Genomic DNA, 72,089 nt, shown 5'->3' on the forward strand with positions numbered 1-72,089 from the left:
TATATACAGTAAAACCCGCTTAATACGATCACGTTTCCCGCATAATACGCCATTTTACGCCGGTCCTTGCAACTTTAGGCCTGTTTTCATACATTTTTTCACGGTTAATACGACTCGCGTCCCGTTTAATACGCCATCTAAAATTATATATCACTTATCCGTCCCGTTACGCACCATCTGCACGTTTGTGTTTTTGACATAACCGTCGTATTGTTAGGCAATACGCCGTTGGCCAACATTTTTTATGTGTTTATTACCTACGGTTTTTTGTTTTGTCTAATATCTTTAGCTCCCAGATTTATTTGCAGGCAGTTATTAGATAGTGTTCGTAGATTATTTAACCGCGTGTGAACTTATACCTGCCTACACTTAGATTTCATTCGCTCATTATCACCGTTATTATAGTTTTTTTGTTCACGTTTAATACGATTTCTCGTTTAATACGCTCTTTTTGCTAGGTCCCCTCAGAATCGTCTTAAGCGGGTTCTACTGTGTATATATATATATATATATATATATATATATAAACAGTCGACCCTTATATACTGCAAGGCGGTATGTAAAAAAAATAAATAAATAAAATTTGTTTAATACGATGACGGGTAGGTAATGATTAAAGATTTTCATTTCTTGGCTCACTTTTGGTAAATATCGGCCAAGTACTAGTCGGACTCGCGTTCCAAGGGTTGTACTTACATTACAACATTTTAAACAAAAAAAAATTATGCGACACGTGAGTGAAATGTCTTTAAAAAACCCGTCGCGTAAAAACCGGTAGGGGTCGGATCAAAAACTAAGTAATTTCAGTCCGACTCACGCTTGACTGCACATTTCTAATAGGTTTTCCGGACATTATAGATAAATAACTATTTTGTGTATTTTTTTTCATTTTACATAACTGGGCTGTGACAGACGGACAGACACAGACAGACGCACGAATGATCCTATAAGGGTTCCTTTTTTGTTTGAGGTATAAACCCTAAAAAATTATATACTTACTTAAAATTACATTCTACGACATTGAATGAAAAACTATAGTGTCCTGGAATATAGAGTGCATATCTTATTTCTTGATTCTCGTCCAAGATCATGTAATACTCTTCCAACTGTCAACAAAAAAGGGATTTAATATATTTTTCACCTCAGTAGCTCGAACAAGGGTACTTTGCACTCAAAAACAGTAAGCAAAATCGCATTTTGCTCACTGGGTGAGCAAAATCGCATTTTGCTCATTTTGTATCACTCCGTGAGCAAAATGCGATTTTGCTCACTGTTTTTAAGTAACAAAGTACCCTTGTTCGAGCTGCTGAGGTGAAAATAACTATTTTATATTTCTCCGTGAGCTCGTCGTCGGCCAAAGCTCTGGAAGTCTGGATCGAGCAAAGTGGCGTGCTCTTGTGTCAAGACTCATTTTGGGTCATCGCTCCAGCTAAGTAAGTAAGTAATGTATATTTTAGGTAGGTTTTATACATGAAAATATTCACTTTCTGCAAGTGACAAAACTTCGAAGCAATTAACGCTCGTTCCCCCTCGCCCAACGGATCGGCATAGCTATCCAAAGGAGGAACGCAACCAGCCTTATGGGAAACCTTCCACAGGGATCAGACCTGGGTGATCTAGCCTAATATACATATACATATTGGGTTAGGTCACCCATATTATGTTTTATTTATTTTTTCTACTCCCGTACTTTTATTTGTCATTTAAAGGGTCGTGCACACACCTTTAAAACCCCCTACTTTATAGTTGTCAAGACAAGTCTTTAGTCTATTCCCCAAAAAAGAATTTGTGCATACACGCAGTATCTTTTTGGCGATTTTACGATACTTCGTGTAATGACTACTTACAAAATATTGAATGTAATACAGTGTTGCCAACCTTATTTTAAATGTCATCTCTGACAAATAAGTGAACCATAGACATGTTTTTTTTTAAATTTCATTCATTCATTCATTCTTTTCCCGCCCGTAAGTACCCTCCATTTCTGCTACTTCTTGAATTAAAAATATTTGTTAAATTTACAATTTTATTTCAAAGTAAGTGCTTGGTCGTAGAAAAAGTATTGTATGCAACGTTGTTTAACTGAGTCAAAAAATACTCGTGGCGTCTTTATTAACAATTTTCGGCTTCGCCTCAAATTGTTACTCACGCCACTCGCCTTTTTTGACCCCTCTTAAACAACGGTTGCATAAAATACTATTTTAGGTATTAGTTTTAGTTTTGTACGTAGTTTTAAGTTTAGGTTACCTTTTATTGTAACTTTGGTATTTATTTTGTTTATGGTTTTAATAAATTACCTACTAATGTACCTACACATTAATACTTAATGAAAAAAATTACGCCGGTAAAAATTTTGCACGAATAATAATATTTTTTTATTCATTACAAGATAAAGGCGCAGTAGGTTCAGCATAGGTTTAAAATTGTAGCGTTTTTTGTCTTAATATGTTAGCCAAGAAATATAAATTGTCAGTCAGGCCAGTTTTGAGGAATTTCTCTAGTTGCTTCATTGTTTTGTAACCTGTTTAAATAATTTTTGATAGATACAAAAAAATCACGAAAAAAGGTCTAAAATGTATGCACAAAAGCTTAACATCGCTTATAAAAATGCGTAATGTTATTTTTTATCGAACCCATTCGATTACCTCCTTTTTTCGTTAAAAATAGCAACATAATAATTAATATAATATTCTCTCCTCATAAGACATCACCATCTGCCAACAAATCCGGCGGAACAGCCCTCTCAGCCACTTGGATTGACTATAAGAAGGCCTATGATTCGGTGCCTCATTCATGGCTGGGGAGGGTCTTAGAGCTGTATAAAGTTGATGCAGCTTTGAGAGCCTTCCTAAGCGCGTGTATGAGGCAGTGGACCACAGTCCTTCGTCAACCAGGAAACGGGGATGACCGGCCTGGCCCGCAGGATTTTATAAGGATTGAGCGAGGAATATTTCAGGGTGATAGTTTGAGTCCCCTATGGTTCTGCCTAGCTCTGAATCCCCTAAGCACCCTGCTGAAGGATCTGGGACTAGGTTGTCGGCTTCGGAGAGAGGGTGAAGTCATTTCTCACCTTCTGTACATGGATGACCTCAAATTATTTGCACCAAATAACCAAGACTTGAAGGAGCTACTGAAAACCACCGAAGTCTTCAGTAGTGCCATCAACATGGAGTTTGGTGTCGATAAATGTGCGGTTATGCATGTACAGCGGGGGAGGGTTGTAAATTCAACAAATTTACAACCTTCTGAGACAATGTCTTTCAGATCTATCTCTGAATCAGAAACCTATAAATACCTTGGTATGTCACAGTCGTTGGGTATTGAGGACGAGGGTATTAGACGGTCGGTGAAGGAGCGCTTTTTCAGTCGGGTCACAAAAGTCCTTAACAGTCTTTTGTCAGGAGGCAACAAAGTGCGCGCCTTCAACGCCTGGGTAATGCCCCTACTCACATACTCCTTTGGCATACTAAGGTGGACTCAGACCGAGCTGGACGCCCTGGATCGGAGGGTCCGATCACTGCTCACCGCACATCGCATGCTACACCCTCGCTCGTCAGTTATGAGATTGTACATCCCACGGAAATGTGGAGGCCGAGGCTTCCTAAACGCCAAGGATCTCCACAACCGCGAGGTGTACAATCTCAGGAATTATTTCCTTAACAACGAGTGTGGGATGCATCGTGATGTGGTGGCAGTAGACAGGAACCTCACGCCGCTCTCCTTGGCAAACGAGAACTGGCGCAAACCTGTGGTACTAAGTACTGCGGATCGCAAGGCGGCATGGGAGAGTAAGGTGCTACACGGGCGGTTCTACAAGGCTCTCACGGGACCCGATGTGGACCTGCTCGCGTCGGTGAACTGGTTACGATTCGGGGACCTCTTCGGAGAAACCGAGGGTTTTGCCTGTGCAATTGCGGACGAAGTAATGATGACGAACAACTATCGGAAATATATCCTGAAGGACGGTACGGTCGACATTTTTGGGGCATGCCGCCGTCCCGGAGAGTCACTCAGGCATATCATTTCCGGTTGCTCTCATCTTGCTAACGGCGAGTACTTGCACAGACATAATCTCGTAGACAGGATTATTCACCAGCAGCTTGCTCTTCTATACGGCCTTGTGGACCGCGAAGTACCGTACTACAAGTATTCACCTGCGCCAGTTCTCGAGAATGGTCGTGCCACGCTCTATTGGGATCGATCTATCATCACTGACAGGACTATTGTAGCCAATAAGCCTGACATTGTGATAATAGATCGAGCGCAACGCCGGGCCGTGCTCGTTGACATCACCATCCCCCATGATGAGAATCTCGTGAAAGCCGAGAAGGACAAGTCCAGTAAGTAGCGTCATCCACTATAAATATTATTAAATATCACTTTGACATTTGTTTTCCATTTAAATTGTATAATCGTAAGAATCAATCTTGGGTATCAGATGACATTTTCAATTTAAAACTATTTTTATTCGACATTATTAAAATTGGCAATGTGTTTCCAAATAATGAACACCTAAAACAAATACTTAATCGACAATACACATAAGAGGTATAACGAGCTCGTTAGGCAGACAAAATACGACCATTATAAAAATACTATAAAAAAGAGCCAAAGTGCCTCCAAATCCATGTGGCAAATTGTAAATAAGGAACGGGGCAGAACCTCACGCCCTCTGGCAGATTTTTTTGATGTTGTCGTAGACTCAGATGGGACCAGTTTTACATCGAAACAGGACGCTGCGAGTGCCATGAACAAACGGTTTGCGTCCGCGGCGGCGGCATGTGGAGCGCCGAGCGCCGATCTGCTGCAAGTGCGCGCCGCGCTGAGCCTTGCCCGCGCGCCGGCCGATTGTAGCCTGCTCTTCAGTCCGTTCTCTGTAGCTGAGGTATTTCGAATAATCACCAAAAACATCCCACACAAAGCCACTAAAGATCTATACGATATTTCTATGGAGCTTATATATATCGCTGCCGCTCCCCTATCACCTGTGCTGGCGGATTTGTATAATCAATGCATTTTCGAAGGAGTCTATCCCTCATCCCTTAAAACTAGTAAAATTTCGCCTGTGTTTAAGGGAAAAGGAAAAAGAGAAAACATTGATGGATACCGACCCGTCTCCATAATTCCAGCGGTGGCTAAGGTGTTCGAAAATGGCCTCAGCTCGCGACTAACAGATTTTCTTACGGCTACAGACGCTCTATCTGTGCGGCAATATGCCTACCGCGCGGGCCGCTCGACTTGCGCAATGACGCGCGAGCTGGTGCGCTGTGTCGTGGGCGCTCGCGAACAGGGCCGGCAGGTCGCTCTGTTATGCTGTGACCTGTCAAAGGCGTTCGATGTTGCCGACCACAGCGTGCTTGCTATCAAACTGCGGCACTACGGCATAAGAGGTAAAGCGCACGCACTCTTAACAGATATGCTTCATGGTAGGTCCCAGGCAGTGGTAGGTGACGGGGGCCGAGTGAGATCGGAAGCGATATCGACGGCAATGGGAGTTGCGCAAGGGTCGTCGGTGTCGAATATACTTTTCTCGCTGCTTCTAAATGACCTTCCGAAAGCAATAACAGCGGGAGAAGCTTATATGTATGCCGATGACGTCGCTGTTGTAGTATCCGCACCCACTATAGATGAACTCGAGCAGCGCCTAAATGAAGTTGCTAGTCAGGTATCGCGGTATTTCAGTGTGAACGGCTTAGTACTTAACTTAAAAAAGACCCATTTCCTGCATTTCAATCTTGCAGGAAGAGATCCTAGGGATCTAGTGGTACTCGTGGACCGTGTCAGAATAGACCAGGTTCAAAGCACCGCATTTCTGGGCATTGAACTTGATAGGGGCCTCCAGTGGGAAGCACACACTATTAAAGTTTGCAACAAACTGGCGGGTGCCTGCTTCGCACTGCGACGCCTGGCAAGGGTGGTGCCCAGGGATGTGGTGAGGTCTTGCTATTTTGCCACTGTGCACTCGATCCTCCAATACGGTGCGGAGCTGTGGGGCCGCGCTGCCGAATGGGAGCGCGTCTTCCGTATGCAGAAAAGAGCCGTCCGAGCGATTGTGCAGGTAGGACAAAGTACATCTGCAAAACCACACTTTAAGGACCTCCAGATACTCACTCTGCCCTCTGTAGTTATATACCAAGTGGCTGTCTATGTGCGATGCCACCTTAATGAATACGTGAGAGGAGCTGACGTACACGGTCGTAACTTGCGGAATGCCCACAGACTCTTGGGTGTAAAGCATAGGTTAGCCAAGTCAGCGAAACTAACCCACGTGATGGGGCCGACTGTGTACAACCGACTGCCGAGTCATGTCACGAATGCGCCGTCATTAACTAGCTTTAAAATGCCACTGAAACGATGGCTTATCGAGCACACTTTTTATAGCTTTAATGAGTTTATGGAGTACAAAATAAGTACCTAAACTTAGATTTTAATTTAATTTTATATTATGTTATTATGTAAAATGTTACAAATCCTATTTTGTAAATAATTTCTTGTAAATAATATTGTGACATATAATACGAATTATTATGAATAAATATATGAATATGAATATGAATATGAATACCTAGACTTGGCTCACGAGATAACCGCCATGTGGGATGTTGATTCGACGATCATTGTCCCGATAGTTGTATCAGCGAACGGTCTAATAGCGAAGAGTCTCGACCAACATCTCGAGAGACTCTCGCTAGGTGGTTGGATCAAGGGTCAGATGCAGAAGGCGGTGATCTTGGACACGGCGCGGATAGTCCGCCGGTTCCTCTCTCTGCAGCCCTGACCACCGGCAGCTTGGGCCTTGCCCCGCTGCTGGCGGCACCCTAGGTTAGGTTTTTTATAATATGTTTATATGTATTCTGTATTGTTTTTGTAAGTGTTTTTGTATTTTATTTTTATATCCATATTATAAAATAACCTAGCCTAAGAGTTGAAATAAATAAAGAGAATATAATATTTAAAACTTTCGCGTTTTGAACACATAGGTATTAACTCACATTAAATTTATAGACGGGTCTAACGCGAACGGTATGTGAATAAATTTCGCGTTAGACCCGTCTATAAATGTGAGTTAATATAATAATTAATAATAATGATATCCACAACCCAACCCTGCGAACAACTTAATGTAGGTACTATATAGTGTAGAGGTTTGTCATAGGTACTTACGATATAATCAAAAGCGGGGCACTCGCTATCCATGGCAACGCGGCGACTATTGGTTTCAGTCGACTTCGGAACCTTGTCTTTATAAGTCTGAAAAAAAAGTGTTTCAACTAGAAGTCGTGTGTCTACACTACATACAATTAAAAATTAAAAAACACGACTGCAGTTTAAAAGCGAACTGAAATAGTATTTTATGCAACCGTTGTTTAAGAGAGGTCAAAAAAGGCGAGTGGCGTGAGTAACAATTTGAGGCGAAGCCGAAAATTGTTAATAAAGACGCCACGAGTATTTTTTGACTCAGTTAAACAACGTTGCATACAATACTTTTTCTACAACCAAGCACTTACTTTGAAAGAAAATTGTAAATTTAACAAATATTTTTAATTCAAGAAGTAGCAAAAATGGAGGGTACGGGCGGGAAAAGAATTAATGAATGAATTAAATTAAAAAAAAAAACATGTCTATGGTTCACTTATTTGTGAGAGATGACATTTAAAATAAGGTTGGCAATACTGTATTTCATTCAATATTTTTTAAGTTGTCATTACACGAAGTATCGTAAAATCGCCAAAAAGATACTGCGTGTATGCCCAAATTATTTTTTGGGGCATAGATAGGGTTTGCACGACGGATTCGAAATGTATGGGAAGATCCGCGGATCCGGATCCAGATCCGGATAATTTCATACATTTCGGATCCGGATTGCAAACCCTAGGCATAGACTAAAGACTCGTCTTGACAACTATAAGGTAGGGTTTTAAAGGTGTGTGCACGACCCTTTAAATGACAAATAAAAGTACGGAAGTAGAAAAAGCTAATAAAAACATTTATAATGACGTCACATAGACTATGTTACTCGGGATGATGTAAGGATTCTAATGATATATGTATCATACATCTAAATCGGTTAAGGCATTGAGCTGCTAGAGTGGAACAATAGTAGTTTGTGTTACAAGGGATCAAAATGATATATTTCCGTCAAGGGCGTACATTGAATCCTGAGCGTAATGAGGGATTCAAGTGTTAACGCCCAAGACGAAATAATTTTGATACCGTGTGACACATACTGCTTTTCACATCAACTATGAGGAAAATAAATTTTCTTTAGTGTTGACACAATCTGATGCTAAAAAAAAATGTGCAAAAAAATGTAAAAATAGTGTGCTAGAACAGAAAAGTGTTACTTTGATCCCTCCTAGCAGGGAGGAAAAGTGCCACTTTGATCCCTCCTAGCAGGGAAGAAAAAGCTCTTTTCCGAATAGGTGGTCTAAAAAGAAACTTACATACCCACCTACCCATATACAAACATGAACCCTGAAAACAATACACTCCTTTTTTGGGGCAGTCGTGTAAAATGCCAAATACGCCTTCTCTGAACCTCCCTTTCCCTCCTTTTCCTTTTGGCTTTCCTTTGGCAGAATTAATCTTTGTGTTTCTAAGATGTATTTAAGAAGTGGAGCCACCTACATTTTTGATGCAGGTGGGAAGGAGAAGGGTTTTCAGTGTCGGCGAAGTCTGAGGTTAATAATTGTTTAAGTTTAGGTTCTAAGTCCAGTTTGGTATCATTTTCAACTACCTAAATCAAAGATGTAGAAGCAGAATTCATCTAAATCAGTTCAGCGATTATTAATTCCCCATACAAACCTTCACCTCCCTTTTCACTTTTAAGGGATATTTGGGATAAAAACTAAATCTAAATGATGTCATTTTATTACTGTAATTTTCTTCAGGTTCTTAAATTTAACTGCAAGAAAACAATCCCATTAAATAAATCCATCCAGAGTTGATATTAAGTTGACCAAAAAAAACAGTTCAAACCTTTTTGCACATAAGGTTTTTATTACTGTTTGTGCAACTTTTTTGTCTTTTTTAATGGCTAGCTCCAATTAAAAAAGACAGAAAAGTTCGATTATCTCGAAAACCACGAAACTTTAACTAGACCTATAAGTGCATTTTCTGGACCAGCCTAAGGTGCTCTGTCGGTGGTTAGAAGGTTATCCACTAATTACTGGGCGCCCTGTATACGCGTGGGTGAATGATAACAGAAGTAAGTTCATCATTTAGTAATTGTTTTGATGTTTGTCAAAATGTAAGTTTGAATAGGATTCCTGGTCTTATGAATATGACTTACGTTAAACAGCTGTATCAATTTTTGGTCTGGGGGGTAATCGTCGGGCTTCACTTCGCAAAAGGCTCTCCCTGTACAGGATTCAGGCCATATTTTGCTGTCCTTTGTAATTCCCGATTTTCCGATCACGTTTCCTTGGAAGCTCAGTACAGAAACCATCTGAAAATTAAAATAACAGTATTTTTTGTATACGTACAAATGTATAAATAAATATCATAGTACAATATTATACAAATCGACCAAGTCCCACAGTAAGCTCAATAAACTATCACACAGGCAAAAAAGAATACGGAACGTACATCGCAATAATAGTATTTTATACAATAGTGATGTAATCAAGCTTTTTAATCTCGTACCCAATAAGGCCACTCAGCAAGCTTCTACTTAACACGGTACTCGACTGAAAAGGTACTCTCCATTACATCACGATTGTATAAAATACTATTGGTGCGACTATATTATACAGCCGTATTTTTTTTAAGTTAGGTACCTAACTTAGAAGTTTGATTTTTTCACAGCTTCAAGGGAATGTAGGTGTAGACCTGAGGTTATGGCTCTAATTTCAACTCGATATCTCAATTCGTTTCCGAGATATAGGGTCTTGACAGACAGACAGACGGTCGAACGGACGGACGGACAACAAAGTGATCCAATAAGGGTTCCGCTTTTTCCTTTTGAGGTACGGAACCCTAAAAACACCAAACCGATAAAATAAAAACAATTAGGTACTGATATTTATCTTAAATTAATCAAGGAAAGTGTACAATCAATCATTATAGCATCAGGCCAATTCGAACGTACCTACACTGATATCAGAATGACATCTACCTGTACGGCTACCATCAGTTTGTCACTGACATAAACGCCGTCGAGAACGTAATTTATTTTCTATACATCTCGATCGTACTCGCATATTAGTGCAAACGAGATGTATAGAAAGTAAATTACGTTCTCGATAGCGTAAATGTCAGTTTTGCCACTGTCAGTGACTCATGGTACGGGCTCTGAGGTCATTCAGTTATCGTGCATTTCGCTCGTACCTATTTGTATGTACAAATATTTCCTATTATTATTACAATTTCCAACAACGTAAGCAAGCACGCGACATATATACATATGTAACTTGAATGTTCATACTTTAAAATGAGAGCGTAACTTTTATTGTATGACGGCGCGACGGGGTTGGTGTGACTCTTAATATTTTTTACTTACAAAAAATAACGTAAACGGCACGAAGTCCATTTTAAACCGTTATATAATGATACATGTTATATTTGACACAATTTCGCCTATTTATAGCCATAAAAAAGTTATTATTATGATTTTGCTTGCTCCGTAAAAAAATAAATTAAATTTCACGCTTCATAAATAGGTAATCTGCCGTACCTATTCGAAATTCAAGATATTCACAAGAGACTACACGTACTAGATCCATCCATTCTAGATACGTTATAGTTTAGATTTCAACTAGTTCTCTTTTGCAGCGTAATTCGGGCAACCAAATCACTTTTATGATAGATCGTGTTAGATATCTACCTATTATTAGATGTGAATTAGATCTCTAAGTAATATCTTGTGGAAATCGTTCAAGAGGATCTCCAAAATCGTGGAAATGTCAAATTTGACAGGTTAGATCTTAACATATCGTATCTTGGCGATGTCTAAAAGATATCTAATAGATGTCTATTACAAAATCCGAATCGGGCCCAATGTACCTCGACGAGTTATATTTTATTGACATAACAGTATACGTGTTACCGTAAAAACCGTATTTAGTGAAAACGCGTTTATTGTGCTAGTTAAAGCTAGTTTTCCGTATCGCCGCGTATATGATCCCCTAGTGTAAATTTCATTCGACAGCGTGACGTGACGTACGCGTTTGCGTTAAGTCACATTTTGAACAGCGCGCCAAGCGGGAAGTTTTGGAAACTCTAAATCCCATACAAAAGGAGACTAACGCAAACGCTACGTCACGTCACGCTATCGAATGAAATTTACGCCTGGGGTACTGGTGAAAACGCGTTTACACTAGTCAAACTGGTTTTCGCTAAGTATTTACCTTGGTGAAAACATTTTTTTTGTGATACCTATAATATTTACAACTTTCGCGTTTTGAATAGGTACATATAATGACAGCGTTTTACACAAAAATAAAACGCTAATTAAATAACTTACCATATTCGGAACCTAAAGTAATATATTGAGAGTGGCAACACTGTAGTTAGTCGTATTGTCCTTTTCTAGCATATACGTCCATCTCTCTCCCACACCCCCACCACTTCAGGCAGTTGCGTTTGACAATTTTGACAGTTAGAAACAAACGCAAATTACCTCATTGTCTCAAAATTATACATATTTACACCAGGCAGGATTAAAACTTTAGGTTCCGAATATGGTAAGTTATTTAATTAGCGTTTTATTTTTGTGTAAAACGCTGTCATTAAACAACTGTACCGATATTCGGAACCTAAAGTAATATATTGAGACGTGTTTGTTATCGCCTGGTGGTGGGAAGACGCCAAGCCATTGTGATTATACATGTACTTACATATTATGTATATGTAATATTATTATATTAGGAGTGTTTAATTAATTAATTAATTATGTAGTACACCCTTTATTTTAATACATGTGAGGAGAGAGGTATTTAGTAAAGCATACAATTTTATATACCATTATATTATGATACTAACTTTCCATTTTATATACGTATTTAATGTAGGTACTTATAAATTTTCAACGAAAATAAGTGAGTCACCACAAGGGTGCTATAGTACTTAATTATATGTATGTGAGACTATGTAAAAGAAGATAAGTCAGTCTACTCTTCAGGGAGCATACAACATCTGTGATATGGAGTGATGTAATTAAAATATGAAAAGATAAAAATCATAAAGTACTCGAGTAGTTTTTATTTATAACTCCCAATTATTGACAAATTTGATAATAATTATCTAGTAAGGTAAGCAGTTGCAGGATATAACAAGGACAAGACCTTTCTTATTTCCAGAATCCCTCAGGATTAAGTAGACGAATATTTTAAATATTCGTTATATCACTATCACTACCCACAAAGTTAATATTGGGTAGGTACTTAATAAAATGTCATAGGGAATACTTTTAATGATTTTACTGAATTCTTTTAATGACTGTGAGCCAGTGTGAGCTATTTATTTGGTTATAGCTATAAAATGCATTTAATCGTTTGTACGCTTTACTAACGCGAACGCGAGCTAATGGACCTAAACAAACCTTACTTAAAATTGTGAAGGTTACTTTGAGAGCTTAAGCCATATCATAATACTCATGTGGGCACTAGTTACGACGCTTTTTGGTGCTCTTGGCGTTCAAATGGTAAATGTAGAATTGCCACAGAGCTTTATCAATGATATTTGTATAGGTGCAGCTCATTCTGCTTATATTCATGTTTAGCTATCATCAAGTGACCTTAATTGTTCTCATTATTGTCTATATATGCAGTATGAGTAGTTTACCTTATCTGGTGCCTACTAGTAGACATAAACTTGATTGTTTCTGAACGCTAAAGTGGCTTAATTTATGTAAACCATTCATAGACATAGCTTAATTCTGAATATTCAGTCTTCTCTTTCCAGATTAAGAATAAGGTACTTAATTCGAAACCTTAGCTCATCGCATATGTGTTTTTAACCAAAATGAAAATTTGTGTTTATTTTGTGATTTTACATTATTTGCAATAACTGTGCGGAACCATGGGGTCCCCGACCTTTTGCCGGGCACCCGTGGGCCCAAAGCCAACAGCGCAGATGCCGTTTAAGAGGAACCTCTATTTTATCCAATGCTAGGGTCAACACTTTGTCGAATATATTTGATATTTATGTATATTTATCCTCCTTATGACCTAAGGGTAGGTAATTGTAACTTTTTGATATCAAATATACGCAGAATAGTCAATTATTTTGTATTCTGAAGTGCATATAATATTACTGGATTTGGGCCAGTGTGCTTTTGTATACTATATCTCTGGCCTACTATATAGGCTAGTCTATTAACATCCCGCCTCCTGGAAGGCAGTATACAGACTTCTTAGATATATTCACGGTAGTGCTAAGAGTGTGGACCTGGTTTTCCGACACTTGACTGCATGAGATTATTTTTTCAGGTCTCGAGCAAGAAGGGTGCCTAGATAGGTTGAGGTCCTCAACTTGTGGATTTGGTAGGAGCAAGACACAGACGGGGTGTAAATTAGTTAATCCACCATGTTTCAAGAGATTCATGTGCATTCATGCCTTCAGGTTACACTGTAGAGACAGACTAACACTTTGGCAGGGTCAATTTCACCAAACGAGCATTTTTGTCTAATTCCCATGGAATTTTGAAATACCAACATTACACAAAAAAAAATATGCTGATAATTTGATAAAAAATATAATAAACATTAATTTTCTTATGGGGTAAAAATATTCATAAAACTATAAAAGTTATTTCAATTTAAAATTTTGGTCAGGGCACGGGAATTAGTGTGTCCATGGGAATTAGATTTTACTAGCACGGAAATTAGAACATGGCACAGGAATTGTTTTCTTAGCTTATTTTGGTAGTTAAAACTATTATTTATGTATATTTTAATCTACAATAATATACTTCAACCATACTGAAGCGGCATCGAACATATTTATCTACTTTAATTTTAGTTTCGGACGACAAATCTACGAAAGTATGATACACTAAAAACTACGTATTTGACTAATAGTTTCCTTGATTTTAATGGCAACTAATCTCTCTTTCTTAGTAAAATATATATATTTCCAAACAATACTTTGAGTAGTTGCGTAAACATGTCCGCCTTACATACAAAACTATTCATTAAAAAGTGTCATTATGTATCTGCATGTAGATAGGTACAAGGTGTATGATCTGCTTTATGGCCGTATAGGAAATGATACTAAGAAATAAATAGGGGCACAGAGAGAAGAAGTTATTGTGTAAGTTAATCTGAAGAAATCTAATATGCTGCCTTCATATATTCATAACACAAACAATTGTTTAACCACATATGAGGTAAGGTGGGGTAAGACTATCACCGGGGTAAGACTATCACAGACAGACAGACATGACGAATCCATAAGGGTTCCGTTTTTTGCCATTTGGCTACGGAACCCTAATAAGGTATCTAATAGTATTACGGTTTTAATACCCCCCTGGCATTGTCTAAAATAACCGACTTGGTTTCACATTACATCTCAAAACTTTTTTTGTAGTAGAAGAACTGCGTTGCGAGACTTGCATCTTTTTACATGTAATGTTTTTGATAGGATCCCATCTCTTTTTGTAGGCTGTCCTTCTTTTCAGGTAATCATACCCATACCATACTGATACTATGTATACACATATCATAACTATATACATCTTTATTCATACTCACATCGTACATCGTAGTGTACCTTTACTTTCCTTTCCATATTTCTATAGGATTACAAACTTATTTATGCAGTTATTAAATCTTTAGAACGTGACTAATATTGCAGTATTATTAGATTTTTATTGGCTTAAAAAGCTTAAACCTAATTACGTTTCAAATTTGGAACTTGTGGGTATGCTAGAAGTACCTTAGAATAATGATGATCGTGAGTGATTGTGTCAGTGACAAAACTAAGGGATTTTAAAGTGCATTAATTCTTAGATTACATGTTCAAATTAAATGTTATTTTGACCGTGCCACTTTGTTTTGCTCGACTTGGCGGCGGCACTGCCGTGTCCCCAGATCCTTTGTCCTTCCCCGGGCCTCAAACTATCTCCATGCCAAATATCATCAACATGATATTGGTTCAGCGGTTTAAGCGTGACGAGATAACAGACAGACAGACAGAGATACTTTCGCATTTATAATATAGTAAGAATAGGATATATTTAATTTTTCTTGTATTAGAAAAGCTAATTTATAACAACTAATCTATTAAACGAGCAATTCTTGTATATATTTCGGGGATCTCGGAAACGGCTCTAACGATTTCGATGAAATTTTATCATATATGAGGGTTTTCTGGGGTGAAAAATCTATCTAGGTAGGTGTTATCTCTGGAAAAACGCGCATTTTTGAGTTTTTAGGTAGGTAGGTACCTATATGTTTTCCAAGCAAAGCTCGGTCTCCCAGATATTTAAACTTTATACGGCATACGCTGTCAGCTGTCAAATTTACAAAAACAAAACATTGCAAATGTGATTCATTTTGTTTCATGTAACCTTAGGTACAGGTATTATAATATGTAATAATTCCAGAAATAGTTTTATGTTTATATAATATTTTAATGTTATAATATGATCAATGAATAAGGTAAGGTGGGGCAAGAATAACAGTACAAGGATTCCATACAAGTGATAGTCTTACCCCGGTGTCGTCTTACCCCACCTTACCTTACGTATTAAAATTGCCCGGGTTATTCGGGTCGATCCTGTATGTAAGTACTATAGTACTTATACTAAAAAACTATTCACAGATTTTTGTGCATTCTTTAAGATTTCCTTAAATGTAAAATAGAAAGATATACGTCGTATTATTATTACATATAATATATATTCAATGCCAATATATATAAGTAATAATAATATGACGTAAACATTGCCAATTAACTTACAGTGCCCCCAATAAAAGATTTGTTGACAATATATGTAATACTTTCTAATTCCCGTGCCACTTAATCAGCTGTTTTAGGTAAATTTGTTATGGGAATTAGGGCACGGAAATTAGAATTCGTAATAAAAAAATTCGCCAAAAATTTAAATCGTGTTTGACCAAACTGTTATGTTATCGCTTACATAAAGATACATAAAGGGCTCCTAAATATGACAATTGCTATTGAAAAGCTATGTGGAAAATAAAATTTATAAGGGGCATCGAAATTAGAAAAAAATTGTCGCCCACCCGGATTCCGAAATACTTACGCGATTTGCTCGAACACGCCGCGGCTTGACTTACATCCGCTTGCTTTGAGAGACAGCCGAATACTGCCAGTACAGGTGAGGCGGGACACGAGGCGGTTCAAATACAAACGTCGGCTGTCAGAGCCCTTTGAGTTTTGCCGACGAAATTTTACTCGCGCGCTCGGACAAAATTTAAACATCGATCACGAGTTATTTACCACAATGAAGTTAATAGTATATGTGCTCAGTGATAGTAAATATCATCTAGTTTAAGTATTTGACACTAAATTAGTGATACTAATGTAGAATTTTTCGTAGGATTTTTCATTATGCTCAAAAGTAGATTCCGGACAGGGCACGGGAGTAGTAATTTGAGCCTTTAGGTATTTTTATGTGTACTCTAAAAACCAACTAATCAGTGAATTCATATGGAACTCGGTGTGAAAGTGTGACTTCTTTATGTAAAAAAAAATTGGTAAGTATTGTCTGATGCTAACCCGCGATTTTCATCACGGACAGAAAAAAAATCGTGTTCAGAAATTGACCCTGGCAGAGTTTTGCTAACATATAATAAATGATTGCATTTGTTTGGGTGTACAATTACATGTTCCACACCAAAAACATAATTATTTATATATTTCAATCTATTTTTGAAAGGTTTGCGTTTCAAAATAGCTTCGCCTTTTCGCAAGGCGTGCTCCTGTTCCCCTATTTTATTGTGCAAAGCGAACAGTATCACAATGCTATAATTTTGTATAAATTGAGAACTAGAGGGTCATGCCCTAGACGTGACCGCCCAGAAACTGTGCTAGAACCGTTCGTGCAAACCATTCAGTCACTATTTTTAAAAACCTTTTGTAGTGGGTACATTCCACGGTCTTAAATTTATTAAACGTGTAGTATCAAACTATGACAAGTCATGATAAGTGAAATAAGTGATAACAGTATCTGGTCCGTGCATAGAAGCACTTGCCCTTGAGGTTAGGGCATGGGTAGTTTATTATAAACTTAATCCGTGCATAGGAGCACTTACGATACAGGTGGTTTAAAACTTCCAGGGTCACAATACAGACACAAGGGTGTAAAATACATAATTCATAAACGCCCGTTAGGCCAGTTTTGTATATTTTATTTCAAACATGCTTGTGCAGCACCGCCAGCACATGATAATTTTCCTAATATACCATGGCAGTCAGGGATATAATAATTATGTAAAAAGGTAGGTAACCTTGGTCATGTCGTGTACATAGGTAGGTACTCGTAAACATGTTAACTGAAAGACAAGTGCTCTCCAGCCAAATATAATTTATGCAACTGTGAGCTGCTCTTACATTGGGATCATATGTATTTATTTCTAGTCTGTCATATTGTAGCAGGCCTAGACTTCAAAGGTTTGTAGATGTTTATAGGGCCGTTAAACGGACCCTTTGTACACCTTGAGCAGGCTGTTTGTTTCACACCATGGGTAATATATATTGTAAACATAGCTTATTTCAGAATGGAATCGTAAGCTCTGTCGTGTCGTGAGCCTGATTTAATTAGAGTCCACAGATTGTATGGACCTTGGAGGATTGACCACTCCTTATTCTAATTATCAATATTCTGCCTGGGCTTATAGTCGAAATTAGGTGACTAAATCTCTTAGTATTATCTATGCCACCCAAGTTATGAGGCTTAGCGTCTCCAGACCACAATTTTATATTAGGGTGCAAAGATTTTTTCATCTTTAAAATAAAAATGAGTCGAGATAGGCCTGGAATCTTAGGTTTTTATTTTACCTATTATAATTTTAGAAATGTTATGTAAATGGAAAGCAGTTTTCACTTTTACCACAGTTAATTAGCCCAATTTCGGGTTTAGCCAATAGGGTGTTCGGGACCCTTGAAATAGATTGGTAAACAAAAATGAAAACTCTAATAACGAAGCCTATTTCGACTGATTTTTACCCAAAACATTATTTTAAACCATTTTTACTTTCTCTAAAAAGAGATATTTACAACTTAATCTTTGTAATATTTTTGTGATTGTGGTCTACTCGCACGCCTGTGTTATGACCATATCATTTATATTTCTGTGAATATGTCTGACGTGCCTTGCGCAGGCTTACATAGGTTATAATATCATCATCAATAACTTGACGTCAGTTTGTGAACGAATCAAAGATTCTTTTGGCACACCTTACGCAGGTGTAAACATGGCAGCCTTGCGCAGGTTTAGATAGGTACATAATATATTGGTTTCATCACAAATAACTTGACGTTAGTTTGTGAACGAATCAAAGATTCTTTTGGCACACCTTTTCTCTTAGGCGCACCTTAGCAGGTGGAACCATAACAGACGTAAGTTTAAGAATAAGTATCATTCAAATCAAATGTCAAAAAGTTTATGGGTAATATTCCCTAAGTTGCGGGTTCCTTGCTCGACAAGGTGAAAGGCTTTACGCCGGCTTTAACAGGCACTTTTAGAAAGTGTCATTCACGGTGACGCGCAGATTTGCCAAAAACTAAACTTTAACTCTACAATTAACTAATATAATTTGACAATATGAACCAAACCATGCGTCTTCGTCAATGAATCAATCTAAAGATTCCCGTATCGTTAATGCCCTTCCATGTCACAGGCTTCCGATTTTATTTGAAACGTTAAATTTAAGTGTACTATTTATGTAGGTAGGTAAGTAGGCTTAAGAATTGACCCTCTTGTATGTAGTTACGTATAGAATTAATAATCAAGTTATTCAAATTCAAAATAACACAAGCACATATAGCACCTACATGCAAGAGTTCTTTTCCTTAAGGGGACGGTATATGACGTTTTCGATTTAGACCTCACTTTGTGCAATCAATTTGTTCAATGAATGATTAATACCTGCATTAAATTATACGTAAATCTGTTCACGAAGAAGCCGTGTACCGGATCTTCACGCCATATTATTTTTTATTTGCTGTAATTCTCTACAAATCAACACTAAAACTGTCCAAAAATCAAAATATGGAGTTCCGTTTGAGCAAGACGCATTACAGTTTTGTCTTTGACAGTAATTGAGTTGTTGTGGGATTTTGAAGGCTAGATAACTAAACTACCAAATTATTATCTACTTATATTTTTACTCACAAATACAACACAGAAATTCAATCCCAAATGTAAACTTTCGTATAATTTCCATACATTGACGACATCACTCAAAACTCTTCTTCGAGTCAGATGGCCGTTGGCCTTGCATCGAAGCAGACGTGTACGTCGTTGTAGCTCGTTTTTGACATTTTTATAGACATTTCATCATATACGCATACGAAAATGTATACCAGTAGATAAATTGTATTTCATACAATAGGGTAAATAAATATAATCACGTCGAGCTCGAGTCAAATTTTAAATGTGAGTTGTTGTTATTCACGGGTCGTAACGGTCGAAAACAGCAGTAAATTATCCTAAAACAATACGATTACAATCGAATTTAAGTAACTTGTTCCTTCAAAACCCGCTTAAAATGAAAAAAAGTTTAAAGACTCGTTTTACTGATTGGGATTGATTTTCATTATGCTGGTATCAATTTTGCGTCATTATAAAAATGTATATGACTTCTGTACGTCAATGACTTTTGATGTCAATTAATTGTAATCTTGTATTTATGTTAGAGAATATTATATGTTCATTTAAATCGAAGTATCGAAGTATCTATTAATACGAAGCGTAATTCGTTTAATACCTAAAGACTTGCAGTGTCTACACCTACTTTGTTGACGTTCGTTCCGTCTATGTATGCGATTACGTAACGTGCTGTTCTGATAATCTTCAAGAATCAAGATAATTAATAACGGCAAGATCAGCATTTAGTACCAGCGAGTTTTGCGGATTTGGAGACCGAGATAAAGCTTACAGGCCAATATCGCTGCGGCCCGGCCTGCTTATTGTTATGTGTATAAATCGAATGTTATATAAATTTACTATAAAAAACAATGTTTTATTTCAATGACATTCTGTGCGTAGAGGTATGTATGTTTCGGTGATTATAAGAATTATGTCCACACAATAATCGTGCAAAGCAGAGACTGCATTATTTCTTTACGGTATAAGCGGTAAGGAAAAACTCATTGGTATCCTGGCTCGTACCAATGAGTTTTTCGGAACTTATGTACGAAATATCATTTGATATTTACCACTAGCTTTTCGGTGAAGGAGGAAACATCGTGAGGAAACCTGCATACTCGTAGTGGATACATTTGCGAAGAAATTCAAAGCTGTGTGTGAAGTCCCCAATCCGCATTGGGCTAGCGTTGAGATTATTGTCTATACAGGGTGGTCCAAACCTTGACGTCCAAAAATCGTGGGCTATCAGAATGTACCCCATATGTATGTTTTTTCGTAGTTTTCATGTTATGATTTTTTAAGCTTTTAACTTTTCCTATGAAATTCCGGGGTTCCCATACAGAGTGGCTGAAAAATAACTGCATTCCGTTGCCAGGGAGGTGTTGGGATTATACTGAGCAACTTTTATTATTGGACCAACCCCGAAATCGCGAAAAAAAAATTGTTTTTTTATGCATTTTGGCTAGTCCATTTTCTATGGAAGGGTAATTTTTTTTCGCGGTTTCGAGGTTGGCCCCATTGTAAAAGTTGCTCAGTATAATCCCAAAACCTCCCTGGCAACGGAAATGCAGTTATTTTTTAGCCACTCTGTATGGGAACCCCGGAATTTCATAAGAAAAGTTAAAAGTAAAAAAAATCATAACTCGATAACTACGAAAAATCGACTAACATACATGGGGTATATTCTGATAGCCCACGACGTGAGGAATCTAAAAAAAAATTTTTGGACGTCAAGGTTTGGACCACCCTGTATATAGGCTGAATTATTATTATTATTTATAGGCTGTACGGTACCGTTATTATTTATCAATACCGCTTCGTTTTGAAGGTACTATGTGCCTGTACCTGTACCTGTTGAAATATAAAGTACGGTACCGGTATAAAATTGCAGCAGGTACAACTATTTTTTATAGGTGTACAGTCAGCTGCAGAGAAAAGGTACCACCCCTGCATACAATCTTCTATGCAGGGGTGACCTGCAGCTGACTGTACCTAAACCATCACTGACCGAGCGTAGGCGAAGGTCTCCGTTTCAGCTTGGGCAAAAATACTTTCGTTTGTTCGAATGTTCTCCTTTGCATATCACATTTCTCAAATATCTCGAGAAAATTTGTAAGCAGGTTCGGTAGTTGGATATAATTACTCGGTTTCTTTTTTTTTTATAAGTTCTAATAGGCAGAGATTGTCATAAAGGACTTAAGCGACAGTAGGGTCTGTGGTACTTAAGACCATTGTGATTATTAGTAGTGTCCGATCGAAGATTCGGTTTCGGTTTCGGCCAGTTTCGGCCATAAAATCATGTTTCGGCCGTAATTTCGGTTTCGGCCAAAAAACGGCCGAGTCTTTCGGCCTGGCCGAAACATACGAAATAGTACTTCGTATTATGAAACTAAACTATGTGACAAAGACCAAAAGTTGGGGAGCAAGTAGGACAACAATATTTATATATACAGAAATTTGTGTTTCGGTCGGACATTAATTATTAGGTACTTACTGATTATGCTGCGCCGCGTGGAACGTGAGGTGCGTTGGGGTAAGTGCATACAAATCATTCAAGAAAAAAATCCCTTTTAAGATCACTCGTGTGTCTGCCCCTAATAGACTAATTCAATTGAAATTTGGTACACATTTGTCACATATGACAAAGAGTCGGTGATCCAAAGATGGACTAGTAACGTAAATAAATGAACTTTTAACTTTGCGGCCATTTTTTGTATCGTGTGATATATCAGATATTAAATTATAAGATATTTACTAATAATAAGCATTGGTCACGTAAATTATTTTTAGATTTTTTTTGCAAGTATGATATAGAACATTATTTCAATTATTTTTAAAATTAAGCCTATCCAAAGGCGACTTGGAAGAAGTGTCATGGGGATCTACATTCGTTGGGTGAAAAACAAGTTTTTTTGTCTAATTATCGTTTAAAACTCAATCGATCGGCAATAACGCGGGCACATAAAACTTCTTTTTTCACTCATAAAACTCCTTAAACCTAATAAGAGCTAAACAAAAACAAGTGCGAGTCGGACTCGCATTCCAAGGGTTCCGTATATTAAGTCCGTCTCACGCTTGACTGCACATTTCTTATAGATTTTCCTGACATATATAGGTAAAGAACTACTTTGTGTATTTTTTTCAAAATTTTAGATCCAGTAGTTTCGGAGAAGGTGGGCGGAGAATGATCATTTTTTGCCTATTTTCATGAATAACTGCTGAACTATTAATCCTAAAATTATAAAAAAAAAAATTATTTGAGATTCTTACAATGAGCTCTTTTATTTGATATGTAACACTATATAGTTTAAAAAACATTATTTTTTAATTTTTTCATTTACCCCCCCCCCCCCCCAAAATGGCTACCGTATTTCAAATTCTCTAAAATAAATTTTATTTACGTTACACGTCCATCTTTGGGTCACAAATTTACATTAGTGTGCCAAATTTACATATGTGTGCCAAATTTCAACTGAATTGGTCCAGTAGTTTCGGAGAAAATAGACTGTGACAGACGGACGGACAGACAGACAGACGCACGAAGAATTATATGTATATGCACTTACCCCAACGCACCTCTCGTTCTACGCTGCGCGGGGTTCATTGCCGCTCCTACCGCCGTAAGTGTAAGTACAACTACATCATCAAGGCTACGATCGAAGATAATCAGTTCAGCACTGAAATAATAGCGGTGGAATGCCAGTATAATATTTAATTATTTATTTTAATTTTATAAATTTAATAGCAAAATAAATAGCGAATATACGATACTCGTACAAGTAAATCTGTAAAGATCTTAGGGGTACATCAGCCGACATATATTTTTAAATTTTATTTTGTCCGCCTTAAATAAATTTCCACCCTGCCGAAACTTTATTTATTTAAATTTCTAATTGAATTGATTTTTCGCCTTATGAATAACCGTATAGAGTAGTAAATAAAATTTTACATCTGACTTAATGACATCTGGGTTTATTCGGTTTAACTTAACTTTACAAAGATGGAGACATGAGGCGCAAGATAGAGACAAATGGAGACAACTGGAGGAGGCCTTCACCCTAAGAGGGGTCCTTACATAATTTAGATTAATAGATAATAGTAAATAATTTTTTAATTTAATTTTCATTATATTAACAAATGATATACCTAAGTGATAATTTAACTGTTGATAAAATAACTAATAATGAATGCATGCAAAATTATGTACTTCAAATAAGGAATTAAAAGGCTTTTTATTTTTATTTTATTTATTTATTTATAACTTTACAAAACGCGTATCTCGACAAAGCCGTAATATGCAGAAAATAGTTAACAATCAAATGAATTAAATTAGAATTTAAATACGTCACGTGTGACATGAACAGACAAGGAGAGCAAGATTTAATGTATTGTTTCTCTTTCTTCTTTCAATGGAACGTTTTTACAGTTTCTGTTCCTCAAAAGAGGTCAGTGGTTATCACTAAACTCAAAACGCTATCTTAAAAAAACTTGATGGGTCAATGACCTGTCCCAGTAAAGTGAGGTAGTGTGCGTGAAGTGCGCTTGTGTGTGAAATGGGGTAAATTGACAGAATCTGAAAATTTACCCACCTCTACTGTCGCCTTCCTTTAAAGCTGTAAGTACCTGCTAAGTTATATATTTAAGTAGGTACCTACCTACATAAATCAAAGATCTAGTTGGAGAGATATAAGTTGATAGATACAGAGTGAAATACTTCACGAATTCGCATGTCATTCTTGCGCAGAGCCATGCTAATCTCTCTCTATGTCTAGTCAGATTTAAGTTTATGTACTGCCGAAGTACTCACTTTCCACAAAAATAAATGCAATGTTTGCGATGTAGGTTTGTTCGTTACCTTGTGTCCCTTAGAGCGGAAATATCGTCGGCTCCTATTCGGGTACACGTTATTTATCAGCAAGTTTATTACCAAAAAATTAATTTTGCAATATTATATTAACCCGGAACGGGATAAAAAGATAAATTGCTGATAGATACTTGGACAGATAAAAAACCTACACGTCTATAAGCTTCTACCTTAATACGTAGGTTCTACGTAACACGTATTAACTATCCGATCCATTCGTATTCGAAAACACAAATCACTTGAAAGGGTATACCTCCACACATCACCATTTAAGTATTATATAATTTCAACCGTTATTATACACACACAAAGATTTAAACTAACAAGACTCGGAAGAGACTTAATAAAATTAAATTATAATGGTGACACGTGCACGCTTTACCAGCTCGATGTGTTTTCTACCATGTGTTTTAGTATTTTCATTGGCATAGCCACGGTGCGCGCAGGCAGCCTTTGAAAACACTTGCACATCACTATTCCGGATCATTTTTATTTGCTAGATAGTTTAACGGACAACTAAATTTAAATATTTATTTCGAACGGCAAAAGCCGTTAGAAACTGTTTTTCAATATAGTCAGCTAAACTGGGGTACAAATTCAAAAACTCACCAGCAGTTTAGCTTCACGACCTTCCGGAAAAACAGCAAGCCAATGAGGTAATTTGCGTTTGTTTCTAACTGTCAAAATTGTCAAACGCAACTGCCTGAAGTGGTGGGGGTGTGGGAGAGAGATGGACGTATATGCTAGAAAAGGACAATACGACTAACTACAGTGTTGCCACTCTCAATATATTACTTTAGGTTCCGAATATCGGTACAGTTGTTTAATTATGATTTACTCACATTTATATACGGGTCGGGTCACAACCAGTGAAACCTGTGTCGAGACGTCGGTAAATAAAGGTAATAAAATAAATTAGCGATAGACCGTCTATAAATGCTAGGTAATTATTTTTGTGTTACCTACTAATGATTCAAATTATTAGTTTTTACTATTAATATGAGACAAACGAGCAGACCCATCGCCTGGTGGTAAGCGTTTTTTATTTTATAATGTTAATTAAATTAAAAAAACTTTCTTTTGTGTTACGAGTATAGGTATGAATTTTATTGTTTAGTCAAAACGCGTTTTCACTAAAAACAAAATAGTTTTTACGGTAACATACTATTTTAATAAGCTTATTTTACGGTTTAACATGACATGTAAGAATTGAATACGAGAGTTAAACCGTAAAATGCATAACTCACGACAGTTTGAATTCAAGTATACTTACTTATTTGTCACACATAAGCGCCTTAACCGCTACGATATTTAACGAGACTGTTCACCCGATTCGAATAATGCTTATAAGATGTCACAGCGATACGATACCGATCTGTCAGTATCAAAAGTGACAAATGTATCGACCAAAAACGTCACTTTTGACACTGATAGATCGGTATCGTATTAGCATTACATCTTATAAGCATTGTTCGAATTGAGCCGTGTTCGCGTTAGGCTCCTTTATTGTAGTGTGTAAGGTGTGTTTCTTGTAGTGTTATTCGGGTAGGAACTGGAGCTGCATTACGGTTGCTGTATCTGTCAATTTGGTTTATAAAATGAGTGACGTTTACCGCCGCATTATGATGTTCAATTCGTGACTTCATTTAATGTCACACCAGTAATGCAACAGTTGACATCCGAACGTCACCTTAAATCGGTTACTCAAACTTGACACTATCACTTACCGCCAATAAACGGGATGCACTTTCTAAAATCCACTCACTCACTATCTAATGGAAACTTTACTGCAAAACATTCTATCCTTCATCTATAAGAATTAGTTCCGCCACACCAAAATCCGTTTGGTGCTCAACCGTTAATAAATAAAAGGCATACCCAATTATCTATCTCCCGCAGTTCCATCAAAATTAAGCTTTCATCCGTAATTACACCACACGCTCAATTATGTAAAGGGATCCGTAGTTAGGGACGTCACAAACGGCGAATTAAATTGTAAGTCTAACAACGTCAGCCTGGCACTTAAAATTTTCACCAAGCAAGACGGTACTGTAATGTACCGCGGTCCCGGCGGCCCTTCGGGTGTGCCGCAAGTTAGGGAAAGTAGCGATTTATGTAAGGCCCTTTTCTGACTACCCTCTTATTCATAATTACTTAACAACTCTAAACTTTTAAAAAGTTACTTTCAAAACATTTATAGATGGCATAAACAGTTCTCCTGTATTGTTTTATCCCTCTCTAACAACACTTATGCGAATTATTGTAGCGAAATTGTTGTTTTATGCAGTATTTTTTTAGATTCATGCAGGATAGTAATATTGACGTGAGTTGACGTCGCAGTCGCACCAAGTCCTTGCCGCTAAAACAGTAAAGGGCCTAAGGCTTACCTTACCTTAAAATACCTTAGTATTTTAGTATTAAGTATACGCATACTGACTGCACTTGGGTAGACATCACTCGTTTTCATGTTCTAGATTTTATAATTTTTAAAACTTACCGATACGGTAACGGCCACCGAACCCTACAATGAGCATACTAACTATGTGTAAGTAAATACAGAACGCTGTATTTCCAAATTGTCAAATCCTCAGCTCGAAATATGTACCTATATTTGACACTGACATAATTTGGTATTCAAATTAATGTTTAAATTAAACGCTAAACGTTGACTCCTTAGACCATCCATCATACATGTTAGATACCTCAAAACTTTTGGACAGACGCACCCGTTTTGGGAAATGTCAATATCTCATTCCAAGTTTAATGTATGTTGGTTTGTTGAGTAAGGTATTTCGATTTCTAAGTTATCCTGGGACTCGTAACTTCATGTTTCAATTAGAATATTTCGAATGCTGTTAATGGAAGAGTTATGTATCAGTTATACTAACTCCTAAAGTTTATATGAATACATAAATAGCTACATACCTAACATCTTTCTTACATCTGGGTACCTAGGTACACTACTAGCTACATTAGACGTCAAAGATATGAAGATAATATACTAAGAAAAACTGACCAAGGCATCCAGTGCCCAAGGCTGGAATCGAACCAGCGTCCTCTGTTTTCGCGGCAGCTGCAAGCGTTTTTAAATTTATGCGTCATAATTTCATAGAAGTTTGACGTTTAAAATAACACTTGCGTGCTGCGTGTGCTATCAAAATCGTTGCAGACTTACCTTGCTCTAACTCCGTCATCTTTATTACCGCCTTGGTGCCTATAATCGATTCTCATTTGTTTTATTAGTAACTAAGGAAATAAGAAACACGCGTGCCATGACCGTGATTAGCAACATACAATTTCCAAACTATTAAGGCTGTATTTATCCAAGCGTCTTTACAAGTCAACACACGTGCCTGCACTGTAATGCACTTTACCAGCATCTTAATAGCACATTAAGCAACGTGTAGCCGTTAATAAATAAGCACGGAAGAAGTTACGGCCAATTAGTACGGGTAGTGTGACGTCAGAGTTAGGGGATAATGACATCATTGTCTCGTTGTTGCAGCTTAGCTAATTTATTAAACTTTACCTCTTCTTCCCTAATTTTGATCCATTGCATCCTAAAGGAACGGGTCTATATTGGGTCGTCTAATAATTAATTGTCCTAATGTAATGTTACGCGTAAAACTCATTTCGCATAATTGTTTTTGTATTGAATTAAAACCGAACCTAACCTACACAACCTATGCAAAATATATTCGAAAATACTTTCTGTTACAGCTGAAGAAAAATTATGCGAAAAGAGTTTTATGCGTAACATTACATTAGGATAATCAATTATTATTTTGACGACCGATCTGGCCTAGTGGGTAATAGTGACCCTGCCTGTGAAGCCGCGGTCCTGGGTTCGAATCCCAGTAAAGGCAATTATTTGTGTGATGAGCACAGATATTTGTTCCTGAGTCATTGTCGTTTTCTATGTATTTAAGTATTTGTATATTAATATCTATCGTTGTCTGAGTACCCACAACACAAGCCTTCTTGAGCTTATTGTGGGGCTTAGTCAATTTGTGTAAAAATGTCCTATAATATTTATTATTTTATTTTATTATTTTATTATGCGACGAGATACAACCCCTAAAGGGAACCATTGAATTGAAGTTGCACGAGAATACTTAGGAACTTATTATACTTACTTGTAATTATAATTACTTACTGCCGACAACTCGAAGTGGATATTGGCCTCTGACACCAAATATCGCCATACTTCTCTCTGTCCAAAGGTGTTTTGGATGAGATTGGCTCATGATCGGGATAAGTGGGTATCGGGATCGGGATCGGGGTATTCTCAGCAGTGGGATAAAATGCTGAAATGATGATGTTGATGATGAAAGGTTTTTTGTGTAAATGGTATTCTAGAATCCTAAAAATGCATTAAATATAGTTGGTCAAACCAATTTGTCAGTCAGTAACCACGAAAACTATACTCATCCTTTTCTTTTGGGTGCTAGTACTAGTGTAAGACAAAGATAGTATGATTCTCTCTATCTATGTTTGTAATGAGACAGTCCTTTGACAAGCTATAGTTAATAAGTAGTCAGCCTTTCCATAGAACATGCATCTCCCAGCCAACTGTATAGTAACTGCAAGTATCCGGGTGCAGCGTCCATTAAGGGAGTTATGTCCTGTGAGGCTCGCCGTGTGTCAACTATTTTCTTTGTCGAGACGCTCCAGTTTCCTTTGTAAAGCAGTGAATATACTGTCAACTAAAATAATACATACATTTTTCCGTTTTTAGGGTTCCGTACCTCAAAAAGAAAAAAACGAAAGCCTTAGTGTAAGGCCTGAGTGGACGCTCGAAGCGGAGCGTTCGGCGGGGCGTGCAGCGTGGCGTCGGGCTCACAAGTAATTTTAGAAGGGGGGGGGGGGATGGTCGGACAGATACCCAGTTAGACGCACGAGTGATTCTATAAGTGTAAGGCCTGAGTGAACGCTCGAGTTGGGCGTGCAGCGGGGCGGGGCATGCGGCGTGCATGTTAAACAAATGCAAGCGTATAGGAGCGGCCTTAGTGCACGCTGCTCAAATTACTTGTGAGCCCGACGCCACGCTGCACGCCCCGCCGAACGCTCCGCTTCGAGCGTCCACTCAAGCCTTACACTAAAGACATAACCAATTGCGATGCCACTTGATTTGACTTTTTTTTCTACTTGTATTGTAAATTTATTTTCAGTAGTGTCTCTTTAGTCCCAGATTTAACCATTTCCTTCATTTATATAAAATAATTAAGTCATACTACTTAATGTACAATAAGTCAGTTGAAATCCACCCCCAGTATGTAAACAGCATTACTCAAGATAGAAATATCTAAGTGCACTTTGCGATCATGTACCTTTTACGCCGACCTCATAATGCAGTTAAGTATCGTCCACACACTTGTTTTAAAAGCATTCCATGTAATAATAGTACGTTGTGTTACTTTATGTTGTCTGTTAGCTACGCGTTGTGGATCGACGGCATATTTGTAGCTGGACTTGAGTTTTCTGTTTTTCCAATAATATTTGTATCAGTTTGGTCGACATTGTGACCAGCGACTGCTTTTTAGTGTTCCGTACAAAACTTTGTTCACGGAACACTTATTTTTGTGAGAATATTGGTGACGTGGCCGAAAGGGCCACGTCACCACCAAGGACGAAAGGGGAAGGAAATTTACATAAATAAGAATGGAGAAGAGCAAGAATAGAGAAGAGAAGTTAATTTGCAGCAAAACAATAACGCTATTAGGTACAGAATGTTTTGAGTTAATGAGTTTATTGCAGGAGTTAACCACTAATAATAGTAGGTATTTAACTCCTGCAGGGTCTGATATATTTTTATCGTGTTAACGAAACGGTGGAATATAATATAAACGCCAGAGTGCAGCACTAGCGACGTTAGTATACCAAAGAGCAACTTAAACATACTGTACCTTAAACTGTTTATTGACAAGTTTTCACAGACAATCAAATATGACATTGATACATCAAGGCGGTTTGTTTACAAAGGGCGTACCGGGAAACGCGAAATCAAAACTCAGCTTTCTGCCTCTTTATCGCTCGAATATGCAAGAGCGATAGAGAGGTTTAATAATAAAATTTCGACTCTCTCGTTTGCGGTAGACCCTTAGATTGTTACTTATTGTGGGAGTGATGGCGCCCCCTACGCAGACTTTCGCGTAATATTCCCTATTATTGTCGCTTGACAACAGGTACTTGACAACCTGTGTATATGATTTTGAGTAAAGATCTTATCACAGATACATAAGTAATACGAGTAGACAAGGATTAAGCGGGTATCCTTCATGCGGGTAAGGTTCAATCAGAAAATAAAGCTTTGTACCCCTTAACTTTAGGTGAGGTACTTCGAAAGCGGAGTAATTTTGAAACTGGCCATATTTATACTTAACTAGAAGCACTTTCTACAGTAGCAACTATAAGCAAGATGCCTTGACAAGCGTTGCATAAAGTATGAATTGCTTCTGGTTTTATAGATTTGCCATTTTATTTAATACCAGTACTTCCGTGTAACACAAACATATACTAGCGACCCGCCCTGGCTTCGCACGGGTTAACAAATTATACCTACATAAGCCTTCCCCTTGAATCACTCTATCTATTAAAAAAACCGCATCAAAATCCGTTACGTAGTTTTAAAGATCTAAGCATACATTGGGACAGACAGACAGCGGGAAGCGACTTTGTTTTATACTATGTAGTGATATTAAAAACGGGTCACTCACGTATTTTATGTCAAAGATGGCTCGATATGCTTCGGTCCAAAACGAGGAGCTTCAACGGGAGCACGCGTTGACGGACCGACGCAGACTACGGGCCGCTGCTCGTGAGATGCACTGTGATTATCAAAACAATATCAAAGAATTACAGATGTTTGTGAACTCGATCGTATTAAATTGTCACTCCACATACCTACTTTGAGGACGTCCTTATAGAACTAAAGCAAAAAGGACTATTTAAATTAGCAAGAAACCTCACCTGAGCCGTGGTCAAGACATTCATTATATTCCCACGAAACCTTTTCTGAACAATTAACCTTCAAGATTCAACTTACTGAAACCATTTATAATTCACAATTTGAACCTTCGAAGCCAGCCACAAATATTGGGCCGCGACCATTAAGACGAAAGTGGAGCGCGCAAAATCGCCTTTTCATACAAAACTAGTCCTCATTTTCCTCTCTGGATATTAACATTATCACTATCACCACATAGTATAAAACAAAGTCGCTTCCCGTTGTCTGTCCCTATGTATGCTTAGATCTTTAAAACTACCCAACGGATTTTGATGCGGTTCTTTGGATAGATAGAGTGATTCAAGAGGAAGGATTAGGTATTAATTTGTTAACCCGTACGAAGCTGGGGCGGGTCGCTAGTTGAAAATATTTTGACACAATTTGTTGTATACCAACCACAGCTATGCCCCTACGCCCCCTACGTATGATTTTTAATGAATATAAGAGTTTGTAAGAGAGAAAATTTGTATGAAATCAGTTTTTCGCTCCTATTTTTTAACATAGGTAATCTAAATAAAGTCAAACGTAAGGGCTAATAAGCGTAAGCTCGGTTAATATATAATTATGTAAAAATGTTTTCCATAATGTCAATATCCAGGGAGGAAAATGGGGACTAAGTTTGTATGGAGAAACGGCCGTCCCCTTTCCTCTTAAATCCCGAAGGGAAAGGTGTAGGACAAAAGTAATGGAGTTCCGTTGTACTGAACCTTTAAGCTGGAGTTTTGGGAAATTTTAACCCCTTGGCGACGATATATAAAACACTTAGAACGGGAGCTGGAGATGCAAATAAACATACCAACTCTGCCGTTATGTTTTATTTATTTAACCTTTATTACAAAAACAAAAAAAATGTACAAATGGCGGACTTAATGCCACAAGGCATGATCTACCAGTCAGCCATCGGGTCAAACAGAGACATAAGTATTGGTTCAGGAGTGATTGATCACTATCATACATAGTATACAATAAAGTCGCTTCCCGCTGTCTGTCTGTCCCTATGTATGCTTAGATCTTTAAAACTACGCAACGGATTTTGATGCGGTTTTATTAATAGATAGAGTGATTCAAGAGGAAGGTTTATGTATAATTAGTTAATCCGTGCGAAGCCGGGGCGGGGCGCTAGTTTTAGTATAAAATTGCTAGTGATAGATTATTATAGCCGTGGGATCTGAAAAGCAAAATTTTGAACAAAAGTATATTCAGTGTAAGTAATTTCGTGTACCTAACGATTAAGTAAAATATTTCAAACCAGCTCCCGCGCTAACCACTATCGAGAAATTCCCAACTATGGTTCTTAGGTAAAAGGACGTGAAAGGATGCCCCCAGCAGAACTGTAAAGGGTATTGTCGCGGCAATTTGTGTTGGTGTGCCGTTTTATGAATATTGTATGTATGTATGTATATACTTTATTGCACATGGAAATAAAAACACGAGAAACATAGTTACAGAGTAAATTAAATACAACAAAGGCGAACTTATCCCTGTATGGGATCTCTTCCAGTTAACCTTAATATTTCATATTTTTAGTACGTCTTACGATAGTAACACACAGAATAACGGATGCAATAGCATCCGCGTCACCAGGAGGAGTACAAAATCGAATGCTATGCAATCCGCGTCCGCGAACGTGTAAAGATATTAATGTTTATAGATGTGGACGTGGACGGACGGAACGTAACGAATATGTGGACGGGTCTATAGATGTGGTAAGAGGATAGCGGAGGAAGGCTTCTCCATACAAACGTGGTCACGGTTCTCCTCTCTGGATTTTGGGAAATATTTTTACACAATGTATCTTCAAAAACACAAAATTATTTATTTGTCCAACATAGGTTATAGGGTGTTACAGAGTTCAGTCAGTTTCACTATGTGGCGCCTTACGGCATACCAATTTCTTCTTCTTCTTCTTGTGTGTTCTTCTTTTCAGGATATTTGCGTCCACTGCTGAACATATACATGCCTCTTTCATGGATTTCCAGGTAGTCCTGTATGCGTCGGTTCTATTATGCCAGGTCATATCAGCCCTGCCGTCTTTCTAATGTGGTCCGACCATCTGGCTCGTGGTTTCCCGTCTCTTCGGCTTCCCAGTCGAGGTCTCCAGAACAGTACTCGCTGGCCCCATTGGTCGACAGATATGGCCGGCCCATTCCCTCTTTAGTTGCGCAATTCTTTTGGCGATATCGGTAACTTTCGTGCGTTGACGAATGTCCTCATTCCGAATTCTGTCTCGCAGGAAAATCCCGACACAGTGTTATTAACCATTACCATGCCCCTTCGTTTGATTTTCTACATTTTATATGCCATAAAGCAAGTAGGTACCTATAAAGTGTGACTCTGGGGAACGAGGAAGTGACAAGAAAAAGTTAGTGCCTCTTTAAAAAATCCTTGTTCATTAGTTTTTAGCAGCTAAGACGATATTAAAAAAAACAACGGGTTGCACTCAGGGAGTGCCGGCAGAAGTGAAAACTCAATCACTATTGCAAAATGTCTGCAGCACTATGTATAATTAACGCCATCTAGCGTTATTTCGTCGCATTACTTGAAACCCCTAAGCACATCACTGTTAGTAATCGAGTTATATTAATACCTGTTAGAGCGAAACTCGCTAGATGGCATTTAAATCAATAAAGAAAAACTCAATGACATTGAAGTAACAGTTTTTCGATCAGGTCACGTGTCCGTCTTACGTCTTACAGTCACGTGACACCTCTCGCGAGTTTAACATTTTTTCCCCATCACAAAAAGTGCACAGCGCCGCTTAAGAAGTTGTCACTTCGAAAATTACAACTTTATCTGCTGTTGGGATCTTTTTGTTGACTGTACTTAATTATTTTATTCTACGTAACAAAACAGAAGCAGAAACTAATTAAAGTTTCCCGCTATTAACAGCACAATTTCATCGGGAATATTTTTCGAGACAACTTTTGCATTCGCCGCAGCTTTTCTAATTTCGTAGCGAACAAAGGGAGCCACTTAAATGATAGTTTTGCATAACTAGCTTTTTCTTTTCCCGGTTAAACATCCTCTGATGCTATTGCTTTTTGTTACTTCGGGAATTGGAATTATTAAATACGAATTCTTCCTCTTCCAAACAATGTGTTAGGGCGAAACAATCCATGGTAAAGAAATCATTTTAGTGTGTGCAAGACATCTATATGTAAGTACTTACATGCGATTTACAATACATTGTTGACTACTATTATGGTGCAACAAATTCGGTATATCGATCGAATGCTGCAACGTGTACCTATCAAAATTCGCATTCGATATCGATTAGGGAGAGACCACGGGATTCACTTTTAAAAGATCGATTGTTAGGCAGTAGGAATACTCGAAAATTGTACTTGTACAAAACCATGTCAATTTTACAATACAAACAGCAACACTCCTAACTGTACATCGGTGGACCTTATTACAAAAGGCATAAGGTCGATATACAGTTAACAATGTTGGCGCAGATACATCGAAAATATCTCAGATAACATCCAAACAAAGATCATAAAATCCCCCACAGACAAAACCGATGAACCGTCCGTTTTTAACAATGTTAGCCAGTGTCAAGTGACTCTTATAATCTACACAATGCGACATTGCGACACAATAGCGCGGGTTGGTTGGAGAATGTTAATTGCTGTCGTTTGTTGGGGAGACGGTGATAAATGTTGACGGTTGTCACTTGGATTTCTGCACGCACTGTGTTAATACACGCGCGGTTTTGACAAAAACAATGTTTAGGCGAAACAAGAAGTAAATAAACAATAGAAGCGACATATCAATACTGCTGGGGACGCCAGAGAGACTGTTCGCTGTAATTTAGCTAGCAAGATTTAACCCGAACATAGCTATAATCTCAGTTTTGAATGATTCACAGTTAGTTTCACTATACATATATCGACCGGGATATGAACCGTGATTACCTTTTGTATTGTTTAATAAATATCGGGAGCTCGAAAATAATACAAAAGGTAATCACGGCTCATATCACGGTCGATATAAGTCTAGTGATACCTATAATCTGGCAAACACAATTCTTCAGTATTATAGTCTTAATATGTTTGAAATGAGACCGACCCTGGCCAAGCTTTATACATGCCTAACTACAAATATTGCAAGTTAAATAAAAGCTTATAAAAACGTCAGTAGGTAAGGGTAGTGCGTAGTCACAGGTCTCGCCCTGAATTTAATCTCGAGAATAGAGCAAGATTACTCGCAAATATTACAATAATTTGACCGTCGACTGATATTTTTAACGTAACAAGGGGCGAGAAATTTTATTAAGATTCTCAAGTTACGAGGGTAATATTTACATAATTAAAATTTCTTGCAACTTAATTAGATTTATTGTGGGCCTTCTTAGCTAAAGAATGTTGACAAAACCATTACAGAAACGGGGATAGATTTAATTTTTCTACTTTCATTCAAGCTTCCTCGATCATTTAAATTAAACATGATACCTATAGTTTATATAAATTTGCACGTTATACGAGTATAGGAACGTTCCAGTAAGAAGATTTAGTTTTAATTATTATTTAGAATGAAGATTGACGCTACACTACAGTGTGAAAGACCATGCAGGAAGCCGCCGCGGAAAATTTCTTGGGAACGCAAATAAAAAGACATTTTACGCACAAACAACACAAACAAACACTCCCTCATTTCAAATGCATAATATATGTATAGTTTTCGTCGAGGGTAAAAAGACCTGGGGCCCGATTCTGATTTTGAACTAGAAATCTATTAGACATCTATTAGACATCACCAAGATATGTCAGTGTCAAACAAGTGTCGAAAGTGACGTGTTTGTTTGAAAAAAACGTCACTATTGACACTTGTTTGACACTGACATATCCAATCCATATCGTTTCAATATCTAGTATTTCACGTATCTTAAAGTTCGAATATGGCTGCTGGTTGTAATCGAACTCCTACATGAATTACCTTTCATTGGCTCCGCAGGTAATCATGCGATTCGGCGAATCGATGGGTTCTGAAAGGCTCTCTTTGCCTTTGATGCGCAATTGCGCGTTCGTCAACGCCTATTTCGCAACGGATCTACCTTGTTAAAGGGCTGATGTCTATTATTAGTCATAAAAATAGAAATTACGACATTTATGAAACGACCAGTCATTTTTATCTCTGGATGTTAACATTATTGATACTATTTTGACACAATTTGATGTATACATATCAACCACAGTTTGATTAACATAATAAACATAATGTAAATATCCAGAGAGAAAAATAAGGACTATGTTTGTATAGAAGAAGCGCTCTTAAGAACCTTGTTGGCAATGTCATTTCGATTGAATATCTCACGTATTGAATGCAATTCCACTGATATGACTTATAGCATCGTATGCGGCAGTCAACTTGGACCACAACAAGACTGCATCGTAGCCGTTTTAATCCCTTGGTTACATCTCGGCATTGGTTTAGCCCAAACAATAGTCAAACAGATAGCTCTCAGCGTGGCACGGACACAAAGCTTTGGAACATTCCTATCGCATGCCACGTTGGCGATTTCTTAGCTAAAGCAAACTGGTGTAAAGTGTTCCCCGATTACGCTTATTGACCCTATAGTACAGTCTTCATAAATAGTATGAATGAAAGGCGCGCAGCGGACAGAAATAGAATTTGTATCGCTTATTTTACTTATTATTTTTTGGACAGAGTAGCGTGGCGGTCTTTGGTGTTGAAGGCCAAGATCCACTTCGGGTCGTTGCGCCACAGCAGTAAGTAAGTATTTACTTATTTTACTACGCTGGGCGCGCGGCGGCCGTGCGTTGTCGTCGCTGGGATAAAAATTAGGCACATCGGGTTTTCGATTTACGAACAAAATGCGACCATTTCCGAGCATGATTGAGAAAAATAATCTGCCTGCCTGCCTTGATTACTTTTCCAAATATTTCGAAATATATTAACTGACATTGCTAGCCGCAACGCCGCAACAGCATGCAAATTGGTAGTCGCGATACGAGATGTAACCTTTAGGTACCTAGCTTTTGACATAATTTTAATACTTATAACTTATGTTTTGAGTCTGGCCTAGTGGGTGACCATACCTATGAAGCTGATAGTCCCGGGTTCAAATCCTGGTAAGATGGTGGCTGGTTAGTGTGATAAACACGTGTGTGCAGTGGTGCAGTCGACCAGTTCACAGAAGTTCTAACACTGGTTTTCTCAAGAATTCTTCTCGCCAGCACTCGCGCACCAATCAGAAGAGTCGTAGTGGATTTATCGTCCGAGTTACCCCATTTATAGAGCTCACTCGACTACCCATGCCACATCACTTAGCCGTTGCAATGCAGTCTTGATCGGCTCTGGCTTCAAGTCTTAACATATAATAAATATAATACATAATAATATAAAATATAAAATTTCGAAGCTGAATAAACTGCACCTACTAAGTTAATACCTACACTAAGACTTATTATACATAATAAATTCAATTCACAAAAGACGACTATAAAGTTTAAAAATACCCTATAGGCTTCTCGAACGTAACATGATATATTATTTAGAAACACTACCATTACCAATTACATAAATCAGAACTTTAAGGTCTACAAAATTAATGTCATAATTATTCTCCGGGTACCTAATTGCCAAGTCGTGCATATTGCTCTATTGTGAGTTCTAAGACATTCAAAGTACCTTTGGTAACTGCTAAACTACGCTTACGCGATGCTTAGCTCCTCGTAATATGCCCGTAAGTAGTAAGGCGCGCACTGAAGTTTTCAAGTCTCTAATAACTTTGGTTTTCGAGGTGAGGCCCTAGTTTCAGAGGAAATACTTTTTTTTTTGCAGAGGTCCACTCCACTTATGGCTCGGCCACGACATTGAGCGACTTGCGACGGCGGCAGCGATAACCATAGGTTAGAGCGAGACACAGCGATTGGACCTTTCATTCCCACCTAAGGTTGTCGCTGCCGTACCGCCGTCGCCAGTTGCGTAATGTTGTGGCCGAGCCGTTAGGGTCGAAGGTTCGGAGAAATAAATAACTGGTCTGTCAGCTATCAACAATGGCATTTGTTGTTGAAGATAGAACTCTCCTTGAGATTTCAAGGTTCTGGGTACCGATACATTTTGTAGTTGACATTAAATGTATGCACCAGACACGAGAACGGTTCCCCCCAAGCTTATGCCATTAGATTTTCAGGGAACTGGGCTAAATAAATGCGACACGTGATCGACAGCCTGCTTCAGTCGGAAGCACAGAACGAACAGTCGTTCGTCCCTACACTACATCTACATCTCTGCCATTAGATTGTTAACCTTTTGGACGCCAATGACTGATATATCCGCACCGTAGGTTCAACGCCAAAGACCGATTAATCGGTACCAGACCACAGAGCAACATAGACCTACGTGTATACGCATAAAGTTCAATTTCAGTTTTGACACTTCGGTGACGTGGCGTCAGCGTGACAGCTTTTGTGTTTGACACGGCGTCGAAAAGGTTAACATCTTACTGTAAGGCACAGACAAGACATCCTCTAGATTGAGCATAGTAACGCTACCCCCTCTGCCACAAATATACGGTAAGTTTTACTCCATCTTCGAGTCAAAGTGTCAGAATCCCGTGCCGTGATTGGTCCGTGTCTTTCAACGGACCAATCACGGCACGGGATTCGCTCACCTCGTCCCCCGCACCCCAGTATTTTTGGCAGCATCGGTTTCATGAAATAATTGCTCTAAACTCCGTCTAGAGGATTCCTAGTCTATGTTGTAAGGTGACCAAATATTTCCAAAAAGTAAAGGCAATCGATTCGATGGAAGGTAATTTGGAAAAATCCGCCCACAATGGGACCCCAAAATCTGGCGCAATATTGCAGCTCAATAACTAGTCAATGAAACTTTATTTAGCTTTAATTTCAGCGCCGCAAACTTTCCGTTAATTTACCCGTTGCATATTTATTTGGAAATAGTTCAGATTGAAAACGTGGGAAGCGGAGCTTAACTTTTTAATATAAATCGGTAACCAATGGAAAGGGGATTTCCTTATTAGAACTTTTTGTTAACAAGTTGGTTAACTGGTAGAAAGAAGTTTCTTTCCTATTAGGTTGCTAAAATGTAAGATAATTAGTAGATCAATTTTTTAACTAGCAAATAATTATACGTCTGCGAGTGATATTGCGGTAGACTTTCTTATTTTACTTTTTTATTTTTTTTTGAAAACCAGACCATACTTCAGAGACCATACTTTTATATCCGCAACGCAGGCTTAGTTAGTTTGAAGATTTTGAAGAAGATAACTACAGGTCAAAAACATACCTAATTTGTCATTAATTTTATGGCTCCTCTACACGATAGGCCAACGCCGGCCACTGCAAGGGACGCAGCCATGCGGTAGAATGAGATAGCAATATCACTTGCTCCCTCTAACGCATAAATGCGTCGCTTGGAGTGGCCGGCGTTGGCCCATCGTGTAGAGGAGCCATTAAAAAATCCCACTGATGATAGTGATAATCAGTCCGCCGCGCCGGCCGATATCAGCCTGTCAGTTAAACGCAAAAAGTGACAGCTCCGAACAACTGACAGGCCGATATCCTCCGGCGGACTGATCATCAGTGGGCCCCTTAAGAAAAAAACAACGGGTTGCACTCAGGGAGTGCCGGCAGAAGTGAAAACTCAATGACTAGTGCAAAATGCACTATGTATAATTGAGGTTAACGCCATCTAGCGTTATTTCGTCGCATTACTTGAAACCCCTAAGCACATCACTGTTAGTACTCGAATTATATTAATACCAGTTAGAACTAAACTCACTAGATGGTAGGAATTGCAATCCGGTCCGGTGTTATTTTTAATAAAAACGTTAATTTTTAAAAACTTAAAACAGCCGTTTTATTAATCCATTAAAAAATATCCTTAACTTCGCATATAATGCTAAAAAACATAATAAAATACGTGACTTGATGGTTTTTTTATCCGCAATACCAATCCGGCCGGACCCGGCCGGACCCGGCCGGATCCCCGGATTGAGCCCAGAATCCGGCCGGATCCGGCCGGATTCAAAATTAGACCGGATTGCAATCCCTACTAGATGGCATTTAAATCAATAAAGAAAAAGTCAATGACATTACATATAACAGTTTTTCGATCAGGTCACGTGACCGTCTACGTCTTACGGTTACGTGATCGTCTTACGGTCACGTGATCTGTCGCGAGTTTAACAAACCAAACATTTTTTCCCCACCTCAAAAAGTGCACAGCGCCGCTAAAGAAGTTTTCACTTCAAAAATTAAAAAGTGGTTGAAAAGAAAAAGTTAATAAATACTAAGTTAATAATAAGTTAAGTTTAAACAATGGAACCAAGGCCGTTGAAAAATGTATCGATTAATTTAAAGGCAGATTCGATAAGAGAAAACATAGACAACACCGGCCAAGTGCGAGTCGGACTCGCGCACGAAGTCTTCTCATTACGCAAAAAACGGCAAAAAATCACGTTTGTTGTATGGGAGCCCCACTTATATTTATTTTATTCTGTTTTTAGTATTTGTTGTTTTGTTTTGTTATACACACTTGACAGGAAATCTGCTAATATGCAGTAAGCTCTTCTATTTTGCACTATTATGTAAGTATGCACACCACCATAAGGGACGCAATTAAATGAAGAAAAGAAAAGAAATCTACAAAACCATCTAGACCCACAATAAGATTATAAGTAGGTACGATAAAACCATGATTTTCCGGAGCCCACAGAAAAGTGACTCTTAAAATGAAAATGGTTTATTTGAAACTTATAATAAAAGTGGCAATATTATAGTGACGCCCCGTTTTCTTACATTAATTTGAAAGGGACGACACTACAGTGTTGCCACTTTTCAGGGTTCCGTACCTCAAAAGGAAAAAACGGAACCCTAATAATAGCATCACTCGTCTGTCTGTCCGTCCGTCTGTCACAGCCTATTTTCTCCGAAACTACTTGACGAATCAAGTTGAAATTTGGCACACATATGTAAGTTTGTGACCCAAAGATGTACGTGTAACGTAAATAAAAATAAATAAATATGGAGGCAATTTTTGGGGAGTAAATGAGAAAATTAAAAAATAAAAATGTTCAAACTATATCGTGTTACATATCAAATGAAAGAGCTCATTGTAAGTATCTCAAATATATATATTTTTTATAACTTTAGGATTAATAGTTTAGCAGTTATTTAAGAAAATAGGCAAAAAATGACCATTCCCCCTCCCTTATCTCCGAAACTACTGGGTCTAAAATTTTGAAAAAAATACACAAAATAGTTCTTTACCTATAGATGACAGGAAAACCTATTAGAAATGTGCAGTCAAGCGTGAGTCGGACTTAATGTACGGAACCCTTGGAATGCGAGTCCGACTCGCACTTGGCCGGTTTTAATTTCTACAACTTCTTCTCGAACTGTAATTCAAAGCTCCCTCATCTAAATTTCCCACCATCACTGTAAGAAAATCAGTCCTTACTCCAATTAGGAGAGTATATAAAAGAACCAAGAGGCTGTATTGGGTGTACATTCTGGCGAATTCGATTAAATATCGAAGAAACATTAATAGTAGGTCTATTACCGCGTAAGTACTATAAATATGCAAGCAAAGCAAGGGAATTTTATTTTATTCAAATCTTTATATTTAATGATACCTATTACAATACTTTAAGAGTTACATAAACCTAGCCGCAACCGTCAATCGAAATGAGAACGTATCATTTTAAAATTACATTATTTACACTGACAATATAATTGATGTTTAATATTAAATTCGTACTTTTAATTTGTCTTGCACCTATTACTGCTTGTTCTCTGTTTGGCCCGAGGGTTAACTGGTAGAGAGTGCCTTCTGGCATTACGTTCGCCTTTCGTACATTTTTTTTACTGTGCAATAAAATTTAAATAAAATAAATAAATAAAATATATCATTCACTAAAACCGTTTAGATTTGCCTCACTGTTAAAAAAGATATGCAATAATGTTATCATATAAAAGTATCTATTTCCCACAAGTATGTTTGAAGCAGGTATGTTTCGCTCACCTGCGCAACTAGCCAATTGCGTTCGTGCATTTTCCACTGCACGCGAGCGGAATTACAATACGTGTGTTTGGGCACTAGGACGTAAAGTTACAGTGCACAATTGTAATGTTTTGAATATTTTAACAAAACGGGATTAGTTAAATTGAATACGTCCATTTATTTATTTATCCTGGCGGCCTAGCATGACTTGCGTCTGCGCGCAACTCCATACATTTTGCGCGACTTCAAGTATGGAGTAGCGCGCGAGAACGCAACTCGTGCTAGACCGCCTGGTGTTTAAAATATATTATCATCATCATAACAAATGCAACGTAAGCATCAGGACCATTGAATTGTGAGCAGCGGGAAAAGGGCAGCCTTATTTAGAGTGAGCACTCTAAGAGTGTTTTCACACTGTCCGATCCAATATCGGATGCCACATCCGTGCATCCGCGTAGGGGTCTTTAGCGGTCTCGCACACTACAATCGAGCATTACGCCTACACGCACGCAGACAAACAAATAGTATCGGTCCGACTGCTGACGGGGGGTCCGACTAGGCTGAATTTATCGGAAGCGCCCTTCCGACGAAGGCGCCTATGAAAAAAAAACATCTGCAGGAGAGTGCCATAATTACGAGTATGGTATCAAATCCGTCTTTTTTGAGTTATCTTTCTTTTTTTACTTATTATTTATTAAATGAATAAATAGATACAGAAAAACACATATGTCTCGCATTTTACTTTCATTCTACATCATCTGATCGGACAATGTGAAAACTCCCTAAGAATACTTTTTTTTCCATAGTCGGAGGTGTCAAATATCGTGAAAAACTTAATTTGCACTCCTTCAATATATGGTGCCAAAATAAAACTTTTTATGACGATAAACAAATTTCATTTTAAAATGATACTAGTTCCGTGTATGTTTTACGTCCTAGGTCCGTTGTAAGAGTCCCATATTCCCACGCCTCATTTCTGCGCGTTATTCTCTAAAATGTTTGAATATTCCTTATTTCCGTGCCTTGTGTTTTATTTGTGAATTTCCAATTCAATTTATGCGATGTTCTCCGTGTAGTGCGAATAAATGTAGTTTATATTTAACGGTGATGGAAGTTCGAATAACAGTATTTCAAATGCAACATTTGCTTGCTTTTCATTTTACAACTTCTTTGGTGCAGATTGTTTAAGGCGCTAGACGCCGTTTTTGGCCGAAAACTCTAACATTCTAGAGTCTATATCATCTTAACGGTTCAACAAAAAAATACACAACAACATTTCTAACGTTTGACTTGTTCCCTATGACTTATAGTTTTTCCAAAAAAGGAACATTACGACAGGCCGTTTTGCGACTAACTTTGCCTATTTCTAGTAAACGGTTTATTCGATTAAAGTTATTTTTAAACTAGAATAATTGTTTTAACAGATACTACAAATGCAACGTAGAATAATGTTAATAAATATTTTTTTTTTTAAGAAATCGAATATTTTTCAACATTTTGTGCGTATGTAGCTCGAAAAAGGCGTGCCCGGCAGTCGTGTGCTAGCTTTGAGACGAGGAGGCTGTGTCGCTCGTCGCTCCGTGCCTTCCTTGTATTCTGCATGCTTGTTCTGAGCCGAGGTGCAATAAAATTGGAGTTATTGTGGCCAAAGATTAAATAACTGCAGAATGTTGATTTGGTTGTGACGCGCTTTAGCGCGCGCAACACGGTGTTTCGCAGCCTATTATTACGAACGTAATGACAATATTTCCACTTATGTTTGAGAAAGCTTCATTTGAAATATATAAAAAATGTTTTCGAACATGCGCCGACATATTGCCATTAAAATTTAACGTTTTTAATAAAGTTCAATTTCTAAAAAAAATTGATCAACATTGGCAATTTATGTTGTAGGTATATACTATACAGTTTGATTCAGAAACCATTACATTTTTAGGATTGTTACCCATTAAAATGATGTTAGTTTATTAAGTAAATCTGGGGGCACGGCAGTGCCCCCGCCAAGTCGAGCAAAAAAAGAGGCACGGCCGTACCATCCTTTTCTCGAAGCGATTCAGGCCATTTTCGACGTCCTGTAATTTTGCGCTGGCTGAAGCTAAAACCCTGAATTTTCAGTAATATATAGGGCTAAACATGCTTAAGATATATTCTCAAAAACATTCAATTTGAACTAGTAGTTTAAGAATTATTGTACGTCAAAGTTCCTTATTTTCGACACTGACACACTCACTCACTCACTCACTCACTCACCTACGATCATCATAATTCTAAGGTACTTCTAGTATATCCACAAGCTTCAAATTTTAAACATAAGTAGTTATTAAATTTAATTTTAAAACCTAAAAATATTGCAATATCAGCAATGATCGGAATAGGTAGTGCCATTTGGGGTGAATGACCTCAAACATTGTACTTAACATGGATAAGACTCCGGATTCCAAGACTCTTATTTTTAGGGTTCCGTACCTCAAAAGGAAAAAACGGAACTCTAATAGGATCACTCGTGCGTCTGTCTGTCCGTCCGTCTGTCACAGCCTATTTTCTCCGAAACTACTGGACCAATTAAGTTGAAATTTGCCACACATATGTAAGTTTGTGACCCAAAAATGGACGTGTAACGTAAATAAATGAATTTTAAATATGGATGCCATTTTTGGGGGTAAATGAGAAAATTCAAAAATAAAGTTTTTCAAACTTATTCTAGAAAATAGCCAAAAAATGACCATTCACCCCTTGGAACGCGAGTCCGACTCGCACTTGGTCGGTTTTTTTCACAAAAATATTTCTTGGCATGTCTTTAATTGAAGTAGGTAATATGAAATCCCGGGGTGAAAAGGTATATCCATACTAAGCTTACGCACCAAAGTCCCGTGAAATGGCACTACCAATTCCGATCACTGAATATCAGTCACGTTTTAAAGATCTAAGAACTGCATAAGTAAGTTTGTAATCCCAGATAAATATTTGCTATTACAAAGTTGCTGTTGCAGTTCCTACAAATAGTAGGTAGTAAAGTAAAGGTACACTACGATGTACGATGTGAGTATGAATGAAGATGTGTTTCTTTATGATATGTGTATACATAGTATGAGTACCCGAAAAGAAGGACTGCCTACAAAAAGAGATAAGATCCCATCAAAAACATTACATGTAAAAAGGTGCAAGTATCGCAACGCTTCTACTACAAAAAAGTTTTGAGATGTAATGTGAAACTAAGTCGGTTATTTTAATCAGTGCCAGGGGGTGTTAAAACTGTATCAAATATATATCTTTAATTTGTAATACATATAATGACTTGGCAATCGCACGGCTGCAAACAAGGTATACGAGTATAGCGCCAACTGCACGCCTCTGGGCTGTATCTTATTCTTTGAACCTCGTGGCGGTGCAGCGATACAAAATTCACGTACGATCGCAGCGAGCGGGGTAAGCGGGTGGTGTGGGTACAGAGCGCTTAGCTCCGCCCTGACGCTCAAGGGCATTGGGCCTTCCAATCGTCTTAATAGCAGGTTATGTAACTGCTACATAATGAAAGGCGATACGAGTGTGGGATTATGTAACGAGCTAAAAGCGAGAGCAACAATTACAAAGACTGATTTATCTACACACATACCTATTATAAGCTCTCTAAAATTTGTTCAGGAACCGAATGTTACAACCGCCTTTTTTAACCGACTTCCAAATCTAAAAGGAGGAGGTTATCAATTCGTCAATTCGGTTGTGTTTTTTTTTTTTTTTTTTTTTTATGTTTGTTACTCCATATCTCCGTCATTACTGGACCGATTTTGAAAATTCTTTTTTTGATTGTATGTATACAGATTGGTCCCGTTTTTGTCAAAACGCAGTTCTGATGATGGGATCCATGAGGAATCGAGGGAACTCCTCAAATCTTAAAGGCATACATATAGTGATTTTTGTGTTTTTATCAACAAATCAAGCATATACATTCAGAAACGTGACATTTGATGAAGTGGAACTGCTGATGATGATCAGAACAGAACTCTTCAACGACGCATAGTTCACGTTTGGCGATTTGTCCTCTTCGTTATGTTTTTTAAGCATGTTAAGTTTTTAAGTCACATTTTTGTCAAGCTCGAGTTCTGATGATGGGATCCACGAGGAATCGAGGGAACTCCTCAAATCTTAAAGGTGTGCGTATAGAGATTTTTGTATTTTCATCAGAAAATCAAGCATTTTTATTAAAAACTGTCGCATTTGATGAAGTGGAACTGCTGATGATATCAGAACAGAACTCTTCAACGACCCATAGTTCACGTTTGGCGATTTGTCCTCTTCGTTATGTTTGTTAAGCAAGTTTAGTTTTTAAGCCACATTTCTGTCAAGCTCGAGTTCTGATGATGAGATCCATAAGGAATCGAGGGAACTCCTCAAATCTTAAAGGCATACATATAGTGATTGTTGTGTTTTAATCAACAAATCAAGCATATACATTTAAAAAGTAACATTTGAGGAAGTGTAACTGCTGATGATGACCAGAACGAAACTCTTTAACGACGCATAGCTCGCGTTTGGCGATTTTTTCTTTTCGTTATGTTTGTTAAGCAAGTTAGGTTTTTAAGCCATATTTATGTCAAGCTCAAGTTCTGAACATGGGATCCATGAGAAATCGAGGGAACTCCTCAAATCTTAAAGGCACACGTATAGAATTTTCTGTATTTTCATCATAAAATAAAGCATTAACATTAAAAACTGTCGCATTTGATGAACTGGAACTGCTGATGATGATCAGAACAGAACTCTTCAACGACGCATAGTACATGTTTGGTGATTTCGAATTTCGACTTTGACTTGGACTGGGACCCGGACTCGGATCCAGATCCGGACTCGTACCCGGATCCGGTTCGGACCCGGACCCGGACCTGGACTCGGACTCGGACCTGGACTAGACCCGGACTCGGACACAGACCCGGACCTTGACCCGGAAAATCACTATGATACCTAAACTAAATAAACCACTATGATTACCAGGGGTCGGACAAAAAGTGCGGATGACGTCAAACCACTTATAGGATGATTTCAAATAGTATTTTTGATTTTTATAAACAATTATCACTTATCATTTATCAACCTCTTTATTAAACGATATCGCCACTTGAAATGAGTAAGTACGTTTTTGACAATGTGTCAGACATTGTCAATCAGATGAACAATAAATTGACTTCGTTATTGTTTAGCTATTGTATCTTCACGATTATATTTAGCTAAAACTAATGTATAAGAAAACGCTCTAAAATGTCATCTTTACTCGAATATTGTGGCAAGTTTCGTGAAATTTATTTTATTCACTACATCACCCTACCACCTGTATTATTAATTCCATGGATTTATTTACGATTATTTTGTTACTTCATTAATACTACTTTGTTACTACATGTCACACGGAAGTTTAAATACAAACTCAAACATCATCCTGTGTGCAAGATTACGTCATTTTTACGTCATCCGCACTTTTTGTCCGACCCCTGATGATTACCTACCATAAAATGTAGGTATAAAGTATGATGAGGCCAAACCCCTCCCGCTCAAACCCCCGTACACCGCACCGCATGCGCCGTTAAGTGGGTTAGGTTAGGTTTGAACTGCTATCCTCACAGAACCGAACAAAAGTGGGTTAGGTTAGGTTAGAACTGCGAGCCTTACAGAAACGAAATGCTTCCTTTTCTACATAGCGCACCATCTACAATAATCTTTCACCGGGCCGCATAGAAGTCGGTTTTTTTTTTCTTAAAAATTATTATTACACGACTGCCCAAAAAAAGGAGTGTATTGTTTTTGCGGCATTTAATCTCAATGTTTGTAATTGGCATTTAATTTCAAATAAAATCTTGACTTACAGGCTAATTCCACAGGGCGGACACGCCATACATCAAAAATGATTAACGTTTATATGTGTGCGCGGCACGTCTGTAGTTCTGTACACGCGTCACTGAGTTTCTGACGGAATCCTGACGGAATCTCAGTAGAGCGACTTACGCACACATTCATGTCGCGGCCTGTCGCGGGCGAGATAATCCGAATCGGGGCGGGGCGATGCGTGTCCGTTCTGTATGATTTATATAATACTATTACTTATTCTGTGCTAATTCTAACGTACATTACTATCAGAATTACATCTGACTGATCAGTTATCTGCATTTGGCTCGTACCTACTTGTCCGTACATGTATTGGAGCGGGCGTCGCACGCAATTCGAACTTACACTGATATCAGAATGACATCTAAATGACACCATAAACGATGATGTCATTCAGATATCGTGCATTTCACTCTTACTTGTATGTACGTGTATTGGCGCGAGTGAGACTCACGATAAATAACTGACATACTTACCTAACTCAGATATCATTCTGTCAGTCATTCGAATTGGCCTGTCATTTGACATCGGTTACATTTTTAACCAACTTTGAAACAGGAGTCGAAGTAGGATTAGCTTTTTAAACCTTTAAAATCATTTGCACCTCTAAATAAGTTTATATATTATTTTTTTTCCATCATCTGTTTTTTTTATATTATTATTATAGATTTTTTTATGTTAATCGACATTAAGAGAACTTATTCATCTCTAAGTAATGGTACCTAATAAGTTAGTTTGATTTGGTACTAACAGTTAATTGTATTTTATAATTCTTAGTGTATATAAATCAGCTATGTGATATGCAGGTTGAGGCAGGCAATATATTTACTTATGCCGATGACACTGCCATTGTATTCTCGGGAAACACATGGGAAGAGGTACGACAACACGCAGAACGGGGACTAGCTAAAATCGCAAGATGGCTACATAACAACCTACTCACCTTAAACACATCTAAGACTAACTATATCGCCTTCTCAAATTATACACGTACACAGCCGGACTCTCAATTCTCGATAAGGATCCACACTTGCGAAAATCCTACACAAACTAAATGTTCCTGTCCAATTATAACAAAAGTAGAAAGTACAAAATATCTGGGTGTTATGGTTGATCAGCGTTTGACTTGGCATGCACACACTGAAAGCATTATGGCAAGAACCCGTAAACTTATCTGGACCTTTAAAAACCTTAGACATGTAGCCACTAAAACACTCCTAAATCAAATCTATGTATCACTAGCGCAATCAGTACTCGCTTACTGCATTACCGTTTGGGGCGGTGCTACCAAAACTAAGTTCCTAGAGCTTGAAAGGGCTCAAAGAGCACTCCTAAAAGTTATGTTGTTCAAACCCTACACATTCCCTACTAGCGACCTATATATTATCTGTGACCAATTGTCTGTACGAAAACTCTACATACTTCAGCTCACACTAAAAACTCATAAAAATACCAATTATAAGCCAGACACAAAAATCTCACGCAGAAAAAATAGCAATGTTTTGATCATTCCGACAGTAAAAACTGCATTTGCTAGGAGGCAACAAACTACACAATCTGCCTACCTATATAACTTCTTAAATAAACATATTGATATTTATTCCTCTTCCAATTTCGAGTGTAAAAATAAAATAATAAAATGGCTAAAATATAAAACTTATAATGACATAGAGAAAATAATATCTAGAAACTAATGTAATCGTATTTAATTCATTCACTCACACATACACAATCAAACACACACACACACACACACACACACACATACACATACGCCCGCGCCCGCGCGCACATATTTATTATATAAAATATTCTTACCATTATTATTAAGTACTTACCTATTTCGTACACTAGTCGCTGGACTACTGTTCAGAAAATAACTGGAATTGTACCTATTGTTGCATATACAGTTTTTAGTTTTTAGTTTAATATCAATATTTGGCATGACACCTACTGTTTTTGTAATTCTAATTCTAATGTTTAATTGTAATTTGCTTGTTATCTAATGTTAATAGCATAATAAAATAAAATAAAAAACTAACTGTAAGTTACCAACAGTGGAAGAGCGGTATTCTCTTAATACAAGTATTTACAATACTTAAAAAGAGGTACCAGCCCAATTATGAAAAATTGTATGCTACCAAATAAATAATTTTAATTTTTTAATTTTTTTTAATTTTTTTAATTCTTGGTGTATAATAATTATTATTATTTTTGCTTGTATGTAAATTCAATGTTGACGTGTAAAAGTGCCCTTGTGGCCTGTTTGCTGAATAAATTTTGAAGTTGAAGTTGAAGTTTATTTCTGCCCTATTATTCCGTACTTTTCAGCTAGGATAAAGGTAGGGCCCTACTACTTTCCCTTATATTACAAACTGACAACGCTTGCAAGTAAAATAGAGTGCAATTAGGCAACGCCTTTTGAGCCAAGTTTTAAGTAATTGTGTCGACAAATTACTCACTCCCAAGGCGTCCGTTATTGACAAAGATAAAATACCGAACGCGTAACTTTGTAACGTCAACTCATTATTTTAAAACGTGCGTATTTGTCTAAGAGTCAGTCCTGGAAAAGGAGTATTTATTTATTTTTGTTTGATATAACTTAGCAACCATAAGGATGGTTACTGGGCCCGTAGACAACATGCCAATCGCTAACGTTACGTAGCGAACGAAACGCAACTGTCACTGTGACACTAATATGGAAGAGTGATAGAGAGACACAAAGCGATTCGAGCGAAGCGAAGCGACAAGCGATCGTCACCTTGGCTATTATTTGGCCAATACACAAACCTTCCTGACCTTCCTCAAGAATCACTCCATCGATATCTCTCTATATAATCTGTTCCGGAGTTTTTGAGTTTATCACGAACATACAAACACACAAATAGACAGACGCTTTGTTTTATAAGGTATATTCATTCTAGATTTCAATGTGCCCATACATAACGAAATCTAGAAATACAGCAAAATTTATAATTTTGTTTTACTGCAGTGCTGCCATTCCCGGTGAAGGGTGCCCATGATGCTCGCAGCATTTCCACGCTGGATCACCAAAATTATTTAAATTCTATATTTATTTTGACGCTAGCTCTCCGTCTATCTATAGAATAGGGTACACCTGTTTTTGTGGTTTAACAGTTCCAAGCACACAAATTCTTAACAAACATACTAATGCTGCCTCTAAAAACAAAGCCTTATAGAAATAAAGTTTTCTTTCGTCTGACAACAATGAAAGTTAAACTTGCTAATGACAATATGTACTCGTAAGTTCGAAACTCTGTATTAACTAATCTCCTAATGGACGAAGTTTACCATGCAACTTTGAACTTTATGTCAATAACGGTAAAGTTGAGGATCTGTTTCGTTGTGCCATGGGTGGGCGAGGTTGCATGAGACATGTGTTGGATTAGATATGATGAAGAATATTAAGATAATTTCAAGTTTCGAAGTTCAAAATAATTTCGTTAATTTGAGATAAACCAGTCATGTCCATGTTCTTTAATTTAATCCTAGTTACCTACATAAAGAATCACGCTACAACGGTCCGGGCCCAGGCCGCGGCGTCCGACACTTCAGTTTTCTATAAAAATCTTCACGTGATCACCGTCACCTGTCATAGAAAAAGCAGTGTCGGGCGCCCCGGCCCGGACCCGGACCGTTCTAGCGTGAGTCAGAGTCACCCTTAAACTTGCCAAAACCAAATATTCAGAAGGTAATTAAGCGATCGTATATATTTAAAAATAGTAAGTTTATAAATACATTAATAATTATATTAATTATTGCATTTTAAAATCAGGTAATACTCAAAGATACATTACATTCATGGAGATGATATAATTTTAGTGATATGTGTCGGATAAGTTTCAGTCATATGGACCTATTTTAAAATCTAAAATGTAATGTACTAAGTCAAAAATGTACTGAGAGCTTCGTTCCAAATCCCTAAAATCCCATTCATTACTTGGAATACTTAAATTATTAAACGTTTATAAACAGAATAGTCATACGCAGCACATTTCATGCGAAAATAATATTCTCTGCGGCCTGCGGTATATTATTCGTATTCAAATTATCAAGATAATTACATTTCAATTACAATAATTGCATTTTGGAACTGTGTGAACACAAAGAATTAGGTTTAGAGCTGTTGTGTAGGTAGATAAACATTATATCAAATACAAATTCTTTATTTCTGAACTAAAGTAATAACAGTGTTCATTATATTTAAGCTGACGCTAGGCATAGCCTGTCCTGTGGGAGAAATAATACGGTTTCCAGTAAAAACAATGATATATAGTAGAGGTCTATCGGTTAGTTACGTTACAAATATGTATGAGGTTTTTTTAAGTGAAAACTTCTTTAGCGGCGCTGTGCACTTTTTGTGATGGGGAAAAAATGTTAAACTCGTAACAGGTGTCACGTGACCGTGACGTAAGACGGACACGTGACCTGATCGAAAAACTTACAATGTCATTGAGTTTTTCTTTATTGATTTAAATGCCATCTAGTGAGTTTCCCTCTAACTGGTATTAATATAACTCGAGTACTAACAGTGATGTGCTTAGGGGTTTCAAGTAATGCGACGAAATAACGCTAGATGGCATTAACCTCAATTATACATAGTGCTGCAGACATTTTGCAATAGTGATTGAGTTTTCACTTCTGCCGGAACTCCCTGAGTTCAACCCGGTTTTTTTTTCCACCTCAAAAGTGCACAGCGCCGCTAAAGAAGTTTTCACTTCAAAAAGAGAGATAACTATTTAGTTATACAATAAATTATAGAAAATAATGGTGGAAAATGGAATTTAAGTCTAAATAATTACTTGTAATTACAGTTTATGCAGATCACAAAAAAGAAAAGAAAAGATAGAGATGACCATTATTATAACAAACATAAAATATCTTTTTAAACCGTATGGTACATGATTAACACTCATTAACTTAATACAAATACGCTGGCCGCTTCTAATTTACCAATTTGTCATGAGTTTGACGTGAAGCAAACAGCACTCAAACTTTTTTTTTTCGGTATATGTATTTATTGATAACCAAGGTATATAAGTACTAGGCTAGGAGCACGTATAAACGTAAACTAATTCATAAATCGATGTATGGCGTAATCGCAAATACAGACTAGTTCTGAAGAAGACATTTCAGTTGCCGTTAGGGCTACATTAGTCAGACTTAAATTCCCTATACTTATGCCCGTACACACGCGGAAAGCAAAATCAAAACCAAATGGAGTGTAAACCCGCAAAGTGCACGAAGTAAGCGTAGCTACTAGACAAGAACACAACCAAAAAGTCCATTAAAACATACGAGTTCCATACAATATAATACCTTTTTGAATTGGATCGTATTGTGGGCAATTCTAATAACAGTATCACCGTCCAACGACGCTATAAAAACGAATTGTGCGCTGTGGTTTGCAGCGCGAATTAAATATTTCCACAGTCTAGAAACTAACACACATTCCTTTTTCAAACTGGAACTTTAAAGTCCATTTTGGTATAGGTTAAAGTTAGTCTGTAGCAAAAGAAAAGCAGCTATAATGCGATGACCACAATAATACGGTATAAAGAGAACTGGTTTGAAAATCGTTATTCTCCTAATGTTGAGATAGCGTATCGCGGCATCCAGCTGTGCTACAATCTGTGTCTGGCTTTAATTAAATGGCATATTATTGAATTTTGTGCCTTTTGGAAAGCAAAAATAAAATATCCTTCGGTTCTCAGAACGCGTGTGATAATCTTATTGCATGCTTTATTATCTGCCTTTGTTCTCTTTTTTCTTAGTAACAATATTTAAGGCTTTTTTCTCTTATGTTGCATTTTTTAATTCGCTAAAACACTGAAGCAAATCACTGAGTCTGTAGCTTTTGATGTCACACAAAACATTTTTTTTCTTAAAGTTTTTTGTCTGAATTTCGAATACCGTTCCCGCAGTCAGTACAGACGACCATAGCTGTCAACGTAACGTATTGATCGATCTGATGCAGGGTGCAATGATGGATCACTGTATCCAATCACGGTCTTATTCATAACACCAGGCGCCAGGTTTTAGTGTCACGCTGACCGACGGCGTTGACCAATATGTCTAGGGATTGTTTTAGACCTAACAACGACAGCCGGGTTAGCACATGATTGGCGCGACCCGTCCCTCTTTTATTAACATAGTTGGAAAAAGACGGGTACTGTCGCGCCAATCATGTGCTGGGCCTACAGGTGAGCGCTGACGCATAATGCGCGTCCGTACGCGTACGCGCCGCGCGTCGGCGCCGCGTAGCGGTTAGCGCTGGCCGCTGCTCACGCGCCCTGCCCTCCGTGAGCTCGTGGCTCCACCTGTCGAGCCAAAAAAAGTAGATACAGTCATATTGCTAGCTCAATGAATACTGGTTATGTGATCACAGTTGAGATAAAATTGAATGGTTGTGAATCAGGTGGCGCCCATTTCCATAAATGTGTCTGTTGGTATCTATGTACCGCATCAGTTTAAAATATCAAGCATAAACTGTCGTTATTACAATGTCTGACATTTATTGAAGTATTTTGTTTTTGGCTGTCAACCAGGATGAATAACTTTTAACGGGCTTCTGACAGGGCTTCAGTATCCTCAGAGTATCATTTATCTTTGAAAAAACACCTTGTGGGTTGCGCATCTCTTCTTTATGCCTAATGAATAACGACAGTCAAAACGTACGCATACCATCACTAACGACCTTCAATAAATAATCTATCAAAACGCCGTGATTATAATTCCTCGTTAAAATTCAATTGCACGTCAACATTTTACGACAATCAGTCGGAATAGTGATTCCTTTCAACGGTCTGTCAGGGCAGGTGTTGTTCCAAATGCTTGTTAAATGCAAACACAGGACTTGAGTAAACCAGTTCTATAAAATGTATATTAATAACGCGGTAATTTAAATTTAATTGTGACTTAACATTTACTTTTTTTATTTGACCTGACGTGAAATTAGGTACTTTCTTGGTCGCCGTCGTACCGGGGCGCGCTGCGCGCGCTGTAATACCGGGCGCCTGCGGCGCCCTCATATTAAAAGAGTCTGGCGTTGACTGATGTGAGGGGTGCGCTGCGCGCGCTCCAATATCTAGCGCCTTCATCGGCGCCTTTATACTTTAACGGTCGGGTGTAACTCAATAACTGGGACATCGATAACGGAGTTTACATATCACTCGCGCTTATTATCTGGTTCGTCCGGCAGCACGACTTGCCCACTCGCAGAGGCAATCAGAAGATACGAGCTTGCACTTGGAGTTTGGAAATAGGTGGTGATAAATAAAATGGTTGTTAGTTGACGATACAGATTCTGACCACACACATCAAAATGTTGAAACTTTCCGGTGTTTTTGACGTGATAACATGTTATAAATCGATGAACACCGGTAGCATGCACGAAAAAGGGTCACGTTGTGGATGCTAAGGTTGTGGACAGATCTCCATAGTAACGTATAAAAGTATGCAATTTTTCATCAAATATCGACGTCGTTTTCTTATGACGTTATCACGCAAAATTATCGTCCGTAAACCGACTTTACAGACAACAATACAATACAATACAAATACTCTTTATTGCACACCTCATTACAGAAAACAATACGGATAATACAGGAAGAAGAGGTTAAACAACAGGCGGTCTTATCGCTAAAAAGCGATCTCTTCCAGACAACCTTTAGGTAGCGGGCATCGGGGTAGACAACCATCGTTTTTAATAAGAATTTTCTCAAGGTCTAATAACACTGGCTCGACTCTACTCGATTCGTGCGTAACCGTTCAGCCAATTACGCACGAGCTCGCACTTGGCGCTCGGCAATAGGCGGTGATAAATTCATGCATTGCTAATTTCGAGACGAGACCGAGCCTAACGAAATGTGAAGTTTTGAGGAACGATATTATTGCGATAGGATTTTGATTTGGATGGCTTTCGGCCCAATTCGAACTATATGGGTATCGTATCGGTGTGACATCTAAATTGTTCGAATTGGCCGTTAGTTTGTCTTGGTGTCTATCAAATATTTTGCAAGTGCAATTAAGAGTAATGCAACTACGAGTAATTAAGTTTATAATATTATAGGGATGATGACACATGTTGAATTTTATAACAAAATCTAGTAAAATAGATAGCAAATGAGCAATTTATCACAATATTGTGGATATTAAAAAAATATATATACCTATGGAAATAATACAAAAATACAGCACCTGAAAGTTTCAAAATTTAAGTTTTATTTAACTTTCAAAAACGAAACAAGTAAGGATACCATCCGATTCCTCACATTGTATCCAATAAAAGATTGTATAGCAACTATATGAGGAGAGCGGGTAGATCGCCGCACACGCAATCGCTGGCTCCGCGAATAAATTATAAATAATATCTTTAAACGCTTATATTAGTTTAGAACTGACTTTAAAACAAAGTACATATTATAGTTTATAACAGTGAGTGTTCGCATACAAATCGCGCCAAGGATAATTTGGATTTTAACGTGAAATACTTTCAAAATAGTGCCGTCTATAACCTCACCGATCCCCCGTACCACGATACGCGTTATTATACCTGTTGGCACATAATACAGGAACAAATCTATCGCTCGCTTGCGCATCAACAAGTCGCGTGGTACCGGGTCACTCAGTTGTTTACATCAAGTGATTGTTACTGCCATGGGGCCTCCTCTAAGACCTAGGAATGCTAAATTGTGTTCTGGATGTCAAAATTCCATCGCAAGAGGCTCAGAAAACAGCATTGTCATCTGCAAAATTACGGGATGTGGGAAATTATATTGTAATCTTTGTATTAGTGCGGCTACACTTTCCACAGCGCAATTAACAACCTGGGCATGCCCGGACTGTAGGGCCACCGTAAAACGAGGTGGCGATAACTCCTCCACGCCGGTACGTGCTTCACCATTAGTAGAGAATACTACTCTGCCTACAAATTCTACAAAAGCGGGACAGCCTTTGCCTTTGCCGGACGGTGAGCCGGTGCACTCAGAAATTGCAGAACTAACCGCTGAAATAAAGCACCTGCGCAGTGATGTTTCGGCAGTGAAAACCCAGATAGAGGAAGTCTCGTCTTCTATTCGAATTTGCAATCAATGATTGGACACCGTTACGAATCAAGTAAGTAAATGTGAAGACAGAATACAAATACTAGAACAATGTCAAAGTGAAAATGTTTACCTAAGAGGCACTGTCGCCGAGCTAAAGGAGCGGTTAAACGCGCAGTCGCAATCAGCCCTGCGGACTGAATTGGAAATTATTTGGTGCCCCGAAAAAAGCAATGAGAACCTGCAGCACATTGTTTGCACAGTTGCTACTAAAATTGGAATCAAGCTGACGGAATATGATGTGGACGGTGTATGGAGGGCAGGCCCTCGTCCGGCGGGCCTAAGCAGTGCGTCCGCAACCGTTGAAAACCTGCAATCAACGTTAGACTGTGAAAAGGGCCCTCAAAGTAAAATCAACAACTCTCCTGTTTCACGCTATAGCGGCCGTAACACTCCACGGGCTATAGTGGTGCGCTTCACCAGGAGGAAACCCAGAGACGAGTTTCTTAAGGCTGCAAAATCTCGACGTCTTGACACCGCTGATGTTGCTCCAGGTGCTCCCCCACACAAAATCTACGTTAATGAGCGTCTGACGCGTGAAAATCGACTGTTATTTCGTAGCGCCAGGACATTTGCGAGCGCTAATAATTACAAGCATTGCTGGGTTCATAATGGTTCAATTTTTATCAGGAAGCGTGATGCTAGTAACGGAAGTCCAGCCATCCGCATCCACTCCGAAGAAGCCCTCCACCGGCTTTTACCACCTGACCTTGAAAACCGTAGCACTTACGAAGAGAATATCAGCGCAGAGGCCAATACACCCGTCGACTAGTTACATAATAGCTAATGTTCCCTTTTCCCTCTGTGGTGTTAATAACTGTAATGTAGAGATTAATAGCTATAAGATTAGAATAAGCTTAGATTATGTCATACTATACAAAAAAAACACACATTACAAAAATACTCATAAAAGTGCGCTTAAATTAAAAAATACAGAAGATTATATGAGTCTCAGGTTTTCTATTTTACCTAGTGTGGCTACAACCTGTCCCCAGTATAACAAAGCATATTTCCCAAATATATATCCGTGGTTCCCCTAAATATTTTACAGGATATTGATGGAACATTTAATGTGAAATGCCACACTATATCTCAACCTGAAAAATGTCAAAATATATTATCAAAATATACAATTAAAATTCTTAATGTAAATATAAGAAGTGTTAATAAGAATTTTGACAACTTTCTTGTCTTATGGAAAAGGTTATCCATTAAATTTGATGTCATTGTATTTACTGAATGCTGGATAAATGAGGACTCAACCATTAATCAGTTGCAGGGTTACATATCGTTTAATTCAAAAAAATACATAAATCGATCCGGAGGAGTTATTGCATACGTAAGTGACAAATGGAATCCTCAGTTTTCGGAACTTGATATAGATGATGAAAAATTTTCCATCCTCTCAGATCGGCAATTTGGGTTCCGCAAGGGCAGGTCCACCGAGCAGGCTGTGACTCTTTTGGTAGACAGTGTAGTCAAACACTTGGTTGAGGGCCGGTGTTGCTTGGGGGTATTTTTAGACCTCGCAAAGGCTTTCGACACGGTCTCTACTCCTATCCTCTTGAGAAAACTGGAAGCACTTGGCATACGTGGAATTGCTTTGAACTGGTTCTCTAGTTACTTGACTGACAGGGCCCAGCGTGTTAAGATCGGTAACCTAGTCAGTGAACCAATGCCTGTGTCATTTGGGGTTCCCCAGGGCAGCATTTTGGGCCCAACCCTATTCATCGCATATATAAATGATGTTTTGTCTCTCGACCTTTCAAATAGTGAAGTCTTTTGCTACGCAGATGACACTGCTATAATCTTTCATGGACACTCTTGGGACCAGGTCAAAGACGTATCAACGCTAGGCCTCCAAAGGCTGTCCCAGTGGCTGGATCAAAATATTATGACTCTGAATCCAGACAAGTCCAAATTCTTGTGCTTCCATAAATCTGCGTCTTCAAGCCCCCCTCCATCAATGACCAACCTTAAGATCCATGCTATAAATTGTGACGTATATTGTGGCCTTTTACCCTGCTCATGCCTCTGTGACAGCATTAACAAAGCTAGCTCTTTAAGATACTTAGGGATAGAAATAGACGAGAAACTTAATTTTAAAAAGCACATTGTGATAACAGCGGGTAGGGTTCGGAAACTCATTTATACAATGAAGTTACTAAGAGAGGCTACAGATGGACAAACTCTTAAAATGGTATATCTGGCACTATGTCAATCTATTCTAGATTATTGCATTCTTGCGTGGGGAGGCTGTGCTAAGTCCACTTTAATAGACTTGGAAAGAGCTCAAAGGGCGGTACTTAAGGTTTCCTTACGTAGACACCGACGATATCCTACACATGCTCTCTACAGTGAAGCTCAAGTCTTGTCAGTGAGAAAATTATTCATGTTACGTGTTGCCATGCTCATGCACAGAGATACTAGTCAGTCATCCAATCTGACAAATATGTTACAGAAAAGAATATTCCAAGTCCCGAAACTGAGCGTTAAATCTGCTTTTGCTAAACGGTTTAAGGCATTTCTGTTTCCGCACATATACAACAAATTACTCAAAAGCTGTAATATAAAAGATTGTCGGTTTAGTCAAGCCAAAATGCAAATTCAGGCTCTTCTGCTATCCTGGAGCTATGACGAATGTGAAGACATTTTGAAAGTTGTAAGGTAATTGTAGTGGATAGTGACCTCGGTTGGTATCTGATCCCAAGAGAATAAATTCCCTCGTAGGGCTACATTTGCTTGCTATGATTTAATGCGTGCGCGCGCGCACACACACACACACACACACACACACACACACACACACACACACACAAACCTTTGTATTTACAGCGCTCATATGTAGATTTAATATCAAAACTGAACTACTTAATTTCTTTACCTATTAGATTAGATCTTACTATACCTTTAGCTTACGAATAACGAATTCGGCTACCACGTGACAGGCATAGCCTAGTGTGGGGCCACAGGACATTGTTAATTGTTAATAAGGTTTTCTGTTAAATAAATATTCTTATTCTTATTCTTATTATATACAATTATACATACCTAAACGCAATATTTCACCGACAAAAATGCAATTTTCTTGTTTTGTTCATACTTCAAGATGCGATCTCAGTGACCTTGACGTCACGTTCACATAGCGATTTGTTCGGGGCGTTTCGCGAGTGAAGTTGTTGACTATCATTTCTGACTTTTGTACCTATTGCTTTAATGCAATGGGTCCCATTAAGTCCTATATAAACATTTGATCCTAAAAACAAACCTGCATGATTAATTGATACCGTAAATGAAAATTTGTCATCTAGCCTATTATAGGATAGTTATTTTGGTACTGTCGTTACTATCAATGAAGTTTCAGCATTTCATTGCATCTAGTAGGTACGTCTTATATATACCTAGACTACTGCTAGAAGTACGCATGTATCGCAGATTAAAAAAACAACGGGTTGCACTCAGGAGTGCCGGCAGAAGTGAAAACTCAATGACTAGTGCAAAATGCACTATGTATAATTGAGGTTAACGCCATCTAGCATCATTTCGTCGCATTACTTGAAACCCGTAAACACGTCACTGTTAGTACTCGAGTTATAATAATACCAGTAAGAGCGAAACTCACTAGATGGTATTTAAATCAATAAAAAAAGTCAATGACATTACATGTAACAGTTTTTCGATCAGGTCACGTGATCTCTCGCGAGTTGACCATTTTTTCCCCACCTCAAAAAGTGCACAACGCCGCTAAAGAAGTTTTCACTTCAAAAATAAAATGTTATGTTTTCCGTTTCATACTTTTTCAGATGGATGCCGTGATATTCCAGAGGGCAGTACTGTAGACAGTTATAAAATATATGAAGTATGTTCCCTTCGAAGGGCCATCTGGTAAGTTTCGAACTCTAAGCTTTGGGGGCAATATTTGAAAGGCTATCCTGCTACACCCTTTGCAACCTTATCCCCATGTAATTAACATTTCCTTGAACTCAAAAATACGGCTTTTCCTTTTACCAATTGTCTTTATCACAGAATTGTCTGTCCTGTAGATAACCATCACACTTCACAGTCCGACGAATCAATTGTGCGTCGCTCGCAGCTGTTAATTGGATCTGTATTGATGAATATCAATTGATTGTAAACGAAAATGTACAAATGAAAAAGCTTTATCATTGTTAAAGTCCTTCGGCCCAATTCGAACAATGCTTATAAAGTCACAGCGATACGATACCGATCGGTCAGTGTCAAAAGTGAGCAGAAGACATGTCTGTCTGTCAGAAGGACAAACAGGGAGACGAACAGACACAGGAGTGATCCTGTAAGGGTTCCATTTTTAGGGTTCCGTAGCCAAATGGCAAAAAACGGAACCCTTATGGATTCGTCACGTCTGTCTGCCTGTCTGTCCGAAACTATAGGAACTATACTGTTGAAACTTGGTAAGTAGATGTATTCTGTGAACCGCATTAAGATTTTCACAAAAAAATAGAAAAAAAAACAATACATTTTGGGGGTTCCCCATACTTAGAACTGAAACTCAATAAAATTTTTTTCATCAAACCCATACGTGTGGGGTTTCTATGGATAGGTCTTCAAAAATGATATTGAGGTTTCTAATATCATTTTTTTCTAAACTGAATAGTTTGCGCGAGAGACACTTCCAAAGTGGTAAAATGTGTGTGTCCCCCCCTGTAACATCTAAAATAAGAGAATGATAAAACTAAAAAAAATATATGATGTACATTACTATGCAAACTTCCACCGAAAATTAGTTTGAACAAGATCTAGTAAGTAGTTCTTTTTTTTTATACGTCATAAATCCCCTAAATACGGAACCCTTCATGGGCGAGTCCGACTCGCACTTGGCCGCTTTTTCCTTTTGAGGTACGGAACCCTAATCATGACTAAATTAAGAATTGATATGTACATTAAGTACTAATAGATCCGCACGAAATTATTTATATCGAAAATGCCCAGCGGAAACCAAAGCAATGTGGATATTCAATGCTAAATGTTTCGGTTCGAATTGAAATAATTAATTATATCATGATAATTACTCTTTCGTAATGTACTTATTGCTGGTAATAGCTGCGGTGTGTTTCATATTCGTGTTGGTTAAATGGAAAACATTTAATTTTCTTCAATTACTTTGTTTTGTTTGAAACCAGCTGATTTAAATTCAACCGTAATTGATTTTATACATTATACGTTATTTATTTATACTTATACGTTGCACTGCTGGGCATATGACTCTTCTTAATACACAATACAATATTAGCATAGGTAAAAATAAATATTAGTAGGTACCTACGTGCATTAGTAGGTATTAGGTATTAGTACTAATGCACCTACTTGGCATGGACATTACGTCATATCCATGTCTGGTACTAGTTTTCGTCACTAAAAATTGCTATACGAAAAAGAGTATAAGTTTTGTATTTAAATTTAAAACTTTTGAAATAAAATGATCACTCATGATCATGATGATAACCGATAACTAACAAATTTATGGACCATATGTTGTCTTTAATAAAGAAATTTTAATTTAATTTTACACAGCCTCCAGAAACTTCTGTCGTTCAATAATACAGTCAATAACTATGTCTTTGCTTCCCAAAATTATCCACTGATGTTATCATGTAATTCAGAAACTGTATGCATTAATTACAGCTTATTGACACGTAACTTAAGTGATGATCTATAATTAATTACTTGCGATTATCCAAATTGCATTGAGATGATTTGTACTTCAAAGCAACTAATTTGAGATAAGTTAATATTAAAGGACAGGAGGACTCTGACTCGGCAAAGACGGTTAATTGATCGAGTGTTAACAAAGTTCTCCATTTCAGCTTGTGCACAAATGCTTTCGTAAGTCTCTGGATGTTCGCCGTATAGGGCGCATTTTTCAACCGATTTTCGTGAAATTTTGAGCCGGTTTGGTGAGTTAGACAGAATATTAAATTTCTGTCATTTAGTATTTTGATATGTGTTCAAAAAATGGTAGAAATTGGCATAAATTGGTATTTATTCTTTTACATATTGTACACTAACATAGATATAGGTAGTTAAATTGTATATTTTGTATTAACACTATGGGTTCTATGCCTGAAATAAACGATTTCAATTTCAATTTCAATAAAGGACTTCAGTGCCACTAGGGTCTATGGCACTTAAAAGCCTTATGAGTCCACTGTGAAAATTACTCAACGAAGTATTTTTTATTTTTACATTTTGTAAGCTTATGAAGCTTATCACGAGGTGTAGACCGCTCACAGACCCACCAGACAGGTTATAGATTTTAAAACAAAAATTAAAAGCGGTAAGAAAACTGAGGGCTGGCGGTTTTCAGCTGAAGCAGATGTGGAAAGAAGAATTGGGGGAGTCAAAGGACTGGTCTCCATAAAAGTATCCAAAATCATACTCGGAAGCCGAGGGCTTCTCACTGCAGAGAAACTACTGGTGCTGCCTCAACAGAATCCGCACAGGTCATGGCAAGTGAAAAGAGTGACGTTCGCCGCGGCATTAGGTACTGTCGTCATTTGTGATTCAAACGTTAAATCCGTCACTCATTTAATCTAGATAATTGACAGTGACAGGGGCTGCGTCAAGGACGCAGTTGTAATGTTGCAAGTATAATGCAGCTGAACGAATAGCCATTCAAATTTTTATTCATACAGAAACAATTATTTTCAAGCGTTATCAAGCAAGCGCCAGAAGTGTGAAAATAATTGGGAAAACAGCCATAAGTGGTCTTACGTTCACTTATCTTAGCAATTAACAGAAGGATTAGTAAGAATTTCGCACCTCAACGGACAGGGTTGGGCCCCACTGAAGGCGTTAACAACAAGCTTTGTTTAGGGCTACTTCCCACGTTGTAAATGTGGCAGAAGATTTTAATTGCGTTGCCAGTTCTCTGGTAGAAGTACAGAAACTCCAAATAACCGGGAATGTAAACAAAATCTATAATTATTTTGGCAAAACGTGTTCACGACAATAAAGGTGACATTCGGATGTGAACTGATCGGATATCAAGAAAATTTTATAGATACTGCGCGCACAATGTCGCAACTCGCAACAGTAAAACCAGAGGGGCTACCGCGAAACCCGAAATTATCAAATTGCGGGGATCTTTCTCTTTTACTCCAATGAAGGGGTAATTAGAGTGATAGAAATAATGCCCGCAATTTGCGAACATCGGTTTTTGCGGTTACAGCTCAGCTTAAACATTCCAATTATTTGGGTTGTAAATGGTGCTTAAAGACACTAAATCACATAAGACAATAAATCCAACCATTTTTCATTTGTAGCGTTTCTCTTTTGCACTCATGAAATCTTTATAATAATATACGTGATGGCTTCCCTTTTGCACATTTCAATTATCTTTAAGCGTAAACGTCATTCTAGATCTGGGGCCCGTTTCTCAAAAGCTTGTAACTTGTAATATAAGCGGATGTCACTTTTTGACAGCTGTTGTTAGAAAGGGACTTCCACTTGTATTACAAGTTACAAGCTTTTGAGAAACGGGCACCTGTGCGTAAAAACATCAGACAATAGTTACCTATTGTTCAATATTATCACGCCAGCACTGCGCACACGCCCCTCCTTTTCTTTCACCTCGTCGGTAATAGCTGTCAGTATCGCAGAAACTAATGAGAAAAATAATGGACGAGCGTTATCTGACCCGATGCCTGCTGGTTGCCGGTTGCCGGTTGCCGCTGGTTCTTACAAGCATTTGCTTGGCATGAACATGAACTGAGCGCCTACCGCGAACCACGTTCGACGTGTTGCCTCTCTGTCGCACTTGTAAATTCGTACGTAAGTGTGACAGGGAGGTAACACGTCGAACGTGGTTCGCGGTAGGCCCTCTGATCTCTTCATCTTCGTCCTGCCACCGTGGGACTAGACGCGAACTTGCGTTTCACCCTTGCGTTGTTACGCTGCCACTGATTCGCACTAATCGCTAGGTTCTATCCATACTAATATTATAAATGCGAAAGTGTGTCTGTCTGTCTGTTACCTCTTCACGCTGAAACCGCTGAACCGATTTAATTGAAATTTGGCATAGAGATAGTTTGAATCCAGGGGAAGGACATAGGATAGATTTTATGTCGGAAATCATCCCTGAAGAGAGCGCAAAGGGGGTGGAATTGAAAGAGTTAATGAATTTCCTATTATTAACTTACACACATCCAGCTTTGTCATGCGAACGGCTAAAGCTAGACTTCCAAAATGGATATATCGCAACGGCCGCAGCGTCAAAGCCGCTGCGTCAGTGTCGCAGCAGTAACTGACGCAGATTCGCTTCCGAGCAGCGTGACATGACAATCCGTTCAGCAGTTTTTGAATTTTGAGTTTATCGCGAACATACTAGACAGTCAGACGCGCGCGGTCTTTGTTTTATAAGGTGTAAGATTCTACCGAGACGTCAGAAGAATTATCACACAAATACCTTAGCCTATTTGTATGGCAGCCGCTATTGGACGAACCTCTGAAGGCGTTATCTATCTGAACACCTCTTCATTATGAGGCTTGCTAATGAGTTTCTATTGCCCTTTGTATTTTCCCGCGTTCTTACCAAAATAAATATAGTTACGAAAGCTAACGTGATAATATAAACTAGTGTACATAGAATATCATCGGAAAATAACATTATGAAAAATAATTAGGATTACAAGGAGTTCCTACAATAATACGTCAGAGTCTAATATAAATTTACTATCCGCCGACATGCGCCGCTCTTGCACTTCCATACTTGTTAGAAGGTCACGAGTGTCAAATCAATATCAGATTTTTAAAATACGAATACCGCTTCCGACTAAAGTGATTTACCTATCCACTTACCCTGTACGTAAACCATCTATTACTAATATCACGTGTATGCGACTGAGGAAATTCAAATGCGAGCTCACAAAGAAGGGCTATCCGAAGAATGTTGGCTAAAGCAGAACGTTCTAATCGCTTAGTGTATGTAGGGAGTCGAGCACTCTGAAGAACCAGTAGGCAGCTGTGCTGTAGCCAACGAACTAGAATAACTATAGCCTCCTAATGTCCAAGGTCCTACCTATAGTACGTCTTCAGTTCGATGAAATTTAAACCATATTCAATTGAAACAGAGTTGCATTTCTTTTGTTTCGTTAAATTTTCAAACAAATAAAAATCAACTCTATTCCCACATATCTATATGCACTATAGGTTCAAATTTCAGTGGGAAATTATTGGTTTTGCATTTTTATGATTGTGAGGAGGATAGAAGTTTGACTAGAGCTCAAAAATGACCCCACACCCCACACGTGTATAATTGTCCCTCGAGCGAATCATCTGGGCCCCGCGCCCCCGTAGAAAACATGCCAATAGCTAACGCTACTTAGCGAGCGAAACGCAACTGGTGACAGTTGATGACAGTGATGTCACACTAATAAGGAAATGTGATAGAGATACACAAAGCCATTCGATGGTGAAGCGATAGCGATTGTCACCTTGGCTAGGCTGGCTGCGCGCAGATTGACAACGTCAAATATTGTAATGCCTCGTAATTGAATTTTATTTAATCCAACTAAAACTTATAGTGACCAATAAGTAACCACTTTTTTAATAGCGGTAGGTAATTTGTGTATTGGATAATATTCGGTAGTGTACGCAAAGCACCATACTCATACTGCATGCATTTAGTATCAACACGGTTTTTTTTTCAAAAACATAATTTGACCGAATCAAGGCTCGACACAGTGCTCGACTCCTGCGCTCTATGCTAGCATTATATGTTAGGAAATTCCTTGGAAAAGATATTAAATAGTTGGCTTGTTGGCCCGCCGCAAGCAGCGCCGGGCGCTTAGCCTATCTTACTTCATTTTAGCACATTGTTTGAACACTGCTGAGAACGGTGCATTTGTCTACTTTAAAATAATAGAGGGAATGGACGGAGAGGAAAATTTCGTCCTGTCATAAATTCTGAAAGAATAGGAGAAAATCATGTTATTTTGAGAAATGACGACATTTCTCAGCTTTTCACGATTTTTGGGGTTTTCGTTTCTTATTGGAATCTTCAAGTGTTTTATGGGCTGTGATAAAAAATACATATTTGCTGACATGATTATGGCGATATTCAAACAATTACGAGAGCCGTTTTGTAAGTATAGAGTTAGACCAAGATAAGTCAGCAACGATTTTGATAGCACACGCAGTGCAACTGGTATTTTAAACGTCAAACTTATATGAAAATATAACGTATAAATAACACTTGCACTGCGTATGCTATCAAAATCGTTGCAGACTTTTCTTGGTCTAACTCTACATAGGTACGTATAGTAAACACCCCTGTAATAGGCGAGGCACCAGTAATAAGAATAAGAATTAGTATAAGAATAAGAATGGTTTATTGCCACATACATGAAAATAAAATAGAGTTAGAATTACTTACATAATAAAATAAAACAGTTATAATTTTCAATTTATGTACAAAGCAAAAGTGAGAAGATTTGTATTAGGCAAAGGTTTTCAGACCGGTCCCACACTAAGGACGGTCGTAATAAGACGACAATCACAAATCCTCTAAAATAGTGTTTAAGCACTTAACTGGCAACTTTTACCATTAACAAGTCATACTGCCGTATTCGAACTTCAAGATATTCACAAGAGGCGACACGTACTAGATCCATTCTAGATACGTTATAGTTTAGATTTCAACTAGTTCTCTTTTGCAGCGCAATTCGGGCAACCAATGTCACTTTTACGATAGATCGTGTTAGATATCTATTAGATGTGAATTAGATCTCTAAGTAATATCTTGTGGAAATCGTTCAAGAGTATCTTCAGAATCGCGGAAATGTCAAATTTGACAGGTTAGATCTTAAACATATCGTTATCATAGCTTGGCGATGTCTAATAGATGTCTATTACAAAATCCGAATCGGGCCCATAAAGTCATAGTAATAGTCAATATAGCTGCTTAATTTTATTTTATTTTATTTATTCAGAAGACATACAGTCATACATGATACATAAGGTAGAAGTGCATAATACGCACATAATTTATCTACTGAAAAGACCTGGAGGTTCATAAAATATATATGTAACTGAAACTTGGAATACAATAGATACAAGCATAAGCCTAAGGTAGGATACATACAATATGAAGCATAAGTAATTCATTAGTACTTACAGTAAAATGTCGGAATTATAGTAATAATTATAGCGTCAAAAAAAGGTAAAAAAAAAAAGAAATATACTTGCGTAGTGTTGCTTAAGTTTGATATTTCATATAAATGGCGCGATTAAATTTTGTCTGTATGTATAGATACATAATGTTGCTAGTTGTGATGCTGACTGTACATATTCATAGTTAGTTATATTTGGATAAACAAGTAGTACTGCGCTAACGTGATTTAAATCCTCTGCACCCACCACATCTGCCTTTTCGATATAAAGCTAAGGGTGGTATTCCATCTGTCACATATCTTTGTCCAATGTATATTTGCATCTCACATTTTGCTTAATGAGAGAATGAGACGTAATGACTTTGGACAAAGAAGTTGAACAGGTGGAATACCCTAAGCTAAAGCCTTTCGATCAAACTAACTCGAAAGCCGCTAAACCGAGACACGAGAAACGTTTTTCGGCGCGACCACGGAACCTTGATCCGGGTACGACGGGCCAATACTTACCACTCCGTTCTTCTGGGAGCCTAGTACCTTATTAAACTACATTTTCATAAACTCAACCTTATTCAGCTGAGTATAAGTTTCTCTTTTCATTAACACGCCAATAGGAGGTAAGACGTTGCGAAAGTGATGGATGGATTCCGATAAACTAGTATTTTACTCAATGCTGTTCTGCTAAAAGCAACTTAAACACGCGTCACATAAAGTTATTTTCCCAAATCAAAGACTAAACGAGATAAGAGGTTGTAAAAAATAATCAATATCGACCTTTTGTACCCGTCAACATGCCGTCAACGTTTGAATATAAAACGCTCTTATTTATTTCACCAAATTGCTTGAAATTATGGTAAAATAAAGAAACTTACATACCCACAAACATTCGGTAGACTAAAATGACATTTCATAGTATGGAATGACACATGATGTTCATACAATGAAATGTCATTTTAGTATACCGAATAGAAAAATAGACTTTAGGTACTAGTTCGTTTTTTTAGCATTAGAAAAAAGGCAAACAATTTTGACGTGTTATTTATTGAAAAAACACTTTTTAAAAAGTCACGGAAAATATGTAACAATTATGAATCATATAATATTGCTTGCATTATTTTGCTTTCATAAGTAATAGTTACTGATTTTAAAAAGCGTTTTTAGAGTTCCGTACCCAAAGGGTAAAAACGGGACCCTATTACTAAGACTCCGCTGTCCGTCCGTCCGTCCGTCCGTCTGTCACCAGGCTGTATCTCACGAACCGTGATAGCTAGACAGTTGAAATTTTCACAGATGATGTATTTCTGTTGCCGCTATAACAACAAATACTAAACACAAAATAAAATAAAGATTTAAGTGGGGCTCCCATACAACAAACGTGATTTTTGACCGAAGTTAAGCAACGTCGGGCGGGGTCAGTACTTGGATGGGTGACCGTTTTTTTGCTTGTTTTGCTCTATTTTTTGTTGATGGTGCGGACCCCTCCGTGCGCGAGTCCGACTCGCACTTGGCCGGTTTTTCAATAAAAGGCTCGTCAATATCGCGTCGTCTTTTTCTAATGCTAAAAAAATGAACCATAGTATTTAATGTATGAAATATTATAGATAGTTTATTATTTATAAGTATGTATTTGTAATTCGCTAGCGACTGCGTCAACTCAAACGTAGTGTATCTCGCTTGAACCAATGGACGAAGGAGATGCGTTGTGAGATAGTTTACGCAGTCGCTAGCGAATATTTCAGTATCAAACTCGTGGTAAGGATAAAGTTCGTGCCGCCATTTCAGGTCTAAACCATTTTAAAAACTATTTAAACACCAACACAAAAACAAACACGTGTGTGGGTGTGTGTGTGTGTGTGTGTGTGTGTGTGTGTGTTTTTGTGTGTAGTTTGTGTGTTTCGAATAAAGCATCATTCATTCAAAAAAGTGGATAGGTACTTACATATTTCACCAGAATATGACGCGGTTCCAAAATAAGCAAAGCATCTTTTGAGTTATTTAGTACCTCCATAGTTCACTGTTAACACTTTTCTTCTCAAATTTAAAAGGGCGTAAATTTGATACAAAAGGTTTAAGTTACGCTGTTTTAGCGATGAGTGTTTCACTTGCTCTCATCTTTTTGATTTATACGCAGACTTTGTACAGACTTGGGGTTTGGGTAAAACAGTACTGTCAGTCAGGTGAAATTAATATCGGAAGATATGAGGCTCATTATTCGATCAGTATAAAAGTAATATTTAGTGTGACATCGGAGAGTCCCATCATTTTTCTAAAAAAAATTGGCTAAGTTAACTTTGCTAAGTATGTGGCTACCACCAGTTTAGCACTGACATAAACGCTATCGAGAACGTAACTTACTTTCTATGCATCCCGCTCGTACTCGCATATTAGTGGTTGTAAGTTCCAACTTACAAACGAAATGTGCATCCTTAGTTGACCCTTAAGGTGGCAGTCCATTTCCAACCGCAGCTGCACTACTGTTAATTTTACTATGGACATTGACAGTAACAGCGACGCGTTCAGTACCAGTAGTGCAGCTGCGGTCAGAACTGAAATGTTACCCTTAGGGTTCATCCACATATTACGTCACAGCAACAGGGATGGGGGGGGTCATGTCAAGTGTGACAGTACGTATTAAATAATATGAACCCTATATCTTTCCTATGAAAAAGTGTAATAAGGGGTGGGCGGGGGAGTCTAAAAATTTTTGTGTGTATAATTAATGGATGACTCCTTACACCTCATTTTCCTCAACACTGATTTAAACTTTCACGATTTTTCCTTTAGCCCTGGAGGGTAACTTTGGCCATTTAGATTTACTCGGTCCAGGTTATATTATGTGTAATACTTATGGAAATATATACTATAATTATGGAAAATTGGAAATATTCCATGAGGTTGGTTTTAGCTAACCTTTGACGTTTTAATGTTTTTTATTAGACCCTTTTAAATGAGGTTTTCATGTGGGTCATAGTTACCCTCCATTGGGTCAAAGTAAGTCTTTCTTCCTTAGTCGACCATACACAAGTTCTTTTAAAACAAGTATTCATCAATCTTTATTCATTTTAATCATCCATTAGTCTAGATATGCGCCACGGGAACGTCTTAGGAACGGAAACTTAAGGGCAAGTTTATATTAATTAAATAATGATTTCACTTCAGAAGATAAATTGGAAAAGTTATTGTTATGACGTTGAAATCTTGACATACGGGCGGGAATAATACGAGGGGGGGGGGGATAGATGCTTTCTTGTTTTTTAGCATCAGTAACAATTATTATTCTGCAGAAGAAAATAATGGATTTTTTATTGGGCACTTTATACAGTGAAATATTTTAACTTTTCTTTACTCATTATTCTTTACTCATTATTTACTTCAAAGTGTTACTGCAAAAAATGCTTGATTTGGTACCATTACCTCACACTTACTTTTATTATTACTTCGACCAACTATTTAACATATCTTTTGATATAGCTACCGGGCTACAGTTTACATTTTTGCTCGTGTTACAAAACTAACCAACATTTGTTCAGCAACTTTTAAAAATAACTTGTATTTTAATTTAGCGTGACAAGCAACGTTAATTACACTGATGACAACGTACATTGCAAGTAATATTTAATTTGTATGAAAACTAGAAAATCTAAAGACTTATAATATTTAAGAGATAACATAGGTAAGCTAAGAAGCGCTGGTGGCCTAGCAGTAACAGCATTACGACTTTCAATCCGGAGCTTGGAAGTCGGAGGGTTGGGTTCAAACCCCGGCTCGTACCGTTACCATTCGTACCATCGTACCATTTGATTAT

The 72,089-nt window shown here is 37.9% G+C and overlaps 1 non-coding gene across 1 annotated transcript; it reads right to left on the reverse strand.

Moving 5' to 3' along the window:
- Positions 1-23,978: 23,978 nt before the first annotated feature.
- Positions 23,979-24,082, reverse strand: LOC134649911 (U6 spliceosomal RNA). Its single transcript, XR_010097006.1, has one exon. It is a non-coding gene; the product is annotated as a U6 spliceosomal RNA (small nuclear RNA).
- Between the last annotated feature and the right edge of the window lie 48,007 nt (positions 24,083-72,089).

Source organism: Cydia amplana, chromosome 7, assembly GCF_948474715.1.
Source record: "Cydia amplana chromosome 7, ilCydAmpl1.1, whole genome shotgun sequence".
In the NCBI taxonomy this organism is placed as follows: Eukaryota; Metazoa; Arthropoda; class Insecta; order Lepidoptera; family Tortricidae; genus Cydia; species Cydia amplana.